Source organism: Arachis hypogaea, chromosome 11 (genome assembly GCF_003086295.3).
Source record: "Arachis hypogaea cultivar Tifrunner chromosome 11, arahy.Tifrunner.gnm2.J5K5, whole genome shotgun sequence".
NCBI lineage: Eukaryota > Viridiplantae > Streptophyta > Magnoliopsida > Fabales > Fabaceae > Arachis > Arachis hypogaea.
Window position 1 is genome coordinate 58,511,337 of NC_092046.1, and position 72,089 is coordinate 58,583,425.

The 72,089-nt window shown below is 37.3% G+C and overlaps 1 protein-coding gene, 1 long non-coding RNA gene and 2 other non-coding genes across 4 annotated transcripts; 1 reads left to right on the forward strand and 3 right to left on the reverse strand.

The window, feature by feature from the left end:
- Nucleotides 1-20,617: 20,617 nt before the first annotated feature.
- On the reverse strand, nucleotides 20,618-23,366 carry LOC112721579 (protein cornichon homolog 4). Its single transcript, XM_025772631.3, has 4 exons — nucleotides 22,940-23,366; nucleotides 22,125-22,306; nucleotides 20,953-21,075; nucleotides 20,618-20,870 (listed from the first exon to the last, which is right to left on the reverse strand). Exons 1-4 carry the CDS (start codon nucleotides 23,009-23,011, stop codon nucleotides 20,834-20,836), a joined length of 414 nt encoding a protein of 137 aa, XP_025628416.1. The 5' UTR covers nucleotides 23,012-23,366; the 3' UTR covers nucleotides 20,618-20,833.
- A 1,431-nt stretch (nucleotides 23,367-24,797) lies between these two features.
- Nucleotides 24,798-28,118, reverse strand: LOC112721580 (uncharacterized). Its single transcript, XR_003162454.3, has 3 exons — nucleotides 27,337-28,118; nucleotides 27,086-27,253; nucleotides 24,798-25,008 (listed from the first exon to the last, which is right to left on the reverse strand). It is a non-coding gene; the product is annotated as an uncharacterized lncRNA (long non-coding RNA).
- Nucleotides 28,119-42,744: 14,626 nt separating this feature from the next.
- Nucleotides 42,745-42,852, reverse strand: LOC112725553 (small nucleolar RNA R71). The gene has a single exon (XR_003164654.1). It is a non-coding gene; the product is annotated as a small nucleolar RNA R71 (small nucleolar RNA).
- Nucleotides 42,853-66,042: 23,190 nt separating this feature from the next.
- LOC112724414 (small nucleolar RNA R71) lies at nucleotides 66,043-66,146 on the forward strand. The gene has a single exon (XR_003163577.1). It is a non-coding gene; the product is annotated as a small nucleolar RNA R71 (small nucleolar RNA).
- The last annotated feature ends 5,943 nt before the right edge of the window (nucleotides 66,147-72,089 follow it).

Genomic DNA, 72,089 nt, shown 5'->3' on the forward strand with positions numbered 1-72,089 from the left:
CCTTTTTTGGGACGACTTGAACAGGGCTCACCCAGGGGCTATCAGAAATAGGATAAATAATCCTAGCCTCTAGTAACTTAGTGACCTCTTTCTGCACCACCTCCTTCATGGCTGAATTCAGCCGCCTCTGTGGTTGAACCACTGGCTTAGCATCATCCTCCAATAGGATCTTGTGCATTTATCTAGCTGGGCTAATGCCCTTAAGATCACTTATGGACCACCCAAGAGCTGTCTTGTGTGTCCTTAGCACCTGAATTAGTGCTTTCTCTTCCTGTGGCTTTAAAGCAGAGCTTATGATTACTGGAAAATTGTCATCTTCTCCCAAAAATCCATATTTCAGGGATGGTGGTAGTGGTTTAAGCTCGGGTTTAGGAGGCTTCTCCTCTTCCTAAGTAGTTTTCAGAGTTTCTTCTATTTTCTCTGGTTCCTACAGATCAAGCTGAACATCTTTAAAAATGTCTTCTAGCTCTGATTCGAGACTCTCAGTCATATTGACCTCTTCCACCAGGGAGTCAATAATATCAGCGCTCATGCAGTCCTTTGATGTGTCTAGATGCTGCATAGCTTTGACAGCATTCAACTTAAACTCATCCTCATTGACTCTCAGGGTTATCTCCCCTTTTTGGACGTCAATGAGGGTTCGTCCAGTTGCTAGGAAAGGTCTTCCTAGAATGAGATTTGCACTCTTGTGCTCCTCCATTTCCAGCACTACAAAGTCAGTGGAAAAGGCAAATGGCCCAACCTTGACAATCATATCCTCAATTACGCCTGATGGAATCTTAATGGAGTCATCAGCAAATTGGAGGCATATCCGGGTTAGTTTACCTTCATCAGTCAAACCAAGCTTTTTGATAGTGGATGTAGGTATTAGGTTGATACTTGCCCCAAGATCACATAGAGCTATCTTGGTACAAGAATCCTCTAATGTGCATGGTATCATAAAGCTTCCGGGATCTTTAAGCTTCTCTGGTAAGCTTTTCAGAATGATTGCACTGCATTCTTCAGTGAGGAAAACTTTTTCAGTTTCTCTCCAATCCTTCTTATGACTTGAGATCTCTTTCATGAACTTAGCATAAGAGGGTATTTGCTCAAGTGCCTCTGCAAACAGAATCTTTATTTCAAGAGTCCTGAGATAGTCTGCAAAACGGGCAAATTGTTTATCCTGTTCTACTTGGCGGAGTTTCTGAGGATAAGGCATCTTGGCTTTATATTCTTCAGCCTTAGTTGCTGTAGGTTTACTTCCTACAGAAGTGGTTGGAGAATCCTGCCTAAAGGGGTTGTTATCAGCACTTGTAGGTGTCTGATCCCCCATTGGTGTTTGAATGCCAAAATTGGGTGTAGTATGGGCGTTTAACGCCAGATTGCCACCCTTTTCTGGCATTTGGACGCCAGAATTGGCCATCCACTAGGCGTTTAACGCCAATTTCCACCCTTTTCTGGCGTTTGAATGCCAGAATCATTCCTCTCTGGGCTCTTACTGTCCTCATAGGAATATTAGGTAGTGGCTTGGTCATCCTCTGTCAGATGTTCCTTTCTTGGCTCTCTGCTGCCTTGAGTTGAGACATTCAATGTCTTCCCACTTCTTAAATGAACAGCTTGGCATTCTTCTGTTATCTGTTTAGATAACTGCTGTCTTGTCTGATTTAATTATTTTTCCATATTTTGGTTAGCATCTTTGGTTTCATGTAGCATCTCTTTAAATTCTGCTAACTGTTTTGTTATAGAAAATAGTTGCTGATTGAGTTCAACAATTTGTTCTGGAGGACTAAGTTCAGTAGATATTGCCTCAGCCTCTTCCTTTACTGAGGTCTCACTACTTGAGTACAGGTGCTGATTTCTGGCAACTGTATCAATGAGCTCTTGAGCCTCTTCAATTGTCTTTCTCATATGTATAGATCCACCAACTGAGTGGTCTAGAGACATCTGGGCCTTTTTCTGTAAGCCCATAGTAAAAGATGTCTAACTGCACCCATTCTGAAAATATTTCAGAGGGGCATTTCCTTAGCATCTCTCTGTACCTCTCCCAGGCATTATAAAGAGATTCATTATCCTCTTGTTTAAAGCCTTGGATGTCCAGCCTTAGCTGTGTCATCCTTTTTGGAAGGAAATATTAATTCATGAATTTGTCTGATAACTGTTTCCATGTTCTTATGCTTGCTGTGGGTTAGTTATTTAACCACCTCTTAGCTTGATCTTTTACAGCAAATAAAAATAGTAATAATCTGTAAACATCATAATCTACTTCCTTATCACGCACTGTGTCAGCAATTTGTAAGAACTGTGCTAGAAACTCAGTAAGTTCTTCCTATGGAAGACTGGAATACTGGCAGTTTTGCTGCACCATCATGATGAGATGAGGGTTTAGCTTAAAATTGCTGGCTCTAATGGGGGTATATAGATACTACTCCCATAGAAAGCAGTAGTAGGGTTAGCATATGACCCTAGAGTCCTTCTGGACTGTTCATTTCCACTTGAGTCCATAATAAACCTCTCTTGTTTCTGTATACACAGTTAACAAGGAAATGAAAAGATATGTATCTCTATGTCATGATATAGAGCACTAGTATGGGAAGAAAGATTATATTTTGAAAAATAAAAATAGAATAAAAGAAGAATTAAAATATTTTTGTTTTTATTTTATTTATTTAATGCTAATTTGAAATTAAAGAAATTAAAATAAAGTAAATGAAAAAAATGGTATAAGTTTCGAAAATTAAAAGAAAAGAAATAAAAGAAATTAGAAAACTAAATTAATTAATTAATTACAAAGATTTGAAAAAATGTGAGTGTGATTTCCGAAAATGAAGAGAGAGAAAGTGGTTAGGAAGTTTTGAAAAAGATATGTCTTAAAATTAAAGATATTTGTAAGAAAATAAATAAATAAAAGAAAAGATTTGAAAAAGATATGATTTTAAAATTTTAAAGGTTGAAACTTTCTTAACAAGAAAACACCAAACTTAAAATTTTTCAATCAAACTAATAAAATAGGACAAGTAATTCGAAAAATAAAAAAAAAAGAAAAATATTTTGAAAAATATTTTCGGAAAAAAAAAAGAAATTGAAAAAAAAGAATTTGTTTTTAAAAAAAAATTCAAAGGGATAAATTTTTTTAAAATTAAAATTTTAACTTGACTAACAAGAAACTACCAAATTTTAAAAATTTTGACTAAGTCAACCTAAGGAATTCGAAATTGATGAGTAAATAAAGGCAAAGATATATATGTTTTTTTTTTTAATTTAATGAGGAAAGAGAAAAATAATAAAAAGACACCAAACTTAGAATTTTTAGATCAAAACAAAAAAAAACAAACAAGAAAACTTTGAATGTCAAGATGAACACCAAGAACACTTTGAAGATTAAGATGAATACCAAGAACAAATTTTGAAAATTTTTAAGAAAATAAAAACACAAAGGACATTAAACTTAAAAATTTTTATACTCTAGACACTAATAATTCGAAAATGTATAAGATAAACAGCAACAGATACCAAACAAAAAAATTTAAAGATCAAATAAGAAAAACTATCAAGAACAATTTGAAGATCAATAAAGAACTAAGAACATGTAATTAAAAGAAATATGAATAAAAATAAAAACATGCGACTAACACCAAACTTAAAACATAAAACTAAACTCAAACAGAAGACTCAATTATAGTGACTCTAAACCAAAAAAAGATAAATTTTTCCTAATCTAAACAACAAGATGAACCGTCAGTTGTCCAAACTCGAACAATCCCCGGCAACGGCACCAAAAACTTGGTGCACGAAATTGCAATCACACCTTTGCAACTCCGCACAACTAACCAGCAAGTGCACTGGGTCGTCCAAGTAATACCTTACGTGAGTAAGGGTCGATCCCACGGAGATTGCCGGCTTGAAGCAAGCTATGGTTATCTTGTAAATCTTAGTCAGGAGATTAATGATAAAAATGATTTTGTTTATGAAAAGTAAATAACATGAAATAAATGGTACTTGTGATTCAGTAATGAGGAACAGGTTGAAGTTCTTGAGATGCTCTATCATCTGAATCTCTGCTTTCCTACTGTCTTCTTCTTCAAACACGCATGGCTTCCTTCAATGGCAAGCTGTATGTTGGTGGATCACCGTTGTCAATGGCTACCATCCATCCTCTCGGATGAAAAATACCAACCACGATTTCTGTACAGCTAATCTACTGTCAGATCTCTCGTCTCAGATGAAAAATACCAGGTACAGCTACCGCACGGCTAATCATCTGTCGGTTCTCACTTGTGTCGGAATAGGATCTCTCTATCCTTTTGCACACTGTCACTGTGCCCAACATTCGTGAGTTTAAAGCTCGTCACAGTCATCTCATTCTAAATCCTACTCAAAATACCACAGACAAGGTTTAGACTTTCCGGATCTCAGGAATGCTGCCAATTAGTTATAACCTCTACCACGAAGGTTCTAATCTCATAGACTCGGTCCGTGGATTAGAGACCCAAGAGATACGCACTCAAGCTGTCGCCCAATGACTACGTTGAGCTCAGGTAGAACGGGAGTGGTTGTCAGGCACGCGTTCATAAATTTGAGAATGATGATGAGTGTCACGGATCATCATATTCTCTATATTGAAGTACGACTGAGTACCTTAGAACAGAATCAAGCGTGATTGAATAAAAAATAATAGTAATTGCATTAATCCATTGAGACACAGCAAAGATCCTCACCCCCACCTATGGGGTTTAGAGACTCACGCCGTAGAAAATACAATATGAGATGTAAAATGTCATGAGTTGCAAAATGAATCTCTAAAAGTAGTTTTTATACTAAACTAGTAACTAGGTGTAGATAGTGCAGAATTCCACTTCCGGTGCCTACTTGGTGAGTGTTTGGGCTGAGATTTGAAGCTTTCACATGCATAGGCCATTCTTGGAGTTAAACACCAGCTTGAGTGCCAGTTTGGGCATTTAACTCCAGTTCTGGTACCAGTTCTGGCGTTTTACGCCAGAAAAGGGTCTCTACCTGGCATTTAACGCCAGTTTGGGCCATCAATTCTCGGGCAAAGTATGGACTATTATATATGGCTGGAAATCCCAAGATATCTACTTTCCAACGCAGATGAGAGCGCTCCAATTGGGCTTCTATAGCTCCAGAAAATCCATTTCGAGTGCAGGAGGGTCAGAATCCAATAGCATCTACAATCCTTTCTTAGCCTCTGAATCAAATTTTTGCTCAAGTCCCTCAATTTCAGTCAGAAAATACTTGAAATTACAGAAAAACACACAAACTCATAGTAAAGTCCATAAATGTGATTTTTGCATAAAAACTAATAAAAATATAATAAAAAGTAACTAAAACATACTAAAAACTACCTAAAAACAATGCCAAAAAGGGTATAAGTTATCTGCTCATCACAAAGCAAGGTTAACTTTCCCTCACTTCATATGTCACATATGAAATTCATCTGGAATTGTCATAGAAGGAGACATCTTCATTGATGAGGACAAGCCTATCACTTAGAAGAGGATGGAGCAAACAAGAGAGCATGCACATGAGCCTGTGCAACCGCCTCAGCATGAGATCCCTGGGATGCCTAAAAGGATGTATTTTCCTCCTCAAAGCTATTAGGATCAATGGCATACTTCTCTTGGAGAACTAAGCACTAACATAGAGCAATTAAGGGTGGAGCATCAAGAGCATTCCACCACCCTCAATGAAATTAGAGAAGATCAAAGAGCCATAAGGGAAGAAGAAAGAGTCATGAGGGAAGAACAATAGAGATAAGGGCGTGACATTGAGGAGATCAAGAACTATATTGGATCCTCAAGGAAGAGTACTAGCTGCCACCATTAAGGTGGATTCGTTCTCTTAATTCCCTTTTCTCATGTTTTTTTTTTTGTTTTGTTATGCTTTATTGTCCGTTCTCTTGTTCTTATTGTATGATCATTTTCATTTATGTCTTAAAGTTATAAAATATTCCATATATCTCTCACCTTACTTAAAAGAAAATTTTATTTGAAAAGAATTGAGGGATACATAAATTTCAAGTTTTATAATAAGAAAAGTCAATTATTTTGATGTGGTGGCATTGCTTTTGTTTTCTGAATGTATGAATGAACAGTGCATATTTGAAGTTGGAATTTATGAATGTTGGATCTTGAAAGAATGATGATGAAAGTGAAATATTATTGGTAATCTGAAAAATCCAAAAAATGATTCTTGAAGCAAGAAAAAGCAGCAAAAAGCAAAGGAAAAAGCATGTTGCAATAAAAAAAAGCAGAAAAAGCCAATAACCCTTTAAACCAAAATACAAGGGTAAAAGGATCTAAGGCTTTGACCATCAATGGTTAGGAGGGCCCAAAAGAAACAAAATCCTGGCCTAAGCGGCTCAACCAAGCTGTTCCTAACCATGTGCTTGTGGTGTGAAGGTGTCAAGTGAAAAGCTTGAGACTGAGCAGTTAAAGTCGTGATCCAAAGCAAAAAGAGTATGCTTAAGAACTCTGGACACCTCTATCTGGGGATTCTAGCAAAGCTGAATCACAATCCGAAAGGGTTCACCCAGTTAAAGTATCTGTGGCATTTATGTATCCGGTGGTAATACTGGAAAACAAAGTGCTTAGGACCACGGCCAAGACTCTAAAAAGCTGTGTTCAAGAATAAAAAAGAACTAAACTAGGAGAGTCAATAACATCATCTGGATTCTAAGTTCCTAAAGATGCCAACACTTCTGAGTTTCAATGGATAGTGAGATGCCAAAACTATTCAGAAGCAAAAAGCTACTAAGTCCCGCTCATCTAATTGAAACTGAGCTTCATTGAAAACTATGAGATTTAGTGTATCTTACTCTTCTTTTTATCCTACTTTGTTTTTAGTTGCTTGGGGACAAGTAACAGTTTAAGTTTGGTGTTGTCATGAGCGGATATTTTATACGCTTTTTGGCATTGCTTTCATATAGTTTTTAGTATGTTTTGTTTAAGTTTTATTATATTTTCATAGGGTTTAGTGCTAAATTCACATTTTTGGATTCTACTTTGATTTTGTGTATTTTTGTGCAATTTCAGGTATTTTTTTTTTTGCTGAAATTGAGGAGCTGGAGCAAAAGTCTGTTTTAGAGGCAGAGAAAGTGCTGCAGATGCTGTCTAGATCTGACCTCCTTGCACTCGACAGAGCTTTTCTGGAGGTACAGAAGTCCAAATGTAGTGTTCTCAACTGCTATGGAAAGCAAACATCTGGAGCTTTCTAGAAATATATATATATATAATAGTTTATACTTTGATTCAGAATAGAGGGCCCAAAACTGGCGTTCAACGCCAGCCATCTACTCCAGTCCAGGCGTCTAGCGCCCACCAAGGGGAGACCAGCGTCCAAACGCCCAAGAAGGATCCCCCAAGTAGGCGTTCAACGCCCAAGGAGCCTCCTAGAACGTGGATCTCATTAAACCTCAGCCCAAACACTCACCAAGTGGGCCCCGGAAGTGGATTTTAGCACTAAAAGACTGTTCTACCCTTCCTATGTAATCCTTAGTCATTAGTCTAGTATTTATTTGAGAACTTTTACATTATTCGGGACTTTACACCATATTTTTGTTTATCACATTGTATTTTTTATCAGTATGGGTTTCTAAACCTCTTAGGTTGAGGGGAGGAGCCCTGCTGAGTTTTATGGATCAATAAAAGTATTACTGTTTCTCTTCAATCCGTGTTTTATTCAATTCTAAGATGTATCTTCATTCTTCAACCTGATGAATGGGATGACCTGTGACAATCATTTTTTATCTTCAATCTTAGAACCACGTGCCTGACAACCATCCGTGTTCTACTTGGGTTTACAGTGCATCTTTCATCGGACAATGATGAACCACCATCTTGATTATACATCTCTTAGACGGCTAATCTATGACTTCGTTGGGGACTTCTCGAGACACCAGTTCAGCCGAGGTATGGGGAGATTAGGGTCTCTATGGTAGAGGCTAGAACCCAAAGGCACAACATTCTCTGATTCGGAAGATTCGACCTTGTCTGTGGTATTTTGAGTAGGATCATGAAGGAAAATGAACTGCAGGAGCTTCACCCTCATTCAAAATGGATCCACAATAACCCTGGGGTTCAGATCTGGAGGAGTGTTGGCGGCTGCTCAAATCAGCGTCAATCATATACAGCCTGCCATATAAGAAATCATTCACAATTGAAGAAGACAGTAAGACCAGAGTTAATCCAGAAGGATAAAGCATCTCCAAGCCTTAACCATCTTCTTATCATTGCAAACAGGTCAACCTAGTTTAGATCTCTTTATTTTCCTTTTATGCATTTAAACAAATCCAACAACTCTTCTATCCGCCTGACTAAGATCTACAATATAACCATAGCTTGCTTCAAACCACAATCCTCGTAGGATCGGCCCTGACTCGCTTAAGTATTACTTGGACAACCCAGTGCACTTGCTGGTTCAGTTGTACGAAGTGTGGGAATTCGTGCACCAGTCATACATGCATATACTGATCAATAGCTACATCCTCAGCTTCATTAGCCACAACCCCATCAGCCGCACTTTGACATATCTCATCTGAAATCACCAGAAAAGGAAATCCCTTGCTCCATACCAAGGATCCATCAATATCCTTGGCAAATCCATTAAATTTCTTCTGGTTGTCAATAAATGCATTAAGTTTTTCTAAAGGTATATCCCTATCCTTCTCAGTCAAATCCTCGGACAGCTCAAGATCTATATGGTCTGATTTCCTTTTCTTAAAAATAATCTTCTTCCAACGAGGCTGAGGTTAATTAACTTCTCCCCTCACACCCCTTTTATCAGGGTTAGATGATGAACCCTCCTCCGAATTCTTACTCTTAAACCGAGACCTTAAGCTTGCCACAGACACTCCAGGATATTTACCACCTACAAAATCAACAAACAAACGTCAATAAATCCAGACATACAGAACCTTTACTTACTTATTTCATAAAGTTCTTAGCCATATAATCCATCACAAATTGCCTATCATCTTCCCAAGGCAATAAATTAAATACAGATATCAAATATTTCCTATCAACAGCATCAACCAAATATTCAATTATACATTCATTTTTGGGAGAAATTTTCTCCAGACCTAAAATCTGCTGAGGCTTGAAACACCAGAACAAAGGAAATTTCTTGCCCAAATTTTCATCCAAATAAAAGGAGAAAATATCCTTGGTCGGCCTAACCTTTAAAAACATCTCCTTGAAATCTTTAAAGGACGAGTTATACAACTTAAATACCGAAAAGCCTAGAGTACTATTTAAATTCACCCAGCCTCCCTTCCACACCCCTTTTGCCTGAAACATAGAAAAAAAAAACTCCAAGGAAGGTTTAACATCCAAATACTCCATCAATATCTCAAAACAACACAAAACCCCTAACCATTTGGGTGAAGTTGCACCGGAGCACAGTTTAACTGCTTCAAAACGTCACACTCAAATCCCATGAACGGCAGCTTAACTCGATGTTCTTCCAACACATAGCTATGCATGTAGAAGAACTCGAAGTCATTTCTCCTATGGAACACCCTCTTGGCCCTGGAACATGACAAAAACTCAATACGCACCCCAGAACCTAACCTCACAATCTTACCCATATCTATCCGACTCACGCTCTCTTTATCAACAAAAAGTGAACCCAGTATCTTCACATCCTCACTAACACACTCATATGTACCATCTTCTATCAATTTCTGTACTTGCTTCCCCTTTTCTTTATCCATCGTGATCCCACACAAAAGCAACGAAGTAGAGAACAAAAAGAAAAAGAAGGAGAAGACAAACTACACAGATGAAAGGAACTTACCACTTTTAATCATGACATTTCGGAAGATTGAATGTAAAAATGATGCAAACTATTTAGATTCCAAAAGTAACTACATGCAAGTTAATGAAAACTATTTGAGTTCCATCTCAAAAATCATAGCCAATAAATCCAGTCCCACCAACGACCCAGATCACATTGATAAGAGGAAAGGTAAAACATAATTTTTAATAAGCATTAAATGTTTCTCTCTCTTTTATTTAATTGCTTTTACTTTTAATCATTTATAGTTTCTATTTCTCATTTTTAATAAAGCATGTTGAACTGGAGGCTTGATAAATCACTATTTTATGGTTTATCTTATGCTCAATTGAGTGGTTTATATCAATTCTTTGCACACTTATTCATACAAAATTCATGGTTTTACGTTTTCCTTCCTGATTTTGTGCTATGATTGAAAACATGTTTCCTAGACCTTTAAACTGTTAATTTTAATCCTCTCTTATTACCATTCGATACCTTGATATGTGCGTTAAGTGATTTCAGAGATTACAGGACAGGAATGACTCAGAGGATGGAAAGAAAGCATGCAAAAGTGGAAGGAATACAAGAAGTTGAAGAAATCGCTAAGCTGTCCAGCCTGACCTCTTCGCACTCAAATGGTCATAACTTGAGCTACAGAGGTCCAAATGATGCAGTTCCAGTTGCATTGGAAAGCTAACGTCCGGGGCTTCGATTTGATATATAATTTGTCATAGTGGCCGTACATCTAGGCGACGCGAACGCGTGCTCCACGCGGACGCGTCGCAGTGACGAAAATCAGCGTGGCAGATTTCGCCCCCGGCGATTTCTGGGCTATTTCTGGCCCAGTTTTCGGCCCAGAAAACACATATTAGAGGCTATAAAGTGGGAGAATCTATTCATTCATAAAACAAACTTTTCATTCACATAATTTTTAGGTTTTAGATATAGTTTTAGAGAGAGAGAGGTTCTCTCCTCTCTCTTAGGATTTAGGATTAGGATTTCTCTTATTTTAGGATTGCTTCTACAATCACAGGTTCAAAGTTCCTTTAATTTATTTTCTGCTTTTATTTATTTCAATGCTTTTACTTGTTAATGTTCCTAAATTGGCTTATGAACCTTTTCATGTTAAGATTTGAATATTTTATTTAATATTATTTGAGGTATTTCAGACTTCTGATTGCTTTCTTTAATTTATGTATCCAAATTATTTTCATTCAAGTAGATTTTCTTCCCTTTTGGCTTTGGTTGAGTAATTAGCAACACTTGAGTTATCAAACTCAGCTGTTGATTGAAATTGGAATTCTTTGCTGGTTAATTTGTACTCCAATAACTCTAGTCTTTCCATAGGAGTTGACTAGGACCTGAGGATCAAATTAATTTATCCACTTGACTTTCCTTTGTTTAGCAAGGGTTAATTAGAAATGGGAGCAGAATCCGATTCTCTTCACACTTGATAAGGATAACTAGGATAGGACGTCCAGTTCTTATACCTTGCCAAGAGATTTTACTATTATTAATTTATTTTTCCTGTCATTTAAATTACTTGTTCCTTATTTTAAAAAAACCCAAAAACATATCTTTTTACATAACCAATAATAAATCATACCTCCCTGCAATTCCTTGAGAAGACGACCCGAGGTTTGAATACTTCGGTAATTATCATTTTATTGGGTTTTGTTACTTGTGACAACCAAACTTTTGTAAGAAAGGAATTCTTGTCGGTCTAGAAGCTATACTTACAACGCGAATTTATTTGTAAAAATTCTAGATCGCACGAGAGTTTCGTTCTTCAAAATGGCGCCGTTGCCGAAAAATTACAAACGTGTGCCTTATTATTGGTTATTGTAAATATTTACTTTTAAATTGATTTTTTTTCGAAAAAAATTCAGATTTTTATTTTAAATTTTTTTTATCTTATCTTATCTTAGTTTTAAATTTTAAAATTCAAAATTTAAATTTAAAATTTTAAAAATCAAACATTTTCAAAATTTAAATCATTTTCAAATCTTTATCTTATATTGTTGACTTTTTCAAAATTCAAATTTCAAATTTTAAAATTTAATTTTCAAATTCAAAAAAAAGATTAAATTTCAAAACCTTTTAATTTAAAAACTTATCTTCTCTTACCTAACTTATCTTATCTTTTCTAATCTTAAAAATCAAATCTTTTTCAAACCTTTTCTCTTATTTTATTTTATTTTCCTTTGCTTGTTTAATTGTTTTTATTTTTAATTTTTATTAGCTACTATGAATTCTCACCCCTCTGGTTTCAAGTTTAGTTCCAATGTTGTTGTAAGGAATGGAAACTATAATGAAAATAGGCATCAAGGTTGGAAAAATCAAAGATGGGAGGAGCCACAAGGATTTAATCAACCCTCTTGGCAACAACCCCCTCCAATGCGCTATAACCAACAAGTCCCACCATATGCTTATGAACCACCTCCTCAACACAACTCTGGACCACCATACTCACAAGCACCTTACCACCAAACACCCCCATATGACCCTAATCCTTATCCACCACACCAACCACCATATGAACCACACCTGGAACCACCACCTTAATATTCACCATCTCCATATCCTTATCAAGAAGAACCACCTCCGTATTATGAGCCCTCTCTCCCAACAAATGAACCCTCCTATCCACCCCAACCTCCATTGGATAACAACACACTCATCTCTAACATCATTGGTCTCACCTCTACACTCCAAAATCTTATATCCCGCATAGACCAATCCTCTACCTCCAATATTCAACCCTCAAGTTTTAGTGCGCTTCTTTTTCAACCACATAATAATCTTTCTATCCCATCACTACCCTCCATGGAAGAGCACCCACATCCATCAATCCAAGAGCAAGATGATCCCAATTATGCTATTGATATGGAACAAGAAAGAAGGAATCATCTTCGCGAATCCATACTTCATAAGAAGCTAGAGGAGGCCCTACAGATGAAGGTAGTAGAAACCCTTGAAGTCGAAGGAGTGGTTGAAGAATTAGTAAAGGAAGACATCGAGGAGGAGTCTGATCTTGTCTTAGAGCAAGAGGAGGCCCAAAAGGTGAAGGTGGAAGAGACTCTTGCAGATGAAGGAATGGTTGAAAGGAGCTATCATGGAAAGGAAATCATCAAGGATGAGTACGATTTTATGCTAAAACAACTGGACAAAGCAGCAATTATTGAAGAAGAAGAAGAAGAAGAAGAAGAGGTTGAAGACTTGGGAGATACAGAACCTCCATGGGAAAGTCCAGTCATAGAACCTCCTTCCAAGACATTTGAATTTGATGCCAAAGAGGGTGTACAACCTCCAAGGCATATCATGGCTAAAGACTTTGAAAAGGTTGATCAAGAGATGGAAATTAAAGAAGAAGAAGCACAACCTCCCATGCCCTTGGTAAGTAATGAAGAAGAGATTGAATTGGAAGAAAGTTACCAAGAGGAAGAGGTTGAAATTGAAGAAGTTTGCAAAGAGGTGGAAGTTGTCAAAGAGCACAAGAGAGTGGAGCTTGAAATCACCTTTCCAAAGTTATTGGAGACCTCTCCGCCTAAGTCACCATCATCCTTTACAACATTCAAGTGGGTAAAATTCATATCCCTTAGCTTTCTCATCCCACTTGAATATGGTTTACTTGAGACAGATGGTCAACTTAGAGCTCTTTGTGGCTATAAGAGTAAGAGGGAGATGGTTAGTGGTAAGAATTATCATGCAAGGTTCAATATGGTTGCATGCTCCAAACTGAAGTATCATGGTTGGAAGAATACTAAATTGTATGGGTCTAAGAAGCTGTTTGGATGCCTCAGTGAGAATTCGGATTGCTTACCACCCGGTTAGAACAAAGATGGTCAACAAGAAGATGGGTGCAAAAGTAAGGTTTGGGACCCCGGAGGCCATTGGAATCACAAACATTGGTGGAGATTCCTGGATGAGTTCAAGCACAAGCCACCATAACAAAGGACTCCCCAAATGTCCAACTTAAGGACTTTAACTAAAAGTGCTAGGTGGGAGACAACCCACCATGGTATATTCTTTCCTTTTTGTTCTTAGTTTTATTTTATTTTAGTTTCACTCGTGTTCATTCATAATTTCTGCATAGTCATCTGCATTATACATTTGCATCTTCATATTGCATAAAAAAACACGCACGTGATGCGTCCGCGTCACAAGTGCGTTGGGAAGAAAACAAACTGAACAGAAAGTCACGCGAGAGCGTGGCTGGAGGCGTGCCTTAGGCACAAACGTGCCCACGCATCCACGTCACCCACGCGACCGCGTCGTTTGTGAAATAGCCTCCCCATGCGTTCGCGTCACCCACGCGAATGCGTGGCCCTGTAAAATCGACGTAAATAGGTGTATGGCAGCATGTTGCAATGGAGTTAGGCTGGACTGATGCTAGAAGCACCAACTACATCAGGCGACCGCGTGCTCCATGCGGTCGCGTCGTTTTCAAAACATCACCATTCACGCGATCGCGTCAACCACGCGATCGCGTCACCTTAAAAATTTGGCAAAAAGAGTTTGAAACAGAGAGTCGCGTGAACGCGCGGCTGCTCTCGCGCCATTCGCACAATTCAAGTCACGCGACCGCATGACCCACGCGTCCGCGTCGCATGCGACGCACAATTTATCTAGATCAGTGCCAAAATCTTATCTTTTCTTCCGCAATCCTAATTTTTCCTTCCCTCTTTCTTACTTACCTCCTCTTCCTTTCTTTCACTTCTCTTTCTTTTTCACCTTCATTCTATTTTACTTAATTTATTTCATACTTTCATTCATTGCATTTTAATTTTGTACATATTTTTACTTTCTTTTCTAAATTTATTACTTTTCTGTTGGTGTTGAATTTCCTTATTTAACTGTTACATCTTTTCTTGAATTATTTTGGTGCTTAGTGACTTGCTTTACACTGTTGGGTAATATTTTATACTGTCTTTCATTACCTACTCTTCCCCTTTGTCGCAAATTTTTTTTGCAACATTGATATGCCATTTGCTTCCATTGTTTTCTCAATTGCATGTTGTAGCTACCATGTAATTGTGATCCTCATTATTTAGCATTAACCCAGCCATGTTTTATTTGTTTTTTTTATCTTTCTTTCTGGGTTACTTTTCTTCTTTTCCTCTACTTTCAGGCTGGCCACCGAGAAAGGGAAAGGGAAAGCTTCTAAATGGGGAGACAAACAAGTCCATCAGCACAATCTTTAGAGAAAAGCATTAGTTGAAGCAACCCTTCCACTTGCACATCTTAGCATGCACCGAGGACGGTGCAATCTTTAAGTGTTGGGAGGTCGATACCGATCTCCATGTGTTAGTTATTTTCTTCTCAACACCAATGTCTTATTTTCTTTATTAGTTCATTGTTGCATCTGCATATTTGATTACATGTTTTCTTGATTTTATGCATTTAGTTACTACTTGGTTGAAGTAATATTTTCTTTTTCAATAAATTTTTATAGTATTTCACTAATTTAAATTAAAAACTTTTGTGTTAAATTTGTTTGAAGTTGTATTTAGAACATAGTTTAAAAAGCTAAGAACACACAACCTGTGAGATTTGAGCCTAATTACATGGTTACATTATTTAACCATAAATTTTTATTCTTGTGTGTTCACTTCTCTATGATTGTAACTTTGCTTTATTCTATTCTATATGTCCACTATTTAGTGTATTTACATGCTTGCATATGATTGAGGCCATTACTTGTTTTAGCTCACTTTTTCCAAATAAGCCTACCATTTTATGTCACCCTTGTTAGCCACTTTGAGCCTTTTAATCCCATTTATTCTATATTTTACCACATTACTAGCCTTAAGCGGAAAAACAATTAAATATCCCAATTGAATCTTTGGTTAGCTTAAGATAGAAATTGTGTATCAATTAAGTATGGGAAAATTGTGGGAACAAGGGTTAATAATGGAATGTGTTATGTTCTTACTCTAATAAAATATTAGGAATTTGGGTGCCTACTCATGTAAAACAGAAAAATTAAAAATCCATGTGCATTGATAAGTTATGTTTATTTTTCTATTTAAAAAAAATAAAAAAAGAAGAATAAAAAAATGAAAAAGAAAAAAGAAAAAATATATATATATATAAATGAATAAGGGGACAAAATTACCCCAATGTTAAGTTAATGAAAAATCAATGCATATGTGATAAAATTAAAGAAAAGTTGATACATGAGTATGTGATGAAAAAGTGGGAATTTTGGGTAGCTAGGCATGAATTAGAATTATATAGAGTATATGTATGTTAGGTGAAAGCTTAGGTTAATTAAAGATTCAATTTATAGCTCACTTAGCCATATATATACCCTCACCCTTACCTTAGCCCTATTACAACCTTGAAAAGACCTCATGATGTTTGCATTGGTACATTAAATACTTGTTGATTGGTTAGATGAAGAACAAAGTTTAGAAAGTATGATTAGAGAAGAGTAGAGTGAATTACCCTATACACTTGAGTGATTAGAGTGCATATAAACTACCAGTGAGGGTTTAATGCTTAATTCTATGTTCTCTGCTTTCATGAACTATCTTCTTACAAGTTTACTTGTCTTTTATTGTATGATTTGGATTAGTGGAATTTGATTTATATTTGTCTTGGAGAATTTATTTACTTTCAACTAAATAGGTAGAAACATCTTAGCATATAGTTGCATTCATACAGATAGGTTGCATTTCATACATTCCTCTTCACTCCTTTATAGCTTCTCTTGAGCTTAGAATGAGGACATGCTAATGTTTAAGTGTAGGGAGGTTGATAAACCACTATTTTATAGTTTATCTTATGCTCAATTGAGTGGTTTATATCAATTCTTTGCACACTTATCCATACAAAATGCATGGTTTTACATTCCCTTCCTGATTTTGTGCTATGATTGAAAACATGTTTCCTAGACCTTTAAATTGTTAACTTTAATCCTCTCTTATTACCATTCGATGTCTTGATATGTGCGTTAAGTGATTTCAGAGATTACAGGGCAGGAATGACTCAGGGGATGGAAAGGAAGCATGCAAAAGTGGAAGGAATACAAGAAGTTGAAGAAATTGCTAAGCTATCCAGCCTGACCTCTTTGCACTCAAACGATCATAACTTGAGCTACAGAGGTCCAAATGATGCGATTCCAGTTGTGTTGGAAATCTAATGTCCGGGGCTTCGATTTGATATATAATTTGCCATAGTGGCCGTACAGCTAGGCGACGCGAACGCGCGCTCCACGCGGACGCGTCGCAGTGACGAAAATCAGCGTGGCAGATTTCGCCCCCAGCAATTTCTGGGCTGTTTCTGGCCCAATTTTTGGCCCAGAAAACACAGATTAGAGGCTATAAAGTGGAATAATCCATTCATTCATAAAACACACTTTTCATTCACATAATTTTTAGGTTTTAGATGTAGTTTTAGAGAGAGAGAGGTTCTCCTCTCTCTTAGGATTTAGGATTAGGATTTCTCTTATTTTAGGATTGCTTCTACAATCACAGGTTCAAAGTTCCTTTAATTTATTTTATGATTTTATTTATTTCAATGCTTTTACTTGTTAATGTTCCTAAATTGGCTTATGAACGTTTTCATGTTAAGATTTGAATATTCTATTTAATATTATTTGAGGTATTTCAGACTTATGATTGCTTTCTTTAATTTATGTATCCAAATTATTTTCATTCAAGTAGATTTTCTTCCCTTTTGGCTTTGGTTGAGTAATTAGCAACACTTGAGTTATCAAACTCAGCTGTTGATTGAAATTGGAATTCTTTGCTGGTTAATTTGTACTCCAATAACTCTAGTCTTTCCATAGGAGTTGACTAGGACTTGAGGATCAAATTAATTTATCCACTTGACTTTCCTTTGTTTAGAAAGGGTTAATTAGAAGTGGGAGCATAATCCAATTCTCTTCACACCTGATAAGGATAACTAGGATAGGACGTCCAGTTCTTATACCTTGCCAAGAGATTTTACTATTATTAATTTATTTTTTCTGTTATTTAAATTACTTGTTCTTTATTTTAAAAAAACCCAAAAACATATCTTTTTACATAACCAATAATAAATCATACCTCCTTGCAATTCCTTGAGAAGACGTCCCGAGGTTTGAATACTTCGGTAATTATTATTTTTTTGGGTTTTTTTACTTGTGACAACCAAACTTTTGTAAGAAAGGAATTTTTGTCGGTCTAGAAGCTATACTTACAACGCGAATTTATTTGTGAAAATTCTAGATCGTGTGAGAGTTTTGTTCTTCAAGGCTCCATAACCATCACATTACCCAAGCTATAACTCATTAAAAGCCCAACCTGCTCTATTAAAACATCGTCAGGCCAAGCTTGGGGGCTATGATATAGCTGTTAGAACCTAATTTAAAAGGCATAAATCGGCTTTATATGTTATAGCTCGGCTCTGCACGTTATGACTTATTCAAACATCATAATTCGGATCCACACACCATAAGTAAGTATCATAATGATCTGATACGATATTGCTATCCTTTAATAAAAATGATTGCTAAAAACATAACTACTCTGCTTCACCTCACATATAAAAAAGGTAAGATGTTTTATCTTCGGCAGAACTAAGACGAACATACGCAATACTAACTTAAGCATCGGATTGCCTTTTGCAAGTACACTCCCCCTTTGTTCTCTCCACAACGAGATATACTCTTTGGACGGAAAGCTCGGACATTCAAGCCACCAGCTTGGAAATAAGGATAAAAGCTCGGAGCCGACTGTTATGAAGACGAGGTATATCCGGATAACTCACGCAAGGATAGTGTGCATTCATTGGTTACAGGAGAATTTAGAAGAGAATTGGTGAAGATTAAAGAAAAAAGAAGCCAGGAATCACTTTGAACAAGAAAGAGCAAAGATAGAGAAGCAAGCAGAAAGCTCTCTGAACTAAACAGAGAGCTCTTTGGATTGAAACCAAGTGTACCACGCCAACCAGTTATGCCCTCCCAGGGGCACTAGGTCTTTCAACGTACAACGTGTGAGCACTGGCGTACAACGCCAAAATAGAGGTCGTGTGTAAGCATCATTCATGCGTACGCACAAGTGGCGAAAAATGCTCAATCATGCATACACATGACCCCCAGTTCAACGTAGTATGTGAATACATCAATGTAGGACGTGAAAGCATCAACATAGGAAGTAGAGGTGCCATGCATACACATCTAGCATGCATACGCATAACAAGTGAATTATGAGGCATCTCATGCGTACGCATGATTGCACTTTCATGTAGTACCTGGGATTTTCCACATACAATGCATGGGACTAAATAGGGGCAAATTTTGAATGAATTCAAGGCCACGTTCAACGTGGGATATTTCATGTACGATGTGAATCATGCCAAAGAGCAATATGGGCCATCTCAAGACTTCATGTACAACCTGAATACCTCACGTACCATGTGAGTGAGGAATGGGTCACTTCCCAAGGGCTTAATGTATTCACCAAAGACCTCCAATTCTTCATCACTCAAGTGACTAATTCAAGACTCAACTCAAGCCCACTAATCACAATAATTAATTGAGCATTGCAAGGAGATAAGATTGAGAGCTTTGCTGGAGGAAAACATTAATTAGTTAGATTTTATTTTATTTTAAATTTGATAATGTTTTAGTTTGAATTTGAATCTTTAGGGTTTGTATTTAAGGGGAGAAGAGAGACGTTTTCAGACTTCTTCTCTTCTTCGGCACATTTACCTTCGATAATTCTAGGATTTCTCTAAAGAACATGAGCAACTAATTTTCCTTGGTTAAAGTTAGGAGCTCTGTTGATTCCATGACTTAATACACTAGCTTTTTCTACCTTTGATTTATGCATTGATATCTTTTCAAGAATAAATTTTTGTTTTTCATCCTAAAAGATTTGAATGTGTTGGGAAACAATTCTTCTCTGACTTGAATTCTTTTAACTTCTTGAAAAAGTTGATTAATTGAATTAAACTTGAAAACTAATTCTCACAAATTTTAAGTTTTGAAATTAGACTTGATAAGCGACATAAAATCAACTAAGGGAGATTCTTACGAATTGTGTGGCTTATGAATCAATGAACGTGCTTAATTCTTTTCTTAAATAATTGACTAAGGGATTAGCGATTAATTAGGTTAAAGAGAAATCGAATTGCCAAGGGATTGGGGTTTGATTATTGATGATTTGTCATGATTGTATCTTTACATAATCAAGGTGGAAAGTGAAAAGTATTAATCCAGAAGGTTCAACATCTCTAAAACCTTAACTCTTTTAATTATACTCTCTTCCAATACTCACTATTTGCTTTTGTTACTTTATTGTTTATGTTAAAACTTTTAAAAACTATAATTTTGATTGTCTAACTAGATTAAACAATTGATCATTCATTGCTTAATCTGTTAATCCTCGTGGGATCGACACTCACTCACCGTATGTTTATTAATTGGTACGATCCGATACACTTGCCGGTAGTATTGTGGTTGTAAAAACCGCAACAATATATATATATATATATAAATAATTGGAAAAGAAATGAAAGCCTCAGCAATCAGCATGACAAGAATCATCTTAAGTAACCCCAAAAGAAAAATCATAAAAGACTGTCTATTTCCATGCCATATTCCTATTCCAAGTTGAAGTGTTTGCTTCTTGTTAAGCACATAATTTAAAACCAAGAGTTTGCTTCTTGGAATGTATAGCTGAACACAGATTTCGCATTTACGCATATATCATTGTTCTGCTACAATGACAAGTAGAGAAGTTTGGTTAACGCTTTCCATGCTAATCAGACCTCTACACACAGCGGTGTTCCACTCCTCTGAGAATTTCTACACAAGGAATAAAATGCAGGGAACAAACAAAGGACAGAAGGTACATGCAATGAAACTGCCTCAAGTGAATTAATAATTTTAATATAAATCCCTAATATATTATTGTCCAACAATCAAATCGATTCCCCAACTCACTAAGGTACACGTTAATACACAATGATGTTCAATATCGGAAGTTCATGGCCGCTCTCAACCGCAAAAGTATGCAATTTAATGCACAGGAAACTTCCAGAAAGCACTCCGCAAAAACAAATGATTAAATTAGGCATTGTGATCATCCAATGATACATAGATCATCCTGCATAAAATGCACATGTAATATAAGAATGATAACATCTATTGCTGATGAAAAAACGATGCCTATATTGTAGTAGGCATACCAGAATATGGAAAGGAAGAGGAGCAAAACAAGATAGAAGAGCTTAATGAGTCGTTGCTTCTTTTCCCGAGGGAGCAAGTTGAATATCTCTGTAACATCAACCAAATGCTTTCCTTGATTGTACCTGAAATAAATGTACAAAATACATCAAATTAGTAGGATTCAAGTGAGAAAATTCAAGTCCATTATGAAATAATGTATGACGATAGCAAAAACACAAATATAACAAGTTCTCTCCTTTGATAGGCTAACTGCGGCGAATTCTGAGATCATCTACTGAACAAGCAGCATGTGCCTCAATACTTGAGTGTTGCTGGCCTGCTGCAGCAGCATTGATCAATTCTGCCACTAGTTACCAGTTTAGAGAACAAACATTCTTCCCCTCAAATAGATATGTTAAGAATTGTAGCCTACCTAGCAATAGTTCTAATATATAAATCAAAATGCTGTTTGTGTCTGTTAAATCAGCTTTTTATTTATGCACAACAAAAATATCACTCCTACTTTTGTGCTAGTCAGCAATAGAGATGCTAATGGTTGGGTAATTGAGTTTGGTTTGATGCAGAAACTGCACCTATTGAGGTTTGAAGCTGCACTAATCCACAACTATTAGAAACCAAACAGAGACATGGAAACTTATTAAAATGGCCAAACTTAATCATTGACCCTGGTATCAAACTGACCAAACTTAACAACAGATCCCAGATTGTTCAGTTCTTAGTTTTTACGAGACAAAAAAGTAAGTAAACATCATAAACTCATTAGTTATAAAGCTGAAATAAATGGGTTAGTTAGCTTGGCTTTCGTTCTCGTCAAAGAATACACTTAAATTGAAATGAAGAAGAATGAAGGACCAAAAAATCCAAATCCAAATTTCAAACACTCCTCCCTCACCACACTACTGTACATGGATAACCCCCAACAAAACCAAAAATGAAGTTACAGTCATCCTCGGCTTATCTCATGTCAGAAAAGAAGTTATTACTATTCTAGGCAGTCATACATATACACTGCAGAGGAATGAAAACATCATCCTTATTTCAATTTGCTGTCTATAATGTAGTAGTTCCAATTACGGGCTCCACAAAACATAATAGTCATACTTCAGTTATTGTAATCATTCCGAAACAAAAAACTTGCTCAATTCATGTTTAGAGTTGATGGAAAACTTACAATCTATAATTGTAGTAGAGGTAAGGAACACAAAATAGTGACATAACCCAATGCCCTGTTATAAGGTAGAAGCAGCATAGGACACCTTGTGTTATAAACTCAGGTAAAATCACTTTGTTTATTCGCGATGAGGAATCGTAAGGATTTATATAATCAAACTCTAGATCTGCCAAACACATTAACTGCATCGGATATAAAAGGGAAAAGAAATAAGTTAGCATACGTTAGATAGCAAAAAAAACAGAAGCTTGATAATAAGCAAACAGCTGCAAAGACAATTTGATGGCATTGCAAAGAACACTTAACTAGAACATGATAGACCAACATGAAGAACATACAATCATAAGAAACTCAGGTCCTCTCTACTAGATGTACCTAATTCAAAATTAGACTAAACAGCATACTCTACTTAACTACGATCATATTTTTCCAGTCTTAGAACTGAGTTTAATATACAAAAATTTCACATGCATTCTGGCCATTGAATCACATCTTCTGAGGAAAATTACACAAAAAGAGCCCCATCGTACCACAAATTTTCATTCTTCACTGTCTTCTGTTGCAGAGAAAAGTAAAAGTTTCACTTTTTAACCTATTTTAAAAGTAAATTTCTTCTCGTTCATCAACTTCAGAGAATTAATGAAACTTAACACGCAAAAGAAAGAACGAGTGAAGCCTTTTTTTTCTGCAACCGATACCTAAAATCTATTACCACAAATGAACAAACTAACCAGAGAAATTCTTTCCGTTGCAAATTAAGAACTCAAAAACAAAAATGCACATAAAAGAGGGGTTGTCGTTTGGGAAATTTTGACCTGGTAAATAACGATGACAAGCAAGGCAATAAGGATAAAGAAGGAGATGAGCCACGCAAACAGATCAGCCATATGCTATTTCTCCCTCTTCTCCTTCCTTTCTAACTTATAATTTCAGGGCTTTTCACTTCTCTCTCTTCCACGCAGTGGTGTGAGAGTGCGCACGATTGCGGGTGTGCAGAGCTCGTGCGCAGTGCGCACGGCTTGCTCGATTTGAATAACTGAATGTAAGTAGTGAAAGGCAGAGAGAGAAGCAGAAGGCAGAAACCTAGAACCAATGGAAGGCTTGGAGGATCGGTATTCACTATTCAGTTCCGCAAGTAATCGGGGGAGGAAGCTAAGAATCCTGTTCCAAGTTGAAGTTAACACACTCTCTAATAATCATTCTAGCAAGAGCTTGTTTGGGTGTATTATCTTTTTTTGAATTATCTTTTTTTAAAAAATTTTATGAGAAGATAAAAATAATTTTATGTTTAGATATTTTATAATTTTTTTATTTATTATATAAAAAATATTTTTTTAAATAAAAAAAATTTAAAAAAATATAAATTATAATTTTTTAAAAAAGATATTTTTTTTATTTTTTTAATATTTTTATTTTTACTATTAAAAATTTACTAAATATATTAAAAATAAAAAAAATTATCTATTTTTATTAAAAATTTTTTTTATCGAAATAATAACGTTTAAACAAACATTAAAAAAAAGAGTGGAATTAGCTAAATAAATATTAAAATTAGTATTAATTAAAATTATTAAATTTTTAATAAGTATCTTCAAAATTTAAGAAATATTTGTATTTTTATGGAAGCTTTTTAAATTATTAAGCTTACCAAATACGCATAACAAGTTTAATAACTCATGTTATGCTTCGGAGTTATTTTTTAATAAATATTACTATATATTTTAGAATAAAAAATTTGAGACTAATTAATTTATTGAGAAATAATAATATAAGAATTTAATTTTGATGCGCTGTTAGTATGAAATAATTTTACACGCGCATCTAATTGTATAACGTCACATCAATAAAAATAACTAACTTTAAAATTAATTTGGTCATCCAAAAAAATAGATGTAATTATATGATTGGATAAAATACCTTACACTGTCAATATATCAAAATTAAACTCATAATATAATCATAAAATACTTTTTGATATTAAACAATTCAAAAAATAATTACCAAAGTTGCAATATTGTTATACAAAAATAATTAAAATTTTTTATCATAATTTATAGTTATTAATTTTTTTTGATACACTAAACTTTTGTCAGTATTGTACTCTCACGCATAAATGAGATTTTTTTTAAATAAATAATTTAATTCTTTTCTTTATTGATATATGAAATTTGTAAAGTATTTACAATTTTGCATTACTTTACTTATCTCATTTATATGGTAAATGAGTTGAGTTTAAGTGTATCTTATTTATACTACATTTTGGGATAAATATATCATGTTTGCACACATGATACATAAGAGAGGATGAACCACATGTATCTTATATACATTGTTAACGAAATGTGTGAAAAATGTGTGAAAAACTATTTCGACTAGTTATATATTTATAAAAGGATCTGCAAGCATCAGTCGTCTCCACAAACATTTTACTTCTTCTCCGCTATTCTTTCAATAAATTTAGTAAAAATATCTAGTAGTAGTAAATATATTGTCGTAAGTCTATATAACACCCAAACTTTCAGCACGTCATGATCGTACCAAAGCAAGGCGTTACTTACCTGTTTTCCTTATTTACTATTTAATATTGAGCCTTTAGTTCAATTTCGCATTTCAATTTTTAGGAAAAAGCCGAAAATTTTTGTTTTTATTACTTAAAATCATATATCAAAGATCTCAAAAAAAATACTAGTCACATAATTATTAATAATAATAAATATCTTACAAAAGAATACAAAAGAAATTCAGTTACAACTCCTATCCCTCTGTATAAAATAAAATAAAATAAAAACAAGGACGAGGGAATTCTATAAAAGCAACTCAACACATAAACTTAAATAAAACTCCTAATCGCCCGCGGCTTCAAACTGAGTCTCCGAACCTGTCACTAAAAGGGTGGAAGATTTTGGGGTGAGAACAAACCACTAGTTCTCAGTAGGGAATATGAATGCTGCACTAAACAGAGTAAATACAAATAGCTAATTCATATCATAAAAACAATTTCACTTAAAATAGTTTTAAGTTCCTTCCTTTAATTCACGTTAATTAAACAAAATTCCAATCACATTAACAATTCCTTATCCATAAACATCATTCCTAATTACTTTATTAAGATCACAACACAAGTAAAATATCCATAAAGCACGTAAGCACATCACCAAAACAACAGCACAAACACAAATAAATAAAATAAAGCAAACACAATCAAATGTAAATGCGCAAACAAGATGATGCATGCCTGTTCCTAGCGCAGGCCATGAGCTCATGCGTCGGTTGTCTACCCGCAACCCGACGTTACTCAGAGTGAACCCCGAGTATGGTCCCTTTACTGTGTCAATTAGACACCTTGGCATCACGGTTACCCGTGTCAATTAGGCCTCATTATAATAACATTTCAATGTGTATCACAGTAAGGAACAGTGCTATCAATTAGGCGAACATTCCCGCATTAGCAATCTCAGGCTATCCATTAGGCGGGCACTTTCGCATTAGCAGTTCGGCACAAGGCCCATTCAATATAATTCTCAACTTTTATTTCATTCCTTGTTCCTCATTTTTCTTTCTTCACTTTATCTCTCAATATCATTGTCTTTAACTTTAACCTTTCTTAGGAGCAACTTACACATTTTTATTAAACTAAGTCCTTGAACTTTTATAGAAATTCGGACATAATCTCCTCTAAAATAGCACTAAAACCACCCTTACGGGTTCCCTCAGCTTTAACAACGTTCAAACTTTCCTTAACTATTTACCAGGTAAACATTCTTAATTAGTCATTATACTCTCTTTAATCCCTTTAGTTATTGTAAAATCACGGGTTTAGAAAATAAAACTTGGTTCTGGGGCATTCCGACTATAACTGAAAATTGTACAAATGTTTTAAAATTCTGCTATCATTGCAGAAAAACAGCAGTGAGCAGTAAATTTGTTAAATTCACTAAAAATCCAGTTCTCATCCATTGCCTTTCAAAATTTATGTACTTAGACAAAACTCTTTCAGCTTTCCAGAAAACAAAATTTCAGATTATTACCATGTCACATGAAAAAGTTATGAGCTTAGGAACACAGCCCTGTTTTCACAAACCAGTTCAGAGTTTCCAGCAAACAACTGATTTTCCAAGTGACTTATCTAAGTCTACAAAATAGATATGAACATGAAACTTGTACTCACTTAAAATAGACTGATAGATCTTTAAAATTCTTTTGGAACCAACTCAAAATTCTATTTAAATTAAAAGTTATAGCATCTGAAAGTTGGTACTGCAGAACCAGAAAACCAGAAAAATCTGCAGCAACCACTAAACTTCAAAAAATCATATCTTCCAAACCGCTTGGCCAAATTCTCTGAAATTTTTATGACATGTTCAAGACACACTAAAGTTTTACAGAAAAATAATATCATCTAAAAATTTGGTCTGGACTGCTCCCAGAAAATCATTCGTTTTACTGCCAATTATGCATATTTCTGCAGAAATTCTGCACAAAACATTTCCAACAACCTCACATACCAAATCCTATAAATCCTATATTCAAGCCTAGGATTCATCTAAAACCATAATTTTACCTTTCTTTTGACTAACTAAAGTTGCTAGCATAATCAACACAGCTCTAAGAGTTTATATTCATTAATTTACCCCTTGTTGCAAAGGCTCACTCATAACTCAAACTCACTTTTCTGCATCTTTATCATAACAAAAATTCACTATACACTTTTCAACAAACAAACACATGATAAACCATCAATCATAAGCAGTATACACAGCTGCAAGTAACATATCTTGTATAGACTATCCCTTACAACATTCAGCACGCACAATCATCAAATCAATCACCAACTACAGTTATAATTCAACTCAATTCCGTCAATTATTCACACAAAGCAACCATAAACCATTTGCAGTTACTCATTTAATTTTAGTAGCATTCATAAGTTAAAACCTTTACTTTTAAAACAAATCTCCTACCTTAGTTAGTCGAAACCCACAAAGTTAGGCGTGACTCCAACTTCGTTCTAACTCGCAGCAGTAGCAACAGCCTCAAACCGGATTAGCAACAGCAGTGGCATTAGCCTCACCAACAACTCTCCCCAATAGCAATATCATCGAACAATTTGCAGCGGCATTTACACAACCCTAATACATTAATATCTCAAGGTTCTCAACAACCATGAAAAAGAATGGTAACAGTGAGGGTTTTTGGAATGAGTGCAACTTACGGAATTCAAAAGAATAGTGGAATGAGGCGACCAAAACTTCGTCGGTGACTTCCGACGATCAGAGCAGAGACAAGGAGCTCTAACAGCCACATGCAACTTGATGAGGGTGACTGAACGGCCTTCCTTCAGCGGCAGTAGTACGGACGACTATAGCAGCAACGGGGAAGATGGCTTTCTCCTCCACCTTGGTTTGTGACTCCGGTGGTGGCGATGGCTAAGAGAACACCCACCACCACGCGTTCTTCTCGTCCTCTGGTTGCTCGCGATTCTCCTTCTCCCTAACCTAATCGATGACGCGGCTTTGGAGATGATGGTGGCAGTTTCCATGGCGACGGTTGATGCGAGCTCGACGGCAGCTGAACTAACGGCGGCGGCGGCAACGCATGGCAGTGACAAGGACGAACAGCGTGAAAGTCTCCGTTGATCTCTCTGTCTTCGCGATTTTACTTCTCTCCTTCTCTAGCTCTCCCGGCAGCGATGACAACCGGCGCAGGGAGCAGCACAGCCCGGCGATCCTCCTTCCTCTGTTCCGTCACACTCTCCCTCTGATCTCTGTTTTCCCCTCAAGCCCCCCCAGTTTCCATTCTTTCCCTTTCTGATTTCTTTCTTTCTTTTGTTGCGTGGGTGTGGGTGGGGATAAAAGGAAAAAGGGAATGGTGATGGTGAGTGAATAGCGGTAAGGAGTGGGTAACGTGGCTAATTGGGGGGTGAACGAGTGTGAAGGGAGGGGGTTACGTGTGTGTGGGTTGGGTAGAAGGGATTAGGGTTAGTAAAATTAGGGTTTGGAATTGGGAATTTAAGGTTTTCTATTTGAAATTGAGAATTTCGGATAATTTAGTAATTTCAATAAAATTGAAGGTAATAGAGTAATAATTTGAAATCAAATTTAATCAAATAATAATATCTATGAAAATACTATTTAATTATCAACTTATAATTTATTTTTCAAATAAAGACTCAAATTCAATAATTAGAGATAATTAAATTAATTTTATTTTAAAATTATAAAATAATGTTCAAAATCTAATTATTCAAATTAGCGCATATAAAATCCTCATTGTTTTTAAATCACTAAACCTTTAAATCAATAATAAGAAAGTACTTAATTAATACAAAAATTTCTGAAAATATGCTCTCAAATAAATAAAATAAATCATAAATAATTTATTATTAAATTTTCAAAATCTAGGGTCTTACAGTCTATATGCTAAATTGTCACATGAAAAATAGTGACAATGGAATTGTGTTTGAGTGTGATAGTCCTATTCTCTTGCGCATTTAGAGACTAAGTTCTTTGTTTGAGTTAAAGAGTCTAATATTGAAGAGTCTCGGAGCTAATGGGACAAATGAGATTGAAAGAGTTGGATATATGTTACAAATAATAGTCAACAAAATAAGTTACTAACAATACATTTCACCACCTAATGAAAACTAATCTGACAACTAACTTATTTTATGTTACTAAAATAACATCTATTCTAGTCATATATAACAATACTAAATTTATAAAAGTAACTTAACTATAACTATATGCTTATTTATTTAAAAGAAAAAAATAATAACACTAACTGGAAATCGATCGCTCCAGCGACATGTCATATCGTATTCAAGCAATTGATGTCGTCATCTTGTGCATCTGCGTGCGCTATAATGTCCAAATACCTCTAAAATATCAAGAAAATGTCCAAAAAGAAGAAAAGAAGAAGTGTAAAAGTGAATAAAAGTGACATTTTTCACACTATAAATATGACTTCCTTATAGAAGCGAGAATTAGAATTATTTTGTTTACACTGTAAACGAGATATGCTCAAGATTAATTCATTTACAATCTAAACGAGATATGTAAAACGATACAAATTAATAAATAAACTACAAATTACATATATCAATAAGTAAAGTAATTAAATAATTTATTTTAAAAAATCCAGCATAATATGTTCTTGTTAACTTAACAGTGTTTTTTTAATTATCATAATTATTCGATAATCATTAGAATTTATTGAATATCTAAGTATTTAAAAAAATATAATTTATGAATTATAACATATTTTTTTATAATTATAATATTTATTAATATTTTATTTTTAATAGATACTCAATAACTATAATAATTATAAAGTAATTAATAAGTTATTAAAATCCAAAAATAAGACCGTTAATTTTATAACAAATAAAATAAAAATTCACTTATAAAAATAATAAAATAAAATTTTATATAATTATTTAAATATGATCCAGTTTAACTAGTAATCTAACAATTGAATTATGAATAAGAATAAAAATAGGACGAGCTGAATTTAACTTTGAATTAGATGAGTTTACTTATGTTATAAATAGTTAATCCAAGTCTAGACCTGTTGTTTCTTGTCACAACATTTTCGCTTGAGACAATGTAACTGAAAGGCGACTGAGATATGAGAGGAATAATCGTCGTTTTTAAAAGAAACTGTGCTATAAGATTCAACGTTGCCACTAATTAATTTTTTCACCAGAATAAAATAACTGACTGGATATCAAAAAATGAGAAAAATCTATCATAGTAGAGTTTAAGATACCTTAATGAAAATTGTTGCACAAAAATATGTGATATTTTAGTCAAAATTATTGCACAAGCCATTATTATAGTCTTGGATTTGAAATAAAAGGAATAAGAAGGCATATTCCTTGTTCCAAAAAATTAAATAAAGAAGAACAAATAAGTAAACTAATATACAAGGAGACAAAATAATAATAAAATAAAATAAAATTAAAAAAATTAAATAATTGGAATAATAATAATAACAATCATACATTATTTAAGGTAGTATTTACACGCAACACACATCTCAAAATACTCATTCTTATTTTTCAGAGTATCTCTTCTCTTCTCTAATTAAGGTAAGCTTCTATTTTTTTTATATTTTATTATAAAAATTTTTTAAAAAAATTCAAAAAAAAATAATGAAAAAAATTTATACTAAAAACCTTTAGTTTCACTAGTTCTTTGAAATTTCTTTAATAAATCTCTAGAGATCTTTCTTTTTCTTTTTTTTCGATGTATTAAAATTTTAAAATATAATTTTTTTGAAATTTTTATTAACAATGAATAATGGTCTCTCTGAACTATTTTTTTTGTTGTAATATTTTCTCTTTTCTATTCTCTTCTTCCTCTCTTTGGATACTGATGCATTTTGATATTTATAAAGAAAATATAGCTCAATCAACTCAAATTAAAAATCTCTTAGCACACTACAAAATTTTTACTTATTTATGGAAGTTTTTTGGAGAAAATTTTTAGAAAACTCTATAAAATAATTTATTTATGGCAATTTATTAAACTCTTCTTGATAGAAACTCTCACTATTTACAGATGATTAAAACTCCCACCCCACAAATAAACCCAAACAAACAAAATAGTGAAACCCCCAAACCAAACCCTAAACAGAATTTCTCTATTTCAATGCAGGAGAAATGCCGCGATGCCGCACCTCCAACTCCTATTGCCACTGTCGACTCAATTGCATCTAAGCTTACATCCACAAGGCCAGGTCCCTCTCATTAGGGCGCATCAAATCCGCGCGGTGTCATTGCTGCTTCGTCTTTCGCGGCTGGTTCTGCCACTGGTTCTCACTACAAGAAAAATGCTGAGAATCGTCGGATTTACCGTTGAATTTAGTGTCGGATATTAGCGGCGGATTTTTCATCAGATTTACCGTCGGAATTGGCAATGAATTCGTCACCCTAAAATATTATCATCAGAGTTGATGTTCTGATGGTAACGTCGACGGTAAAAATTGGAGGGAAAAAAATTGGTGCACTAGCTACTGTCGGATTTACTAGTGAGTAAATCCAACGCTTAACCTTATTTTGTGAAACGCTGTATTTTGGTTACACGCACAATGTTACCATCGGATTTATTTGCTAGTAAATCCGATGATAATCGTGTCCTAAATTCGAACTGCGAACCTTCTTCCTCTTCATTTCGGAATTGGTTTCTCTCTCTACTCACTCACCTTCCTCTCTCTCTCTCTCTCTCTCTCTCTCTCTCTCTCTCTCTCTCTAACCTCTCACCCCTCAGTCTCTCTCTAGCCCCCTGCCACCACTACTGCCCTATCCTACTGCTGTTGGAAAGACTGCTGCCGCCGTTGTTCGAAACGCTCCCTTCTATGTTCTCTGTTATTGCCACTGCTGCCCTGCCGCCACAGAAAAGCCCGCCACCACCGCTGCTCAAACTGTCTATTTTTGTTCTAGGTTTTCTCTCTTCTCTCCTCAAATTAGTTTAATTAGATTGATTTATATTTTAGTTGATTTTAGATGGTTAGGGATTTTCAATGAATTAGTTTTCATTGATTTTAGGTAGATTAATTTCTATTGTAAATTATTTTTAGGTGGTTAGGTTAGGATAATTTAGTTAGATTGATAGGTTCTGATCTCTGCTCAATATGTTTGGAATTATTATCTAAGATTGTTGATCCTTGTTACTGGGATTATGTGAATCAGTCTGAATCATTAATTTGTATTTTACTGTTATTTTGGCTGAAGAATTGTTGCTGAATTTGTTTGAGCAATGCTTAACTGTTTTGATGATTCACTGGTTGCTGTTGTTTTGTCAGAAAATTACTATTTTAATTCTTATTTTGCTTATTCATATTGCTACTAGAACTGCCGGTTTATGCTGATTAATTACAGTGTTTTGTCGTACGCATTGATGTTTCATCATGTTATTTTGTGCTTTCTTGAGTTTGCATATGATAGTATTTTTTTATTGTTAGAATGCTTTAAAAGTTGGAATGTTTTGAAACATTGTTAACAAAGTTAGAATTCTTTGAGAGTTAGAATGCTATGGAAGTTAGAATACTTTAAAAAGAAAATAAGATAGAATAAAATTAGAATGGTTTAAAAGTTTAATTTAATTATTTTCAAACTTAAACACTATGTAATTTCCTTTTTTTATTTACTAAGCTAAACCACTTTTTGAATTATTTGTTATTTCTTGAGTTTTTTCTTATGTTATTATTTGTTCGTGTTTGTTATGTTATTAATATGTTATTAATATATTTGCTGCATAAACATGACGATAGGCAGTAGAGGTAGGTCAAGTGGGACACATGGTTGTGGTAGTGGGCGAGCTTCCACCGAATCCCCCAGGGCTGCCCAGTCATCGCCCTCTACCCCAGCTACCCCATCAACCACTGTGACGTCATAGGCGGGTCCATCAAACCAGCAATTTATTATGGTCCCAAACCCAAACTAGGTGCCTCCTTCTACTATGCCCGCTACAGATACAACAATGACGTCGACAGAGCCTGCGATGGGTGATACCTCCAATTCCCTCGAGCAGGATGCCCCTCCAACACCGCCCGTCATTTAGAGTGTCTATACATGCTAAATTAGGTTATTTAACTGATATATGTGGCATGAATGTCCATGAGCATACATTTGGGGCTTTGAAGCACTTGACTTGAGATATTGAGAGTGATCAACTTGATATCACTTATTTGGTGTGAACAGGAACCAGATGTTGACTCACAGACGCGGTCGCGAGCAAGGCAGAGGTAGATTAGGCAATGCAAATCCTGAACCAGCAGGGAATAACCCTGTGGACTTTATGGCTGCCCTGGAAAATATGACTGCGGCTATGCAGGCGACATCCGAGGCGTTGAAGAATCAGATGAATAACGGGAATAACGGGAACAATGGTGAAGAAGGGCCAATGACGCTTGCCTCTTTTCTGAAAGTGCACCCTCCAACCTTCAGGGGGACCACAAATCCTACTGAGGTGGATAACTGATTTCAAGCAATGGAGCGGGCTCTGCAGGCTTATCAGGTTCCCGAAGAACAGTGGGTTGAGTTCGAGACCTACCAGTTATAGGGTGAAGCCCAGTACTAGTGGTAGGAAACACAACGTATCCTGCAACCAGATGGTGCTGTGATACCTTGGGAGGTGTTCTGAATGGAGTTTTATAGAATGTATTTTTCCAGTTCAGTTAGGAACGCTAAGGAGCTTGAGTTGCTGTAGTTGAAATAGGGCCAAATGACTATTACAGAGTACACTAATAGGCTTGAAGAATTGTGCCAATTTTTGCGAATCTGTCAAGGTGCTCCAGAGGATTTTACTGAATGAAAGTGTATAAAGTATGAGGAAGAACTTTGGAGCGATATTCTGAGCTCCGTTGGGCCGATGGAGATTAGGGACTTTTTCAGCTTGTGAATAAGAGTAGGGTGACTGAAGAGTGTGTGAGGAAGGCAGCATTAAATAAGGGAAATCAGAGAATGCCTTTTCAGAGAACTCAAGGAAGGAATTTCGCACCAAGGGGTAGAACCTTTAAGCGGGGAGGCTTTGTTCTACAGCATAATCAAGGACATAACAACTTCAGAAGGCCAAATAACACTGGTAATCAAGGTAGAAGGTTCGAGAAGCAGCCACAGAATGAGCTAAGTTGTCAGAGGTGCGGAAATTATCATCCTAGAGTCCCTTGAAGATTAGGTTGGGAGTGTGTTACTTTTGTGGATGACCCGGACACCTGGCCTGGAATTGTCCAGAAAAGAAGAAGTATGAGATCGGTAGAGTACAAGAACCAGGGAGAGTGTTCACGACTTCTGCCGCAGGTGCCAAGGGATTCGAGACATTGAATAGAGGTAACTGTGAAGTTTCTGATAAAATTTTAAATGCTTTGTTTGATTCTGGAGCAACGCATTCATTTATAGCATTTGAAAAGACTAATGAGATAGGATTAAAGATGGTAGTGTTGGGTGATGACTTGAAAGTGCATAATGCTACTTCTGAAGCCATTGTGACTAGAATAGGTTGCCCACAAGTATCATTCCAAGTTAAACAGCGAGATTTTGTTCATGATTTGATTTGTCTGCCGATGATTGGTCTTGATCTCATCTTGGGATTGAATTGGTTATCTAAGAACCGCGTGCTGTTAATCTGTTCTGAAAGAATGTTGCACTTTAGTCAGAAGGATCAGAGGGGCCGGTTGTGGCAAAGGATTATTATTTGAACTCTATCGTTGTGAACTGTAGTGGGTGTGAATTGAGGGTGTTATACTGTTAGCTGCAAATGTGTCAGGTGAGGAACAAAGCTTAGAGCAAATTCCGGTTGTATGTGAATTTCCTGAAGTATTTCCGGACGACATTCTTGAATTTCCTCCTGCTCGAGAAATCGAGTTTGCAATTGAGTTGCTACCTGGATTTGGGCCAATCTCAGTTGCTCCATATTGAATGTCACCGTTGGAATTAACTAAACTCAAATATCAGCTAGAAGAACTAATGAGTAAAAGTTTTATCTGGTCGAGTGTTTCTCCGTGGAAATCGCCAGTGTTACTGGTAAAGAAAAAGGATGGGAGTATGCGTTTGTGTGTAGACTATCGGCAACTAAACAAAGTCACTGTGAAGAATAAATATTTATTACCGAGAATTGATGATCTAATGGACTAGTTACAGGGAGCTAGAGTATTTTTCAAGATTGACCTTAGGTCGGGCTATTATCAGATAAGGGTTAGAGATGAGGACATTCCGAAGACTGCTTTCAGAACGCAATACGGTCACTACGAATGCATGGTAATGTCTTTCGGGTTAACCAATGCTCCGATAGTGTTTATGGATTACATTCCGTCCATTCTTGAATAAATTCATTGTCATCTTCATTGATGGCATTCTCATTTACTCAAAAACTGAAGAAGAACATGTGGAGCACTTGCGAACTGTGTTACAGATCTTGAAGGAAAGGAAATTGTACACCAAGCTATCTAAATGCGAATTCTAGAAGAGTGAGGTGAAGTTTCTTGGACATGTGGTAAGTCAACAAGGAATTGTTGTGGATCCTGCTAAAGTAGAGGCGGTAATGGATTGGGGGCGACCAACTTTTGTGACAGAGATAGGAGTTTTCTTGGTTTAGTAGGTTATTATCGAAAGTTCATCAAAGGTTTCTCACAACTCGCTTTGCCTCTAACTAAGCTGACTAGGAAGGATGCACCATTTGTCTTGACCTTTAAATGCGAGGAAAGTTTCCAAGCATTGAAACAAAAGTTGACCACTACACCTGTATTGGGGTTTGATAAACCCTAATTTTGTGGTTTATCTTGTGTCGATTTTAGGAGATTTTATCATCTTTTCTCACATTTATTCAATGAAATAGCATGGTTTTGTGAATTTTTCCTAATTTGAGCTTAAGAGTAAAAACATACTTTTTAGGCCTTAAAATTGCTAATTTTAATTCACTTTAATTTCATTCGATGCCTTGATATGTTTGTTGAGTGATTTCAGGATTAAAAGCAAAGATTGGGTTGAAGGAATGAAGAAAAAGCATGCAAAAATGGAGAATTCATGAAGAAATGAGGATTTGCTGAACCGAAGGGCCAGATTCACCGTCGATCTAGGTTTTCACAAATTAGAATCTTATCGTTGAAGGTATAGCCTAGACCAATGATCAATCCACCACGTCAAATGTTTAATCTAAAGAAATGTCACAATTCAAAATCAATTCAATTCCGGGAGTTTCGATTCCCGAGTCGTCTCCCAAGGACACTTGAGACCAATGAGTGTGCAATCTTGGTTGTGAGGATCATGAGATTTTCAATAAAGGAATAAACATATAAAGCAATAAAAGAACATGCAAAATTGTAATAAATGAACTAATAAAGGAATTGATGAAGTAACTATGCAATATAGACAAGTAAAGTGTAAAAGGAACTAATGTAAATGTGTATGAAGAAATCGAAGCATAAAAAGTATCTTGGCTTGGAGTGAGCTAAGGGTCATTTCTTTGTTGGAACCACAACTATGCCAATTAGAATGGATCAATCTCATTTGATCAACTTTTACATCGGAAAGTAAGTTAAATGAGCATAAGTGTTCTTAACCCACAAATCCTAAATTGCTTGCTAATTAACCTAGCAACAACATAGCGTTAGTGGGAACAAGAACAATTAACAATCCAGAATTGACACTAAATGTTGGAACCCAATTGCTCACTTTTCCCAAGCCAAGAGATAGAAAACTAGCCCAAAATCATGCTTGACATGTTGTCAAACACTTGGTGGGCAAAGAGCTTAAACATGGGTAAAATGAGAAAAAGCTTGAAACCAAAAGCAACAAATGATCTCAATCAACAATAAAGACTCAAGAAAGCATGTAAACATCATCAAACATCAAATTTATCAACAAGAAATAGAAATTGCAAAGGAGAAGTGAAATTGAACTATAACTTGAATTATAAGAAAGTGTAAGAACAATGTAACTATAAAGAGCAATAGCAAGAGAATACTTACAATGAAAGCTAGCAAAATCCAAGATCAAAATGGAAAATGGCACTTGAATGTAAAACCCTAATATAAACCCTAATAGAGATGATGAAAAACTTAGAGAAAAACTAAACTAAAAGCTTCCTATTACTACTCCTAAACTATACTAATGATATGCTATCTTCTATTCTTCATTTCCTTTCCAATATGAGCTAAAAGACTTCAGAAATGGGCCTCCAAATCCTCTAAATCGCGAGTCACATGCCATTTTAATGAAGTCATGCGCGGACACCTGTGCGGACGCACAGATGCGTGTGTCTGCACACTTTGCGAAAATCCCTTCCTGTGCGTACATGGTGCGTGGCAGAAGTTAAACAATTTAGAGATTTCAATTAAGAGGACAGCGTTGCACGTATAGCTCTTAACCGGCTAAGATCTGCCTCACCAATTTAAAAAAGAGTTGTCACAAATTTTAGAAATAAAATACTAGGAGTATGAGTCCTAGGTCGTCTCCCAACGAGTTGCAGGAAAGAGTGCTATTTTATTAACTGGGGGTTTTTAGAAAATTTAAGTTTTGATAACGAGTAATTAAAATGATTAAAAATTAAAGCAATAAAAATAAACTAATAATAATTATTGATACTCTGAATAAAAGGCCTTGACTGGGGGAATAATTAGATGGAATTTCTATCCTTGTTGGGATCTTCTCAAGTGTAGTGTAAAAAGGGTGTTGTTCTCACTCGGTTATCCCTTACTAAATAAGGAAAAAGTATGGTGATTAAACTAACTCTTACCCTCAAGTCCTAGTCCTCTCCCTTGGGGAGGTCTAGTGCTAGTAGATATGGAATTAGCTAACAACGTCCAATTCAACCAAGCACTTGAGCATTCCAACTCAAGTATCTCCTCTTAATCAACCCCTATGTCAAGTAGAAATTCTACTCTATTGACATGAAATTAATAATCATAAAAATATGAGAAGACATAATTAAATAAAATAAAATAGAGAATTAAAATTAATTAGAATAAAAATAACTCTATATATTAATAAATTCAAAACGCAACATAATTATCTGAACAGAGTCAATGAGTAACTAATTAAAAATAAGGGAGTAAGGAAGCAAACTAAAGTAATGTCTTCAACGGAGGTAATGACTCTCAGCATCCAAAAATCCAAGCAAAAGCATAAACTATCAATGTAATGCAAATCTAAAAACTCAGATCTAAAACTGACGTAATCCTAATGTGATGAATCTGAATGAGTGTAGATGCGTGTTGAGTCTCAGCATGTTCCCTAGGTTTAGTCTGTGTTTTTGGGCCGAAAACTGGGTCAAAATGCGGCCCGAGATCGCCCCCAGCGTATTCTGTTATTTTTGCAGATTGCGCAGGTCACGCGTACGCGTCGTCCACGCGTTTGAGTCATTCAGCGATTTTCCTTGTCACGCGTTCGCGTAGTTCACGCGTTCGCGTCATTCGTGCAGACTCCAATCCACGCGTTTGCGTCAGGCACGCATTCGCGTTGTTGCGAATTCTCCATTTTGCGCGTTCACGTGGGCCATGCGCTCGCGTCATTGCTCGCTGGTCATCTCCTTAGTTTCTTGTGTTCCTTCCATTTTTGCAAGCCTCCTCTCCAATTTCCAAGTCATTCATGCCCTATGAAGCCTGAAACACTTAACACACGGATCACGGCATCGAATGGGATAAAGGAGAATTAAAATACATAATTAAAAGTCTCTAGGAAGCAAGTTTTCAACCATGGAGTGATTTTGGGACGGAATTGTAAATACATGCTAATCATATGAATAAGTGGGTAAAGATTTGATAAAACCACACAATTAAACACAATATAAATCATAAAATAATGGTTTATCAACCTCTCCACACTTAAACATTAGCATGTCCTCATGCTTAGTTGAAGGAGATAAAGTAAATGAGTAGGGAAATGTAAAACTCATGAAATGCATATATATATATATATATATATATATATATATATATATATATATATATATATATATATATATATATATATATATATAGAATGCAACTATATGATTGATGAGCGGATAATTTATACGCTTTTTGACATTGTTTTTAGTATGTTTTTAGTAGAATCTAGTTACTTTTAGGGATGTTTTTAATAGATTTTGTGTTAAATTCACATTTCTGGACTTTACTATGAGTTTGTGTGTTTTTCTGTGATTTCAGGTATTTTCTGGCTGAAATTGAAGGACTTGAGCAGAAATCAGATTCAGAGGTTGAAAAAGGACTGCTGATGCTGTTGGATTCTGACCTCCCTGCACTCAAAGTGGATTTTCTGGAGCTACAGAACTCGAAATGGCGCGCTTCCAATTGCGTTGGAAAGTAGACATCCAGGGCTTTCCAGCAATATATAATAGTCCATACTTTGCACAAGGATAGACGATGTAAACTGGCGTTCAACGCCAGCCTTCTGCCCAAATCTGGCGTCCAGCGCCAGAAAAGGATCCAAAACCAGAGTTGAACGCCCAAACTGGCACAGAAACTGGCGTTCAACTCCACAAATGGCCTCTGCACGTGTAACACTCAAGCCCAAGCCCAAGCACGCACCAAGTGGGCCCCGGAAGTGGATTTGTACATCAATTACTTACTCATGTAAACCCTAGTAGCTAGTTTATTATAAATAGGACCTTTTACTATTGTATTAGACATCTTTGGACGCCTGGTTCTTAGATCAGAGGGGCTGGCCATCTCGGCCATGCCTGGACCTTTCACTTATGTATTTTCATACGGTAGAGTTTCTACACTCCATAGATTAAGGTGTGGTGCTCTGCTGTTCCTCAAAGATTAATGCAAAGTACTTCTATTTTCTATTCAATTCTTCTTATTTCGCTTCTAAGATATCCATTCGAACCCAAGAACGTGATGAAGGTGATGATTATGTGTGACGCTCATCACCATCTCCCCTATGAACGCGTGCCTGACAAACACTTCCGTTCTACATGAATTAAGCTAGAATGAGTATCTCTTAGATTTCTTAACCGGAATCTTCGTGGCGTAAGCTAGAATGATGGCGGCATTCAAGAGAATCCGGAAGGTCTAAACCTTGTCTGTGGTATTCTGAGTAGGATTCAATGATTGAATGACTGTGACGAGCTTCAAACTCGCGATTGTTGGGCGTTAGTGACAGACGCAAAAGGAAGGTGAATCCTATTCCAGCATGATCGGGAACCGACAGATGAATAGCCGTGCCGTGACAGGGTGCGTGAGCATATTATTCACTGAGAGGAGGGGATGTAGCCACTGACAACGGTGATGCCCTTGCATAAAGCCAGCCATGGAAAGGAGTAAGACAGATTGGATGAAGATAGCAGGAAAGCAGAGGTTCAGAGGAACGAAAAGCATCTCCACTCGCTTATCTGAAATTCCTACCAATGATTTACATAAGCATCTCTATCCCTATTTTATTAATTAATATTCGAAAACCACATAACTGTTTTATATCTGCCTGACTGAGATTTACAAGGTGACCATAGCTTGCTTCATACCAACAATCTCCGTGGGATTCGACCCTTACTCACGTAAGGTATTACTTGGACGACCCAGTGCACTTGCTGGTTAGTTGTACGGAGTTGTGTCCACACATAGTAAAGAGCCATAATTTGGATTCAATACAATTATATATTGTTAATCTCACACAAGTACAAGGAACATGGAGATCACAATTTCGTGCACCAAGTTTTTGGCGCCGTTGCCGGGGATTGTTTGTGTATGGACAACTGACGGCTCATCTTGTTGCTCAGATTAGGTAATTTTCTTTTCGTTTTCTCTTCAAAAATTTTTCAAAAATATTTTCTAAAATTTTCTCATCTGTTTTCGAAAAAAAATAAAAAAAAAAAAAGAAAAAAAAATGTTTTCAAAAATAAATTATTCTATGGCTTCAGAATTTTTAAGAATGAATTCTAGTGTTTCATGAAGCATGTTAAAGCCTGGCTGGCTGTAAAGCCATGTCTCAATCCTTATACCCAAGAGAAGAGCTTCTTTATCTTTCTTAGCCAATTGGCTGTTGAATGTAAGGAATGTCAGGCGTGTCATGTCTGAGTTACATACTAAAGCTTGGCTGGCTATTAAGCCATGCCTGACCCTTTGATTGGAGCTTTAGAGCATAAGATTCCTGGAATTCATATTAAAAATTTTGAATCCTTATTTTTCTTTTTTTCTAAATAATTTTCGAAAAATATAAGTTAAAAATCCAAAAAAATCATAAAATCATAAAAATCAAAAATATTTCATGTTTCTTGTTTGAGTCTTGAGTCATGTTATAAGTTTGGTGTCAATTGCGTATGCATCTTGCATTTTTTTCGAAAATATCATGCATTCATGGTGTTCTTCATGATCTTCAAGTTGTTCTTGGTAAGTCTTCTTGTTTGATCTTGATGATTTTTTGTTTTGTGTCTTTTCATGTTTATCATGTGCATTCTTGAATTCTTAATGTCTAAGCATTAAAGAATTCTAAGTTTGGTGTCTTGCATGTTTTCTTTGCATAAAAAAAAAATTTTTCAAAAATATGTTCTTGATGTTCATCATGACATTCAAAGTGTTCTTGGTGTTCATCTTGACATTCATAGCATTCTTGCATGCATCACATGTTTTGATCTAAAAATTTCATGCATTGCATCTTTTTAGTGTTTTTGTCTTGCATCATAAAAATTCAAAAATCAAAAAAATATCTTTCCCTTTTTCTCTCATCAAATTCGAAAATTTGAGTTGACTTTTTCAAAAATTTTTAAAATCAAGTTGTTTCTTATGAGTCAAATCAAATTTTCAATTTGAAAATCTTATCTTTTTCAAAATCTTTTTCAAAAATCAAATCTCTTTCAAAATTATTAGTTATTTTCGAAAATTTCAAAAATATTTTTCAAAAATATTTTTCTTATTTTTATCACAAATTTTCGAAAATAACATAATCAATTAATGTTTTGATTCAAAAATTTGAAGTTTGTTACTTGCTTGTTAAGAAAGATTCAAACTTTAAGTTCTAGAACCATATCTTGTGATTTCTTATGAATCAAGTCATTAATTGTGATTTTAAAAATCAAATCTTTTTCAAAACTAATTTCAATCATATCTTTTTCAAAAAATATCTTCTTATCTTATCTTTTTCAAAAATATCTTTTCAAAATATCTTTCCTAACCTCCTAACTTCTTATCTTTTCAAAATTTGTTTCAACTAACTAACTAACTTTTTGTTTGTTTCTTATTTTTTTCAAAACCACCTAACTAACTCTCTCTCTCTAATTTTCGAAAATATCCCCTCTCTTTTTCAAAAATCTCTTTTTAATTAACTAATTATTTTTAATTTTTATTTTTGATTTCAAAAAATTTTCGAAAAAAAATTACTAACCTTTTTCAAAAACTATTTTCAAAAATCACTAACTCTTTTTCAAAAATTGTTTTCGAAAATTCACTTCCCCCTCTCATCCTATTTTATTTATTCATTCATATCCTAACATCTCATTTCACCTCCTTCCATCCTTACAGTTGTGTTTCTTCCTTTACATCACATTCTTTATCTCCACATCTTTTCTTCCACTCACACAGGGATCTTTATACTGTGGTATAAAGGATCTCCATTATTATTATTATTTTTCTGTGCCTTTTTCTTTGTCATATGAGCAGGAGCAAGGATAAGAACATTCTTGTGGAAGCAGATCCAGAACCTGAAAGGACTCTGAAGAGAAAATTAAGGGAAGCTAAAATACAACAATCCAGAGATAACCTTTCAGAAATTTTCGAACAGGAAAAGGAGATGGCAGCCGAAAATAATAATAATATAAGGAAGATGCTTGGTGACTTCACTGCACCTAATTCCAATTTACATGGAAGAAGCATCTCCATTCTTGCCATTGGAGCAAACAACTTTGAGCTGAAACCTCAATTAGTTTCTCTGATGCAGCAGAACTGCAAGTTTCATGGACTTCCATCTGAAGATCCTTTTCAGTTCTTGACTGAATTCTTGCAGATATGTGATACTGTTAAGACTAATGGAATAGATCCTGAAGTCTACAGGCTCATGCTTTTCCCTTTTGCTGTAAGAGACAGAGCTAGATTATGGTTGGATTCTCAACCCAAAGACAGCCTGAACTCTTGGGATAAGCTGGTCACGGCTTTCTTAGCCAAGTACTTTCCTCCTCAAAAGCTGAGCAAGCTTAGAGCTGATGTTCAAACCTTCAGACAGAAAGAAGGTGAATCTCTCTATGAAGCTTGGGAAAGATACAAACAGTTGACCAAAAAGTGTCCTTCTGACATGCTTTCAGAATGGACCATCCTGGATATATTCTATGATGGTTTATCTGAGCTATCAAAGATGTCACTGGACACTTCTGCAGGTGGATCCATTCACCTAAAGAAAACGCCTGCAGAAGCTCAAGAACTCATTGACATGGTTGCTAATAACCAGTTCATGTACACTTTCGAAAGGAATCCTGTGAGTAATGGGACGCCTATGAAAAAGGGAGTTCTTGAGGTTGATACTCTGAATGCCATATTGGCTCAGAATAAAATATTGACTCAGCAAGTCAATATGATTTCTCAGAGTCTGCTTGGAATGCAAGCTGTATCCAACAGTACTCAAGCAGCATCTTCTGAAGAAGAATCTTATGATCCTGAGAACCCTGCAATAGCAGAGGTAAATTACTTAGGTGAACCTTATGGAAACACCTATAACTCAACATGGAGAAATCATCCAAATTTCTCATGGAAGGATCAAAAGCCCCAACAAGGCTTTAATAATGGTGAAAGAAACAGGTTTAGCAATAGCAAACCTTTTCCATCATCAACTCAGCAACAGACAGAGAACTCTGAACAAAATGCTTCTAATTTAGCAAATCTAGTCTCTGATCTATCTAAGACCACTGTAAGTTTCATGAATGAGACAAGGTCTTCCATTAGAAATCTGGAAGCACAAGTGGGCCAGCTGAGTAAAAGGATCACTAAAATCCCTCCTAGTACTCTCCCAAGCAATACAGAAGAGAACCCAAAAGGAGAGTGCAAGGCCATTGACATAAGTGCCCTGGCCGAACCTGTGAGGAGAGGAGAGGACGTGAATCCCAAGAAGGAAGACCTCCTGGGACGTCCAGTGACCAATAAGGAGCTTCCCTCTGAGGAACCAAAGGACTCTGAGGCTCATCTAGAGACCATAGAGATCCCATTGAACCTCCTTATGCCCTTCATGAGCTCTGATGAGTATTCCTCTTCTGAAGAGAATGAGGATGTCACTGAAGAGCAAACTGCCAAGTTTCTTGGTGCAATCATGAAGCTGAATGCCAAATTATTTGGCATTGATGCTTGGGAAGTTGAACCTCCCTTGTTCATCAATGAACTAAGTGATCTGGATCAACTGATATTATCTCAGAAGAGACAGGATCCTGGAAAGTTCATAATACCCTGTACCATAGGCACCATGATCTTTAAGGCTCTGTGTGACCTTGGTTCAGGAATAAACCTCATGCCCCTCTCTGTAATAGAGAAACTGGGAATCTATGGGGTGCATGCTGCTAAAATCTCATTAGAGATGGCAGACAGCTCAAGAAGACAGGCTTATGGACAAGTAGAAGATGTATTAGTAAAGGTTGAGGGCCTTTACATACCTACTGATTTCATAGTCCTGGATACTAGAAAGGAAGAGGATGAATCCATCATCCTAGGAAGACCTTTCCTGGCCACAGCAAGAGCTGTGATTGATGTTGACAGAGGTGAAATAGTCCTTCAATGGAATGAGAACTCCCTTGTATTCAAAACTCAAGGATCTCCCTCTGCAACCATGGAGAGGAAGCAAGAAAAGCTTCTCTCCAAGCAGAGTCAACCAGAGCCCCCACAGCCAAACTCTAAGTTTGGTGTTGGGAGGCCACAACCAAGCTCTAAGTTTGGTGTTGAACTCCCATATCCAAACTCTAAGTTTGGTGTTGAAGAGTCTCAACAAAGCTCTGCACATCTGTGAGGCTCCATGAGAGCCCACTGTCAAGCTATTGACATTAAAGAAGCGCTTGTTGGGAGGCAACCCAATGTTTATCTAATTCTTATTTTTATTGTTTTTCATGTTTTCTTAGGTTCATGATCATGTGGAGTCACAAAATAAATATAAAAATTGAAAACGGAATCAAAAACAGCAGAAGAAAAATCACACCCTGGAGGAGCATCTGTCTGGCGTTCAAACACCAGAACTGAGCATAGTTCTGGCGCTGAACGCCCAGAATGGGAGCATCCTGGCGCTGAACGCCCAGAACAAGCTTGGTTCTGGCGTTCAACGCTAGAAATGGCAGCACAGGGGCGTTGAACGCCCAAAATGGGCACCAACCTGGCGCTGAACGCCCAGAGTTGTGTGCAAGGGCATTTTACATGCCTAAATTGGTGCAGGGATGTAATTGCCTTGACACCTCAGGATCTGTGGACCCCACAGGATCATCTCAGGATCTGTGGACCCCACAGGATCCCTACCTACCTCATCATCTCTCTTCCCATTCATGATCATCCCTTCTACTTTCCATTTACCACTCACATCCATACACCCACTACCTTCAAAATTCAACATCTCTCATCCCACCCAATCCCACCCATATGGCCGAATACACACTCCCATCTATCTCCTCCATATCTTCTTCTTATTCTTCTATTCTTTCTTCTTTTGCTCGAGGGCGAGCAACATTCTAAGTTTGGTGTGGTAAAAGCATAGCTTTTTTGTTTTTTTTTCCATAACCATTGATGGCACCTAAGGCCAGAGAAGCCTCTAGAAAGAGGAAAGGGAAGACAAAAGCTTCCATCAAGGGTCTATAGCTCAGTGGTAGAACATTTGACTGCAAATCAAGAGATCCCTGAGATACCTCAGGGGATACATTTTTTTTCCACACAATTATTGGAAGCAACTAAGGGTGGAACATCAAGAGCACTCCATCATCCTTCATGAAATCAGAGAAGATCTAAAAGCAATGAAGGAGGAGCAGCCAAGGCAAGGAAGAGACATAGAAGAGCTCAAGGACATCACTAAGGTGGACTCATTCCTTGTTCTTACTTTCTCTATTTTTCGTTTTCTATGTTATGTGCTTATCTATGTTTGTGTCTTCATTACATGATCATTAGTAGTTAGTAACTCTGTCTTAAAGTCATGAATGTCCTATGAATCCGTCACCTCTCTTAAAAAAAAAAAAACTGTTTTAATTCAAAAGAACAAGAAGTACATGAGTTTTGAATTTATCCTTGAACTTAGTTTAATTATATTGATGTGGTGACAATGCTTCTTGTTTTCTGAATGTATGCTTGAACAGTGCATATGTCTTTTGAAGTTGTTGTTTAAGAATGTTAAATATGTTGGCTCTTGAAAGAATGATGACTAGGAGACATGTTATTTGATAATCTGAAAAATCATAAAAATGATTCTTGAAGCAAGAAAAAGTAGCAAAAGAACAAAGCTTGCAGAAAAAAAAATAGGCGAAAAAAAAAAATTTAGAAAGAAAACGAAAAAGCAAGCAGAAAAAGCCAAAAGCTCTTAAAACCAAGAGGCAAGTGCAAAAAGCCAATAACCCTTAAAACCAAAAGGCAAGGGCAAATAAAAAGGATCCCAAGGCTTTGAGCATCAGTGGATAGGAGGGCCTAAAGGAATAAAATCCTGGTCTAAGCGGCTAAACCAAGCTGTCCCTAACCATGTGCTTGTGGCATGTAGGTGTCAAGTGAAAACTTGAGACTGAGCGGTTAAAGTCAAGGTCCAAAGCAAAAAAAGAGTGTGCTTAAGAACCCTGGACACCTCTAATTGGGGACTTTAGCAAAGCTGAGTCACAATCTGAAAAGGTTCACCCAATTATGTGTCTGTGGCATTTATGTATCCGGTGGTAATACTGGAAAACAAAGTGCTTAGGGCTACGGCCAAGACTCATAAAATAGCTGTGTTCAAGAATCATCATACTGAACTAGGAGAATCAATAACACTATCTGAACTCTGAGTTCCTATAGATGCCAATCATTCTGAACCTCAATGGATAAAGTGAGATGCCAAAACTATTCAAGAGGCAAAAAGCTATAAGTCCCGCTCATATGATTGAAGCTATGTTTCATTGATAGTTTAGAATTTATAGTATATTCTATTCTTTTTATCCTATTTTGATTTTCAGTTGCTTGGGGACAAGCAACAATTTAAGTTTGGTGTTGTGATGAGCGGATAATTTATACGCTTTTTGACATTGTTTTTAGTATGTTTTTAGTAGGATCTAGTTACTTTTAGGGATGTTTTTAATAGATTTTGTGTTAAATTCACATTTCTGGACTTTACTATGAGTTTGTGTGTTTTTCTGTGATTTCAGGTATTTTCTGGCTGAAATTGAAGGACTTGAGCAGAAATCAGATTCAGAGGTTGAAAAAGGACTGCTGATGCTGTTGGATTCTGACCTCCCTGCACTCAAAGTGGATTTTCTGGAGCTACAGAACTCGAAATGGCGCGCTTCCAATTGCGTTGGAAAGTAGACATCCAGGGCTTTCCAGCAATATATAATAGTCCATACTTTGCACAAGGATAGACGACGTAAACTGGCGTTCAACGCCAGCCTTCTGCCCAAATCTGGCGTCCAGCGCCAGAAAAGGATCCAAAACCAGAGTTGAACGCCCAAACTGGCACAGAAACTGGCGTTCAACTCCACAAATGGCCTCTGCACGTGTAACACTCAAGCCCAAGCCCAAGCACGCACCAAGTGGGCCCCGGAAGTGGATTTGTACATCAATTACTTACTCATGTAAACCCTAGTAGCTAGTTTATTATAAATAGGACCTTTTACTATTGTATTAGACATCTTTGGACGCCTGGTTCTTAGATCAGAGGGGCTGGCCATCTCGGCCATGCCTGGACCTTTCACTTATGTATTTTCATACGGTAGAGTTTCTACACTCCATAGATTAAGGTGTGGTGCTCTGCTGTTCCTCAAAGATTAATGCAAAGTACTTCTATTTTCTATTCAATTCTTCTTATTTCGCTTCTAAGATATCCATTCGAACCCAAGAACGTGATGGAGGTGATGATTATGTGTGACGCTCATCACCATCTCCCCTATGAACGCGTGCCTGACAAACACTTCCGTTCTACATGAATTAAGCTAGAATGAGTATCTCTTAGATTTCTTAACCGGAATCTTCGTGGCGTAAGCTAGAATGATGGCGGCATTCAAGAGAATCCGGAAGGTCTAAACCTTGTCTGTGGTATTCTGAGTAGGATTCAATGATTGAATGACTGTGACGAGCTTCAAACTTGCGATTGTTGGGCGTTAGTGACAGACGCAAAAGGAAGGTGAATCCTATTCCAGCATGATCGGGAACCGACAGATGAATAGCCGTGCCGTGACAGGGTGCGTGAGCATATTATTCACTGAGAGGAGGGGATGTAGCCACTGACAACGGTGATGCCCTTGCATAAAGCCAGCCATGGAAAGGAGTAAGACAGATTGGATGAAGATAGCAGGAAAGCAGAGGTTCAGAGGAACGAAAAGCATCTCCACTCGCTTATCTGAAATTCCTACCAATGATTTACATAAGCATCTCTATCCCTATTTTATTAATTAATATTCGAAAACCACATAACTGTTTTATATCTGCCTGACTGAGATTTACAAGGTGACCATAGCTTGCTTCATACCAACAATCTCCGTGGGATTCGACCCTTACTCACGTAAGGTATTACTTGGACGACCCAGTGCACTTGCTGGTTAGTTGTACGGAGTTGTGTCCACACATAGTAAAGAGCCATAATTTGGATTCAATACAATTATATATTGTTAATCTCACACAAGTACAAGGAACATGGAGATCACAATTTCGTGCACCAATGATCCTTGTCTACTTGGTTAAAAGTAAATAAACTCTTCAAGACACACATAAATCAAATTCCACTAATTTAATTTATATAGTAAAAACAGGTAACATTGTAGAAAGATAGCTCATGAAAGCAGGGAACATAGGATCAAGCATTGAAGCCTCACTGATGGTGTATGTGCACTTTAGTCTCTCAAGTGTATAGGGTAATCACTCTGCTCTTTCTAATCATGCTTTCTAAATTTTGTTCTTCACCTAATCAATCAATAATATTTAACATACCAATGCAAACATCATGAGGTCTTTTCAAGGTTGTAATGGGGCTAAGGTAAGGGTGAGGGTATATATATATATATATATATATATATATATATGGCTAAGTGAGCTTATAAATTGAATCTTTAATTAACCTAAGCTTTCACCTAACATTCATATACTCTATATAACTTTAGAATCATGTCTAGCTACCCATAGTTTTCACTTTTGCATTACATACTCATGCATCAACTTTGTTTTAATTTTTTTTATTACACATGCATTGATCTTTGAACTTAACTTAACTTAGAATCGGGGTAATTTTGTCCCCTTATTATTATTATTATATTTTTTTTTGAACATGAAAATAAATATAGCTTATCAATGCACATGGATTTTTTTAATTTTTATAGTTTCACATGAGTAGGTACCCAACCCATTATTTTACCATGACACATTCCCTTATTAACCCTTGTTCCCACAATCTTCCCATACTCAATTAACACACAATTTCTATCTTAAGCTAACCAAAGATTCAATTGGGATATTTAATTGTTTTTCCGCTTAAGGCTAGTGATGTGGTAAAATATAGAACAAATGGGATTAAAAGGCTCAAAGTGGCTGGCAAAGATAATTTAAAGGGTAGGCTTATTTGGGATAAGTGAGCTCAACAAATAATGGCCTCAATCATACGCATGCATATAACATATTAAACATTGGAAATATAGGATGAAACAAAATAAGATTACAATCATAGAGAAGTAAACACACAAGAATAAAATATTTATGGTTAAATAATGTAACCATGTAATTAAGCTCAAATCTCACAGGTTGTGTGTTCTTAGCTTTTTAAACTATGTTCCAAATACAACTTCAAACAAATTTAACACAAAAGTTTTGACTTAAATTAGTGAAATTTTTCAAAAAAAAAATAGGGTCTTAGAAGAGACTTATTATTTTCAATCAAGTAGAACATGCATGCAAATAACCTATTTCTATGCAATCTATCCTATTCTAAAAAAGAAAAATTAACTGAATATCCTATTTTACTGGTGTTTAAGGAAGAGAATTTACCTTCGGAAGTCAGGTACTGACCGACCTCCCCACACTTAAGGCTTTGCACCATCCTCGGTGCCATCTGTCAGGAACAAAGGAGGGCTGGTAGTAGCATCTCCACCATCGGGACCGTCATGGCTCCCTGTGCTGGTAAATGAAGTGGAGTCTGGGGTGTCTGGGTCTTTGTAGTTTCCCATAAGTAGCTCCTTGAGGTATGTAAATTGGCGCTTGTTACGACGCTCTCTTAACTTTGCTTTGTGTTCCTGCCGATCCAACCTTTCAAGTATCTGATGGAGCAGTTAGTTTGTTGTAGGTGCTTGTGGTGTTGAAGGAGGAATGTCTTCAGCCGGTTCTGTAGGCTGGCTTATAGTGGCTACTGGCGGTCTGATATATTTTCCATTAGGGACATACTGATCATCCCGTGGAAGTAGGGCTTTGGTGTCCCCAGCTCTGTAGGAGACTCCGGCTGCCGAGACGAGATCTGAAACCAAGGCGGGAAAAGGTAGGTTGCCCGCAATTTATACGTGTCCCATTGTATTCTGGATGTGTCTTGGTAAGTTTAGGTGCTAGTCTGTAAGGATACACCAGAGTAAAACAGCCATGTCTACAGTGAAGGAGGACTCGTGAGTGCTTAGAATGACATAATGGGACATGATCTGTGCCCATACTCGAGCCTCCAAGGTAAGTGCTGAAGCCGATATCCCTTTTGGTCAGGATCGATGGTATCCGTAGATCCATCTGCTGTCAGGTTATGCTATAACTCTGAAAACGGCGTCCCAGTCAAATTGGTATATCTGGCGCTTGAGTGAGGCTTCTTGGAATGCGTCCAATCCTTCTGGAGCAGGGGGAAGATCTAAAGCTTGTTGAATGGCCTCTTCAGTTATGGGGACTTGCTTCTGACGGACATAGACAGATTGCATGGTTGGCATGTGAAAGTTGGAGTAGAATTCTACTACCCATGAGAGATTAACCTGCCGTGGCTGTCTCCATAGGAATTCCCATTGTCTTTATTTGATTTGCGGCTCGACAAATTCAGCAATGCGGGTCGGGAGGATGAGAAGGTACTTATTGTTATAATTTCTTGCTGCCAGGATGGGGAACATCTGCTCACAGTAGCGGTTAGTGAACCCCACAGTGTCCTTTGCTAGGAAGGCTTTCTCTTTTTCATCGACCTTGATGATCCTCTTGATTCTTTTTGTTGAGGGCTTTACTGCTATTGAAGATGGCTCTGTCACTAATGCTCTTTTTGTTCCTCTCCTTTCTGGTGGTTTGGGAGTAGTTTTCTCCTTGCTTTTCTTGGTGGCAATCCTAAAAGAGGAAAGAGAAAGTAATATGTAAAGCGAAGGGTTCGAGCAAGGGAGCGAATATTATGAGTGGTAATCAATGCACGGTAAGGAAGGATGTCGTTAACACATGGTCTAGACTACATGTGAAAAGTTCATCAAAGGTAATATAGTAAGTGCATGTGATGGCAATTAAATGCAAGATGTTTATTGGCATGCCGGCAAAGGCATGAGTGGCATAAATCAAGCATTCAATGTCCAAGTTTGATTACCACATCATTCAAATTAACAATCTATTTGTATTGACAATTATATTTTAATCAATAAAATATAAAAGGGATTTTGTGAAAAACAGGCATTAAAGTAGTAGGATAACATAAAAGTAGTACATGATGCCATACGGGCTTTTTCACAAACACATAGCATGCATGGTAAATATATTTTTGAAATTATAAAATAGAACATGCAAGTAACCCTTTAAAAGGTAATATTAATTGTCAAACAAACCCATGATAATCCACAAGCAAAATATAGAAAATAAAGACCGAAACAAATTTCCAACACCAATTAAAAGGAATAAAAAGGAAGAAAGAAAAAGAAAAAGAAAATATAGATAAAGAAAGTGAAAAAAAAAAAGAAAAAGAAGAAGAAAACATAATAAAAATAAGAATAATAATGGAAAAGTATAGAGGGGAAGAAGAAAATAAATACCTTGATAATGGTGGCGAAAAGGAAGAAGTAGAAAGTGAGAAAGAAGTAAGAAGGAAGAAGGGGGAAGAAAGAAATAAGAAAGCATAAGAAAAATTAGGATTTGGGGAAGAAAAGATAAGATATTTTGGCTGATCTGGATATTCTGTGCGCCACACGTGACATGGACGCGTGAGTCACGCGGTCGCATGGTGTGTGATGTTTTTCAAGTGACGCGAACGCGTGGATCACGCGGTCGCGTGACTTGATTTGTGCGAATGGCGCGAGGGTAGTGACGCGTTCGCGGAACTCTTTGTCTCAAACTTATTTTGCCAAAATATTTGGGTGACGCAATCGCGTGGTTGACGCGATCGCGTGAATGGCCATTCTTTGAAAAATGATGCGGACGCGTGGGGCACGCAGTCCCGTGACAGGGCTGGTGCTTCTAGCATCACTCCAGCCCCACTCCATCATAACTTGCTGCCATACACCTCTTTTACGTCGATTTTTAAGGGCACGCGTTCGCGTGGGTGACACGGACGCGTGGGCATGTTTGTGCCTAAGGCACACCTCCAGCCACGCTTTCGCATGACTCTCTGTCCAATTCTCTTTTCTTCAAAACGCACTGGTGACACGGACGTGTCAGCGACGCTGCCGCGTCGCGTTTTTTGTTGTTGTTGTTGTTGTTTTTCTTTTTTTTTAACATATGCAGAATGCTCATGTAAACTATATGCAGCTATATGCAGGAATGATGAGAAGAGTCATTAACATCATAAAAATAAAGTAAAAATAAAACTAAGACTGAAACGGAACGATCATACCATGGTGGGTTGTCTCCCACCTAGCACTTTGCTTTTACGTCCTTAAGTTTGACGCTCGTTAGGCTCATTCTGCTTCTCTTGGTGGGTCTTCCAAGAGGAAAATTTCTAGTTCCTTTTGATTTTTCATCTTCTCACCATGATAAAGCTTTAGGTGATGTCCATTAACCTTTAGAAATTTGGAGCTACTAGGATGACGCAGGTGAAAAACTCCGTATGGCTCTACCTTTTCTACTCTGTATGGACCTTCCCATCTTGATCTCAGTTTACCCGGCATGAGCCTCAGTCTGGAGTTATATAGTAGAACTAACTCCCCTGGTCTGAATTCTCTCCTTTTAATGTGCTTGTCATGGAAAGCCTTCATTTTCTCCTTGTAACGCCTGGAGTTGTCATATGCTTCTAGGTGGAGGTTCTCTAGTTCTGCTAGTTGTAGCTTTCTTTCAGCACCAGCTTTTGTAAGATTCATGTTGCACTCTCTTACAGCCCATAAAGCCTTGTGTTCCACCTCCACGGGGAGGTGGCAAGCCTTTCCATATACCAAGCGGAAGGGGCTCATCCTAATGGGTGTCTTATACGCTATTCTATATGCCCAGAGTGCATCTTGTAGCTTGGCACTCCAGTCCTTCCTATGAGGTTTTACTATCTTCTCCAGAATACGTTTAATCTCTCTGTTAGAGACTTTTGCTTGCCCATTGGTCTGGAGATGATAAGCTGTTGCTACTTTGTGAATTATCCCATGCTTTTTCAGTAATTCTGTTAGTCTCCTATTACAAAAATGGGTGCCTTGATCGCTCACGATTGCTCGTGGTAATCCAAAGTGACAGATAATATGGTTTCTAACAAAGGAAACAACAGTGTTAGCATCATCAGTGCGGGTAGGAATTGCTTCCACCCATTTAGAAACATAATCTACGGCTAACAGTATATAAGAGTAACCGTTAGAATTTGGAAATAGACCCATGAAGTCAATGCTCCAAACGTCAAAAATTTCATAGAAAAGCATAATCTGTTGAGGCATCTCATCCCTCTTGGATATGTTACCAAACCTTTGGCATGTGGAACAAGATTTACAAAATTCAGCAGCATCTTTAAAAAGAGTAGGCCACCAGAATCCACAGTCTAGCTGTTCTTTGAGGGCCAAAATGTCCTCCACTCTTAGATGAGTGGCAGGCCTCTAAAATGGACTAGAATTTTGATTGAGGTACACACCGTCTAATTACCTGGTCAGCACCACACCTCCATAAACATAGATCATCCCATATATAATATTTGGACTCGCTTTTCAGCTTGTCTCTCTGGTGCTTAGTAAAATTTAGAGGAAAAGTGTGGCTAACTAGATAATTAGCTATAGGTGCATACCAAGAAACTACTTCAGATACTGCTTGTAAGCTATCAAATGAGAAATTATCATTTATAGGAGTGGAGTCATCCTTAATGTGCTCAAGACGACTCAAGTGGTCTGCCACTAAATTCTGGATACCACTCATATCCTTAATTTCTAAATCAAATTCTTGCAGCAGCAGTATCCAACGTATTAGCCTTGGTTTGGACTCCTTTTTAGCTAATAGATATTTTAGAGCGGCATGGTCTGAGTACACTACTACCTTAGTACCAAGTAAATAGGCTCGAAATTTATCTAGAGCAAAAACAATAGCAAGAAGCTCTTTTTCAGTAGTAGTGTAATTAGACTGAGCAGCATCTAAAGTCTTAGATGCATAAGCAATTACAAAAGGGTCCTTACCTTCGTGCTGAGCCAGTGCTACTCCTACTGCATGGTTGGAAGCATCACACATAATTTCAAATGGCTAGCTCCAGTCTGGTCCTTTCACAATTGGAGCTTGAGTCAGGACGGTCTTTAGCTTATCAAATGCCTGCATACAATCCTCACTGAACTCGAACTCAATTTCCTTCTGTAGCAATCTGGATAAAGGTAATGCTACCTTACTGAAGTCCTTAATGAATCTCCTGTAAAAACCTGCATGGCCAAGGAACGAACGGACTTCCCTCACGGAGGAGGGGTAAGGTAAACTAGAAATAACATCCACCTTTGCTGGATCTACAGATAGGTACAACATGTCCTAGTACAATTCCTTGTTTGACCATAAAGTGACATTTTTCAAAATTTAATACAAGGTTTGTACTAACACATCTGTCTAACACTTTAGATAAACTATCCAAGCAAAGGCTAAATGAATCACCATATATTCTGAAATCATCCATAAAAACCTCCATATAGTTCTCAATAAGGTCAGAGAAAAGACTCATCATACATCTTTGGAAAGTAGCTGGTGCATTGCATAAGCCAAAGGGCATTCTCTTATAACCATAAGTCCCAAAAGGACATGTAAAAATGGTATTTTCTTGATCATTAGGAGCTATATGAATTTGAAAGTAGCCTGTATAACCATCTAAAAAGTAGTAATGGGATTTAACTGACAGGCGATCAAGCATTTGATCAATGAATGGCAAGGGGTAATGATCCTTGCGAGTGGCTTGGTTGAGACGCTTATAGTCAATGCAAATGATGCCAGGGCATCTTGGCCAGTTTCACTGACCTTTTCTTTACTGTTTTTAGGATAGTTTCATACATTTCTTTAGGAAATAAGCTAGTTTTGGGTAAATATTCACTTATGCCTTGATTCAAGCATACATTGTGCATTTTACATAATTTCATGAGGATTTTGCATAAGTTTAGTGACAAATATTATGTTGCATTACTCATGACTTGGACTAGAGTTTTGATGCACTTTATTGCTTGATTTCAGGACCAAAAAGGAAGCAAGAAAATGGGAGGTAACTTGCAAGATTAATGAGAAAAGTAATTGCCAATAACATTCTCAAAAAGCCATCAATGCCCACGTTAGAGAGTCACGTTAACTAAGTTAACGTGAACTCTAACGTGGAGAAGAGAAGTTGAGCCAACGTTAGTGACACTTAACATTATCACTAACGTTGGCAATTACTCATAAGTGGCCACGTTAGAAGCCACGTTAACCTAGTTAACGTGGCCTCTAACGTTAAGGGGGGAAGAGAAGCCAACGTTAGTGACACTCAACATTGTCACTAACGTTGGCCTATGGTGCAAGGCACCACGTTAACTCCCACGTTAACTTGGTTAACGTGGGAACTAACGTAAAGGATGAAGAGTTGTCGACAACGTTAGTGACACTCAACATTGTCACTAACGTTGAAGCAACCATACAACCCCCAAGAGTCACGTTAACCTCCACGTTAACTTAGTTAACGTGGAAGCTAACGATGAGGGATGAAGGATGAGCCAACGTTAGTGACACTCAATATTGTCACTAACGTTGGGATGGCTAAAGATGGCTACGTTAGAGGCCACGTTAACCTAGTTAACGTGGACTCTAACGTGAGACCCAGGGGCACATTGGAACGTTAGTGACAATGTTGAGTGTCACTAACGTTCTCGAAGGTTGGCAAGGACCACGTTAGAAGCCACGTTAACCTAGTTAACGTGGGCTTTAACGTGAAACAAGAAGGGGCACACTGGAACGTTAGTGACAATGTTGAGTGTCACTAACGTTTTCGAAGGATTAACAAGGAAACGTTAAAAGCCACGTTAACCTAGTTAACGTGGGTTTTAACGTAAGGCAAGGGGGTGCATTGGAACGTTAGTGACAATGTTAAGTGTCACTAACGTTCTCGAACTTATATTCTCACTAAATATTAACACCCCTAACGTCCTGAGCTGAAGTCCCTGCCCACTTAGCACTTTCTCTTTGTAAGTAAAGCCAAGCCCAAATGAAGAAAAGAACTGCTTCAAACTCAAGATCCAAAGGCCCAAGACTTGAAGAGTAAACTAGAAGCTGAGAAGAGTAGTATATATAGGAGTAGCTTTGAATTGTAAAGAAGTTCTAGAGGCTGGGAAAAAGGAGAACTACTCTCTGTATTTTATTTTCTTTGCAATTTCTAGTTTTATGATGTATTCTCCATCTTTGTTTTCATTTTCAAGAGCTATGAACAACTAAACCCCTTTCATTGGGTTAGGGAGCTCTGTTGTAATTTGATGGATCAATACTAATTTTCATTATTCTTCTTCTATCTTTCCTCTTGATTTTACTTGAAAGCTTTCGATCTTCATCCCATTGAGTAGTTATCTTGGAAGAAAAGCTATTCAAACTTGGATCTCTTTTGAACCTTGAAAGAGGAATGAATAGATCAAGCTAGAAATGCTTTCTCATGCTGGACCAAATTGGGTTTGGATGGGCATGTGACTATAACCCTCTCAATACTTGGTTTGGGAAATGCATGTGGTATAATCAATGACCATACTTCATCTCTTCTCATGAGCAATTGACCAAGGAATTGGCTATTGATCAAGATTTGAGAGATTGAATTGCAAGAAATTATAATTCAATCACTTAAGATTGCCAAGGAGATCAATGAGTGCATTGATTGAGGAAGAGATGAAAATGAACTTGATCCGGAGAATTGCAACATCTCCTAAGCCCAATGAAATCCCCATCTCTGATCTTACCCATTCTCTTTAATTTCTGTCATTTACTTTTATGAGCAAATCCCCCATTCCCATTTACAATTCTGCAATTTATTTCCAGTCATTTACTTCCAGTCCTTTAATTATAGCATTTACTTTTCTGTTATTTACATTCCCGCCATTTTAATTTCTGCAACTCTCAACCCAAAATCTGGATTCGCTCAACTAGAACATTCTTCTAATTAAAGTTTCTTGATCAATCAATCCCTGTGGGATTCGATCTCACTCTATTGTGAGTTTTTACTTGACGATAACTTCGGTACACTTGCCGAAGGGAGATTTGTTGTGAGACAAGTTTTTCGTGCATCAAGTTTATGGCGCCATTGCCGGGGATTGATTGTGCATCAACAATGATTAGATTGGAAGATCACTAGATTGAGCATTTTATTTTGTGAATTTCATTTTTTGTTTGAGTGATTTACTTTTTGTTTTAGTTAAACTTCTTCCATTCTCCCTCTACCCGTTTATTTTTCTTTGTTATTTTCAATTCTGTTTGCTAACCCACTAACTGTTTGATATATTACATCACCCACAACTAACAATAACTCTGACACAAATACTTTCTGCACCTATTTTCTTTGCTTGTACTTGTTGGTTGTATGACAGGGAGAAGAAGCAGGGCTTCAACTTCCTTTGATTCTGAACCTGAGAGAACCTTCCTTAGACTAAGGAGGGAGGCAAAAGAAAAACATGTAGTTGGTGCTGAAGAAGAGGAGGAACACTTTGAGGAATACTTTGAACCTAACATGGAAGAAAACATGGAAAATCATCATGAAGAAGAGACTCACAACCAAGGCAGAGGAGGTGGAGCAAATCATGCTGGGGAGGTGATGCGCATAAACTTGTTATGCTACGATTTAGGAAATTGCACGATCGGCAAAATTCCTTCCGGCAAGTGCACCGGTTATCGTCAAGTAAAAACTCACAATAGAGTGAGGTCGAATCCCACAAGGATTGGTTGAGTGAGCAATTCGGATTAGAAATATGTTCTAGTTGAGCGGAATCAAGATTTAGATGAGAATTGCGGAATGTAAAATTGGCGGGAAACGTAAATGACAAGAAATTTAAATGGCGGAATCTTAAATTGCATGAATTAAAGAGCAGAAGCTAAATTGCTGAAATTAAAAGGGAATGGGGGTGATTGCATGAATTGAGTTGCAGAATGTAAAGAGAAAGTGGTAGATCAGAAATGGGGAATTCATTGGGTTATAGGAGATATTGAGATCTCCGAATCAAAACATGTTTATCTCTTCCTCAACCAATGCGTTCATTGAATTTTGCTTGGCAATCTTATATGATTGGATCCCAATCCCTTGGCTCACCAATTCTCTCTAAAAACAAACAAATTCCCAATCCCTTGGTTTAAATGTTCATAAGAAGAGATGATGCTCGATCACTGATTATACCACACAGTTTCATGAACCACAATTTGGTAGGATTACATGTCACAATATCCATCCAAACCCCAATCCAATTCACTGTGAGAAAGCTTCTCTAGCATGAATCCTCCATTCCTTTCCCAAGGTTCCGAAGGATTCCAATTATGGGTAGTTTCTTTCCCAAGACAACTACCCAATGGAATTAGATCGAGAAGCTTTCTAACAAAATTCAAGAGAAAAGATTGAAGAAGAAGATAAACTATTGTTGATTCATTGAATCACAATAGAGCTCCCTAACCCAATGAAAGGGGGTTTAGTGAGTCATAGCTCTGAATTCAATTACAAAGATATGAAAACTAGCCAAATGGAAAGGTAAAAGTCCTTCCTAACTTGAATTCTATCCTATTTATACACTTTCTATATTGAGCTTCTGTTGTGTTTCTTGGGCTTTGAGGCCTCTCCCTGCTTCCCTTTTGTTTTGGGTTTATGATCCATAATCTTGATGAGGCTGCTGATCCAAATTCTGTAACATTCATTGAGCCAACTTAGTGATAATCAAATAGTAATACATGACTCAACAATTTGAAATTTCAGACTCATCAATCCTTCAGGCCCAATCCCATAAACCATGATATTCAATTGGGTTTCATACCAGAGTAAGTTTAAGTTAATGTTTGTGCTCAAAGACTAACTTAAACCGCAATATTTTTGGCCCAGAAACCTTTTCCAAGAGTGGCGTTTAAGTTGCAGTTTAAGCTTAAACTGCAGCTTAAATGCCAAACACTTCCAGTGAAGCCTTTTGTAGAAGCACGTTTAAGCTTCAGTTTAAGGTTAAACTGAAGCTTAAACGTGGAAATTGAAGAAGGCAGCCCTGGAGAGTCATGTAGTCGAACACGTTTAAGCTTCAGTTTAAGGTTAAACTGAAGCTTAAACGTGGAGATAGGAAGGGCAGCCCTGGAGGTCGAACACGTTTAAGCTCCAGTTTAAGGTTAAACTGGAGCTTAAACGTGGAAGAGGAGAAAGCCATCCTGGAGGTCGAACACGTTTAAGCTCCAGTTTAAGGTTAAACTGGAGCTTAAACGTGGAAGAGGAGGAAGGTAGCCCTGGAGGTGTCGAACACGTTTAAGCTCCAGTTTAAGGTTAAACTGGAGCTTAAACGTGGAAATGGAGAGAGCAACCCTGGAGGAGAAAACTTGGTCGAACACGTTTAAGCTCCAGTTTGAGGTCAAACTGGAGCTTAAACGTGGAAATGGCTCCCTGGTGCTTTTCCCATTTCTGGCGTTTAACCTCCAGTTTAAGGTTAAACTGGAGGTTAAACGTGGAACTCCTTCCTGAGTGGCATTCTCATTCTGGCGTTTAACCTCCAGTTTAAGGTTAAACTGGAGGTTAAACGTGGAAATGCTTCTTTGGTGAGACTTTCATTCTGGCGTTTAACCTCCAGTTTAAGGTTAAACTGGAGGTTAAACTTCAATTCCAGCATTTCTTAGCCTTCATGATTCTGGTGTTTAAGCTCCAGTTTAGGCTTAAACTGGAACTTAAACTCCACATGTGATATTCAAGCTTCCTTTATTGATTTTGTTGCTTCCTTGCTTAGCCTCTTCTTCCCTGAAATCATCCAAACAATTGCATCAAAGTCTTGCAAAATTTCATGAGAATTCTTCCATTCATAGCATTCAAGTAATATAACTAAAACTCATAGAATTTGCATCAAAATCATACTGTTTGGATGGTTCATTGCTTTGTTATTCATTTAACCATTCTTGGTTACTTAAAGCTCAAGAAAATGCATAAAACTACTAAAACTAACAGAAAAATGCTAGTGAAACTAGCCTAAGATGCCTTGGCATCACAACACCAAACTTAATACTTGCTTGTCCCTAAGCAAGTCCTGAGTTATTTGAGAAGAAAGTATGAAACAGAAAGCAATTACATTGGCTATATTAGCAAGCATTTGAAGTTCATCAGAAGGGTTTTATGCAGAAAGTTGCAGCATCACTTTTTCATTCTTATCAGGTAAGATTATCACTTTTTCATTGCATCCATCAAACACTGCTATGGCCTCTTGTTATTCTTATGTCTTTGGCACTTTTCTCTTCTTTGTTTTTCTTTTCTTTTTCTTAGAGCTCCTTTGCTCCTTGTTTGCTTGGTGTCATGTGTTGTGCAAGCCTTTGGCATTTTCTTTTTTTTTTTTCTTATCAGTGCACTACACATATCCACTCCAGGCATTTTAGTTCACATTTCTTCTTGAGACATTGGTGCCCAGCACCTCTTTGTGTGACTAAATGTTTTGTATTTAGGTTGCTCTTGATAATGGACTTTTGGTTGATAATCCCGGGTTAGTTAACCCAAGTTACCAAGTGTTGAAACACTCCTCAGAACCTATTCATCCAAGCATATCCTTAATACATAAACACCACAGGCATTTGTCTCGGAAGTTCAAACCATTGGTGCCTAGCTTATTTTCTCAATTTTTTTGCTTTTTGGTTGCCTTTTTCAGTGGCTTTTTCTTCTTCTTTTTCTTTCTTTTTCATGGCCAAAGACATTTATTCATCAAGATCCATAGACAGTTTTCAATTTCTACAAAAATTGATAATTCTACACTCTATCTCCAGTGATCTGACTAAACAATCAAGCATGCATACCACCACTTAATTCTACTTGATTTGTCACTAATTGAGCCAAGTTACTTTTGTTCAAACTTTTCTTTTATTTTAGGAAACAGAACAAGCATGGCAAGCATTTGTTTAAGAAGGTGAAGTTATATCCAAACATCTAGGCATTCACTTTATTCAAAGCAATAAACAGACAAACATACTAGAAAAAAAAAAAAAACTCCACATAAAACTTAAATGACTTATGATGAAAGAAAGCTCATAAAGACAATTCACCAATTATCATTTGATTATTAAGGAACGAGACCACTTCTTATTTATTGCTTGGTTCTTCTTAATTCTTGGGATCCTGCTTCTTCTTGCTTCCTGCCTCTTTTTGACCACTTGTGCTTCCTTTGTCTTTTCTTATGAGCTTTTTCCAGAATCCAGCCTTTTTCATCGTTTCTTCCACTCCTTTTTCAAGGATCATTGCCTTGTTTATTTCTCCTTCTTTCCTCCCTTTGAAATACTCATCAAAAGCTGGGAATGCTGGGTCCATCTTGTGTAGATGTTCCCCTATGTAGTTAAGCTTGATTTGCGAACTGATGTTGTAATCAGCTTGGACTGAGTATCTTGCATTCTGTAAAGTGGTGGCTTCCTTGATTGCCACGACATTGGCATCTTGGTGTTGGCATATGTGGCTGAAGGATTCCTGTAAGTGTAAATTCTGTTCCCTTTGCAGATCTAAGAATCTTGATTCAAAGTTCCTTTGCATATCCATCATTTTTAGGTGAAAGTCCTCTTGTCTCTCCTGAGACCTCATGTATTGTTGAGACATTCCTTCCATGATTTCCTGCATTCTGCTCATATCCATGGGGTCTCTGGGAATTCGTTGTCTTCTTTCTGGAATTGCTTGCTCTTCTTGCTCTTCTTCTCTGTCTTCTCCTTCTTGTCCTTCTTGTTCTGCTTCTTGCTCGGCTTCCGCTTGTTGCCCTTCTTCATTTCTTCTTCTTGTATGTCTTGGAGGAGTTGGGCCAAGAGTCATTCTGTACGCAGTTATGGCCAATCCAGGATATAGCCAATTAGGTCTTTCATCCTCAAGTGGTACTTGGGCATCGATGCATAGTCTAATGATGGTGCTAGGGAAGTGGAGCCAGGATTCAGGGTCACTTTTCTCACTAAACTCTTGTATCTGTTCAGCAATGAGTTTATGAACTTTGATCTCCCCTCCCACCATAATGCAATGTAGCAAGATGGCTCTTTTAGGGACTATTTCTGAAGAGTTTGCAGTGGGTAGGATGGATCTCCTAACTATTGCATACCACCCTTTAGCTTCAGGTGTTAGGTCTCCCCTTCTCAAGACTCTTGGAGCTCCTCTTGTTTTTCTCACCCATTCAGCTCTGATGGCACAAAGATCTTCAGCAATAGTCGTGTAGTCAGGTTCTCCTATCATCCTTTCCTCATAACTTGCTTGGCTGAAATGTATGTTTTTCAGGCCAAGAGTTTTCATGATTGCCTTGGGGCTGAAGTCAACTTCCACCCCTCTCACATAGCTTTTGTATGTGGGTTTCTTGGTTGAGTCTTCCCTCACTGCATTTGCATAGAACTCCTTCACCAAGTTGATGTTGATTTTAGTGATTGGCTTAGTCAGGAGCTCCCACTTCCTCTTTTTGATCTTCTCCCAAACACCTGGGAACTCATCCTTTTCAAGGTCAAAGGGAACTTCAGCTAGTACCCTTTTAGGTCTCATCCATTCGGCTTGAATCTCATGGAAAACTGATTTGTATCTCCTTGCATCGAATTCCCTGTTCTCCTCCATTGGTTGCTTGTCTTTTCTTCTTTTGTGGCTAGATGAAGCTGCCATTGGTTCTTTAGTTTTGGGGTAAGTGACAAGCTAAAGTTGACAAGGTGAAGCAAGAAGTGTTGTTGGAAGTGTGGGGAGGTTGTTTTCGGCAAGAGATAGTTTATGCTATGATGAAGGAAATGTGCATGAAGGAGATTTGGTGGTGTTGAACTCGTTCCCCAAGTGGTTCTTTATAATACCGTAAGTGAAAAATGGACGGCTAGGGTGGCTTGTGAAGGGTGGCTTGATGGTAAATATATGAATTAGGGAGAAGGACGAATTGCTTTTCATTTTCTTGGAAGTATTCTGGGTGCATTAGGTTGTACATGTAGCAATCTTTTCTTGCAGAACTTCCTTTTCCCATGTGTTAGCTTCAAAGACTTGTGAACTTTCTTTTTGACCAAGCACCGTACCTCCCTTTGTCTTTTTCCTCCATTTTTGTCTTTTCTTTTGTACCTGCACAAGCAAACAAGTGTGCTATCATTTTTCGGTCCATGTGAATGATGAATAGTACTTGCACATGTAAATCAATGATTAACTTCATGAGCTTAAAGCCGTGACTTGTGTATGTATGCACACTTATTACTGGACACCAAACTTAGTGTTTGGTAAAGTCTCCTGATGACATGAAATCCATATTGGTTGTCCTTAATGAATGTGCATAATTCTAATAAATCATAGTCACTTTGGCTCTTTGATTCTAAACAAATTTACTATCCTAAGTAATTGAAACCAAAGTATTAAAACATGCGAATGGTCTACTTGTCATGAATTTCGAAATCCAGAGGAACTTCTTGCTTTTCATGAACCGTGTTCAAAGAGGAACACCAAACTTAATGTTTGGTTGTGCACTTTGCATAAAAAAATTGAATGCATTTTGAATAAAATTTGGGTGCCTTCAGGCACACCAAACTTAGAGACAAATTGTATTTTACATGCAATGTTTAGTGCACTCTTTCAGCAGTCGTCCTGAGGATTCAAGTTCATGCATAAGAAACCATGCTTTATTAGATGCAAAACAAAACAATAAAGAGTAAGGATATTAAAAACATGGGTTGCCTCCCATGAAGCGCTTCTTTAACGTCACTAGCTTGACGGTTGTCCCTTGTTAGGGTGGATTGTAGTGCTTGACGTCTTCTCCTCTCACTATGCAAACGTCCCCACTTGATTCCTTCATGACCTCTAAATGTTCCATTAGAAAGAACTTTCCTGATTGTGAACACTTGAGGGAGCTGGGAAGGAATGGTTTTGAAGCCAGGTGGAATTGGCAGATAATGACTTGATATCACTTTATCTCCCGGAGAAAAACCTTCAGTGGGAATTTTCTTGTTTCTCCACCCTCTTGGTAATTTCCCTATCATTCTTCCCTTTCTCTTGAGGATTTCTTCATTGACCCTTATGCTAGGAAGATCCTTCTGATCTGTTTCCATTGATTCTTGTGGCTTTAACTCTTGCAACTTCTGTTTGCCTTCCAAGGACTGTTTTAGAGTTTCAGCTGCTGGATTACTTCCCTCCAAACACAGATGGCTACTATCATCCTTAGGCTTTTCAGGTTCTGGTTCAGGCTCAGATGCAGGTTTGAAAACTTTGAAAATGAGCTGTTCATCATGTATTCTCAGAATTAGCTCTCCTTGTTCTACATCTATGAGCGCTCTAGTAGTGGCTAGAAATGGTCTTCCCAGAATGATAGGGTGTAGGTAGCTTTCCTCCATGTCCAAAATGACAAAGTCTGTGGGGAAGTAATAATCTCCCACTTTCACCAGCACATTCTCAACCACCCCTTCAGCTTGCTTCTGAGTTTTGTCAGCCAGTTGTATGATTACATCAGTGGATCTCACCTCATTCAGTTGTAGCCTCCTCATAAGAGTTAGAGGCATCACATTTATGCTAGCTCCTAGATCACAGAATCCTCTGTCAATTTTTGTTTCTCCTATGATGCAAGGAATATGAAAACTTCCTGGGTCTGTTTTCTTAGAGACTGTGTCCTTCTTGATGAGGGCACTGCATTCTTTGTTCATTGTTACCGTTTGTCCTCCCTTCAAAAATCTTTTCTTGCTCAACAATTCCTTTAAATACTTGATGTGTGTAGGCATTTGATGGAGAATCTCAAGAAAGGGAATATTGATATGGAGAGACTTAAATGTCTCTAAAAACCTTGAATAGGTTTTCCCTTTTTCACCTCCTCCTATCCTCTGAGGAAATGGTGCTTTTGGTTGGTATGTTTCCATCGTGCCTTTTTGCAGTTCCTTGGCTTGCTCAGTTTCACCTTCCTGCTTAACTTCTTCCACACCTTCCTTCAAGATTTCTGGCTCCTACTCTGAGGGCCTGATTCCTTCTTCTTCTGAAACTTCCTTCAATATGGTGATGGCCTTGCATTCTTCCCATCTCACTCTCTTTTGTTCCCCTTTAGGATTCTTTTCTGTGTCACTAGGGAACACTGCAGTTGATTTGGGGGCCTGTTGAGATAGCTCTCCTACTTGAGACTCCATCCTCTTGAGTTTTTCACCATGGTTTCTTAAGGTAGCTCTCACATCATCCCTGAAGCTTTTCAATTCGGTTATGTCTTGACTCATGGTTGCCATCATTCCTTCTATCCGGTTTAATTGATCTTGAAATTGTTGGTTCGGATTAAGTTGGGTAGGTTGATTATTTTGGCCATGATATGATGGTTGGGAGTAAGTGTTTTGTGTGGCTTGGTATGATCTTTGGTTGGAATTTCGGTATGTGGAATTGTTATGTTGGTTGTGGTTGTAAGGTTTGTGGTTTTGTGGTTGGGTTTGTTGGTTCCCCCACCCAAAGTTTGGGTGGTTTTTCCATCCTGGGTTGTAAGTGTTGGAATGTGGATCATATGATTGCCTTTGTTGGTTTCCCACATAGTTGGCCTCTTCCCAATCACCTCCTTCAATGCTTACTTCCTCTTGATCTTGTGTGTGTATTGCAGCCACTTGCTTTGTTTCTAATTGCCTGGTAAGCTCTGCTAGTTGCTTGGCAAACACCTTGTTTTGGGCTAAAATTGTATCAACATGGTTCAGCTCCATGACTCCCTTAGTGTTGTGTCTCTCTGAAGCATAGTAGTACTCATTCTCAGCCACTGTCTCAATCACTTCAATGGCTTCTTCCACAGTCTTTTTCCTGTTCAATGAACCTCCTGATGAATGGTCTACAGCCTTCCTTGATTCATAAGAAAGTCCATCATAGAAAATATGCAATTGCACCCAGTCATGGAACATGTCTGGTGGGCATTTCCTTGTCAAATCCTTGAACCTCTCCCATGCCTCGTAGAGAGTTTCACCATCTTGTTGTCTAAAAGTCTGAACCTCAGATCGAAGCCTATTGACCTTTTGTGGGGGGTAGAAACGTGCCAGAAACTTGCTTTCTACCTCATCCCATGTTGTTAGGCTCCCCCTTGGGAATGATTCCAGCCACTTAGCTGCCTTGTCCCTAAGTGAAAATGGGAACAAAAGCAGTTTATAGGCATCTTCCTGGACTCCATTGGACTTCACAGTGTCGCAAATTCTCAGAAATTTTGTGAGATGTTGATTTGGATCTTCATTAGCACTCCCACCAAATGAACAATGATTCTCCACAAGTGATATTAGCTGTGGTTTGAGCTCAAAATTGTTGGCCTGAATGGGTGGTTTCTGAATGCTGCTACCACAATTCCCAGAGGTTGGGTTTATGTATGAACTAAGAACCCTCCTCTCGGGAATAGCATTGTTTCCATCAGCTCTCTCATGGTTGTGAACTTCTCTCTCCATGTTGAGGTCTAGAGCTTCCTCAAAATTGTCCTCAGATTCTCCTTCAGATTCTTCTTCTCCCAGTACTCTCTTCCCTCTTGCTTCCCTTCTAAGTCTATGAAGGGTCCTCTCTGGTTCGGTATATGGAGGAGTTGATGTCTCTCCTCTCCTACCTGTCATACAAGAACACAGCACAGGCAACAAACAAGTGAAATACTCTTGGTTAATGGAAGAGTATGGTTAGAGCAATTGAGGAATTAATTCAAACAGTTAGTGAGTCAGTGAGTTAGTTGCTTGAATTTAAAGGCATAAAGAAAGAAAGCATGTAACAGAGTGCAGAAATTAACATTCAACAAGTAACTTGTACTGAATTAATCAAAACAAAAAAAAAATGCTCAATCTAGTTAACTTCCAATTTGAGAATTGTCAATCGAAAACCAATCCCCGGCAACGGCGCCATAAACTTGATGCGCATAAACTTGTTATGCTACGATTTAGGAAATTGCACGATCGGCAAAATTCCTTCCGACAAGTGCACCGGTTATCGTCAAGTAAAAACTCACAATAGAGTGAGGTCGAATCCCACAAAGATTGGTTGAGTGAGCAATTCGGATTAGAAATATGTTCTAGTTGAGCGGAATCAAGATTTATATGAGAATTGCGGAATGTAAAATTGGCGGGAAACGTAAATGACAAGAAATTTAAATGGCGGAATCTTAAATTGCATGAATTAAAGAGCAGAAGCTAAATTGCTGAAATTAAAAGGGAATGGGGGTGATTGCATGAATTGAGTTGCAGAATGTAAAGAGAAAGTGGTAGATCAGAAATGGGGAATTCATTGGGTTATAGGAGATATTGAGATCTCCGAATCAAAACATGTTTATCTCTTCCTCAACCAATGCGTTCATTGAATTTTGCTTGGCAATCTTATATGATTGGATCCCAATCCCTTGGCTCACCAATTCTCTCTAAAAACAAACAAATTCCCAATCCCTTGGTTTAAATGTTCATAAGAAGAGATGATGCTCGATCACTGATTATACCACACAGTTTCATGAACCACAATTTGGTAGGATTACATGTCACAATATCCATCCAAACCCCAATGCAATTCACTGTGAGAAAGCTTCTCTAGCATGAATCCTCCATTCCTTTCCCAAGGTTCCGAAGGATTCCAATTATGGGTAGTTTCTTTCCCAAGACAACTACCCAATGGAATTAGATCGAGAAGCTTTCTAACAAAATTCAAGAGAAAAGATTTAAGAAGAAGATAAACTATTATTGATTCATTGAATCACAATAGAGCTCCCTAACCCAATGAAAGGGGGTTTAGTGAGTCATAGCTCTGAATTCAATTACAAAGATATGAAAACTAGCCAAATGGAAAGGTAAAAGTCCTTCCTAACTTGAATTCTATCCTATTTATACACTTTCTATATTGAGCTTCTGTTGTGTTTCTTGGGCTTTGAGGCCTCTCCCTGCTTCCCTTTTGTTTTGGGTTTATGATCCATAATCTTGATGAGGCTGCTGATCCAAATTCTGTAACATTCATTGAGCCAACTTAGTGATAATCAAATAGTAATACATGACTCAACAATTTGAAATTTCAGACTCATCAATCCTTCAGGCCCAATCCCATAAACCATGATATTCAATTGGGTTTCATACCAGAGTAAGTTTAAGTTAATGTTTGTGCTCAAAGACTAACTTAAACCGCAATATTTTTGGCCCAGAAACCTTTTCCAAGAGTGGCGTTTAAGTTGCAGTTTAAGCTTAAACTGCAGCTTAAACGCCAGACACTTCCAGTGAAGCCTTTTGTAGAAGCACGTTTAAGCTTCAGTTTAAGGTTAAACTGAAGCTTAAACGTGGAAATTGAAGAAGGCAGCCCTGGAGAGTCATGTAGTCGAACACGTTTAAGCTTCAGTTTAAGGTTAAACTGAAGCTTAAACGTGGAGATAGGAAGGGCAGCCCTGGAGGTCGAACACGTTTAAGCTCCAGTTTAAGGTTAAACTGGAGCTTAAACGTGGAAGAGGAGAAAGCCATCCTGGAGGTCGAACACGTTTAAGCTCCAGTTTAAGGTTAAACTGGAGCTTAAACGTGGAAGAGGAGGAAGGTAGCCCTGGAGGTGTCGAACACGTTTAAGCTCCAGTTTAAGGTTAAACTGGAGCTTAAACGTGGAAATGGAGAGAGCAACCCTGGAGGAGAAAACTTGGTCGAACACGTTTAAGCTCCAGTTTGAGGTCAAACTGGAGCTTAAACGTGGAAATGGCTCCCTGGTGCTTTTCCCATTTCTTGCGTTTAACCTCCAGTTTAAGGTTAAACTGGAGGTTAAACGTGGAACTCCTTCCTGAGTGGCATTCTCATTCTGGCGTTTAACCTCCAGTTTAAGGTTAAACTGGAGGTTAAACGTGGAAATGCTTCTTTGGTGAGACTTTCATTCTGGCGTTTAACCTCCAGTTTAAGGTTAAACTGGAGGTTAAACTTCAATTCCAGCATTTCTTAGCCTTCATGATTCTGGCGTTTAAGCTCCAGTTTAGGCTTAAACTGGAACTTAAACTCCACATGTGATATTCAAGCTTCCTTTATTGATTTTGTTGCTTCCTTGCTTAGCCTCTTCTTCCCTGAAATCATCCAAACAATTGCATCAAAGTCTTGCAAAATTTCATGAGAATTCTTCCATTCATAGCATTCAAGTAATATAACTAAAACTCATGGAATTTGCATCAAAATCATACTGTTTGGATGGTTCATTGCTTTGTTATTCATTTAACCATTCTTGATTACTTAAAGCTCAAGAAAATGCATAAAACTACTAAAACTAACAGAAAAATGCTAGTGAACACAAGAGGAGTGATGGAGCTAAACAATGTAGATGCTCTGTTGGCCCAAAACAAGCTCATTACCCAGTAGCTGGCTGACCTCACCAAGAAGATGGAGAGGAACCAAGTAGCAGCAATCTCCACTTCATCAACAACACAAGAAGGAGTGCATGAAGAAGCAGAGGGTAGTCAGGAGCAAGCCAACTACATTGGGAATTCACCAAGGAAAAACTATGATCCATACTCAAAAACTTACAACCCTGGATGGAGAAACCACCCAAACTTTGGGTGGGGAAGTGAGCAAGATCAAAACCAAGACCAGAGACGTTACAACTCCAACAACAATGCAGCTCACCAGCAATTCACCCAGAGGACATCTCAACACCCCCACAACAACACTTCTCCACATACTTATCAAAACCAAAACAACACGTCTACCCCGAATCACTCATTAATTGATGACAAGTTCTCTAAGATTGAAGCCTTACTTGAAGGAATATGCCAAGAGATTCAAGAAAATAAGGTGTTCAAAGAGGAGGTGCGAGCCAATATTAAGAACCAGGGAGAGACCATCAGGAAGCTGGAATTCCAGGTGGGATATTTAGCTGAGAAGATTCCCAAACCTATTGATAGCTTCCCAAGTGACATGGAGAAAAACCCCAAGGGAGAAGCAAAGAAAGTAAGATGGGAAGATTGCAAAATGGTCACTACAAGTGATCAAGAGATTGAAGACAAGCAAAGCAAAGTGTGCAAACAACCTGAAGACAACTCAACAAAGGAGGAGGATAGAGATCACAAAGAACCAGAAATCTCACAACAAGAGCTGCTGAAGTTCTATGCACCATTCCCTCAACTGCTCAATGGTGCTGTGGGAAAAAGAATATACTCAAGGTTCCTAGACTTGTTTGCATCTCTGCATGTGAACATACCATTCATCAAGGCAATTCAACAAATGCCTGCATTCATCAAGTATATGAAGGAACTTCTTCCTAGGAAAAGCTCACTCAAGGGAGGGCAGACTATAGTGATGAACAAGGAATGTAGTGCCCTTATTCAACCTGAGTTGCCCATAAAAAGAAGAGACCCAGGAAGTTTTCATATACCTTGTGCCATAGGTGAAAACATGTTCGACAGAGCACTATGTGATTTAGGGGCCAGCATCAACTTACTGCCCTTATCCCTGGTGAAGAGGCTGCAGATCAATGAGATAATGCCCACAGATGTCATTATCAGACTGGCTGACAAAACTCAAAAGCAAGCAATAGGAGTGGTGGAAAATGTGTTGCTAAAGGTTGGGAAGTACTTTCTCCCAACAGACTTTGTCATTCTGGACATGGAAGAGAGTCACACTCATCCAATCATATTGGGAAGACCATTCCTAGCTACGGCCAGAGCACTTATTGATGTAGAGAAAGGGGAGCTAATATTGAAAATCCATGATGAACGACACAGCTTCAATGTTTTCAAACTCTCGCAAGAAACAGATCAAGAGGACAAGGAACTAAGCACAAATGATACTGAGACACTGAAGGAGGAAACAAGCACTGAAGCACAGCCAGTTCATTCTGAGATCCCCTTAACTGACAAACAAGGAAAACAGCAATTGCCACAGCTCAAGGAAAAGTTGGAGGAACCTAAACCTCTAGAGGCAGGTGAAGACAGCACCACAGCTCCTTTAGAAAAAGAGGTCACCAAGGGAAAGGCAACCTCAAACGAAACAAAGAAGAAGGTACCAAGAGGGTGGAAGAACAAGAAGATCCCTACAGAAGACTTCTCTCCAGGGGATAGAGTTGTCTCAGCCTACTTCCCAGATATTCCCCCTAATCTCCCTACTGTGCCATCTCAATTACCCAAGGTCTTCACTATCAACAGAGTTCTTTCCCTAGAACATGTGGAGATTATTGATCCAACCAATGGATATAAATCCACAGCAAGAGGGGAGGACTTTAAGCACTACCAACCACCATGATGAAGGAAAAACGTCAAGCTAGTGACGCTAAAGAAGCGCTTCATGGGAGGCAACCCATGTTTTATATGCTTTCAGATGATAATGAATAAGTCAATCTTTATGAGCTTCAATCCAAACTTAACAAACAATTGGTGAAAATCTTCTTATGCAGAATATAGTGAGGAACAAGTTTGGTGTTCAAAGCAAACCAAGTTGCATGCTAGTCTTGGGAGCTTTGAACACAAAACTTTCATCACAGTGATCCAAACTAAGTTTGGTGTCACCTCATGGTGCCACCAAAATGCATATAAGGACCCACCAATAGTTAGTTAGTTAGTTGGAATTCATAAACAAACAATCAAATCCTTTCTTTCATTTTTATTCTAGCCGTAGATTTTTTTTTATGATATTAATTTCCTTATTTCAAATCTTTATAGGAAGGAAAAAGGAGCATTAAAAGGGATAGATTGGACAACCAAACAAAGAAGGTTCGGACACAACAAAAGAGGGAATACATTGGAAAATGTTGCCATGCAACATTGAAAAAAATAGGACTCCTAGAAGACTGAGCAATCCCCATCATAAAGTGATGATCCTTGTCTTCTAGCCATGCATAACCCCAACCGTCCATCAAGTGACTATTTCATCAATCTACACCCTCCATTCCTTCACAACTTCTCTATATAAACAACCCTTGTCCGTATTACCCTTCATTGTCATCACACACCCTTCACCACTCTTCCTTTCTGTACAAGACACCCTCTATCAATC

Excerpts from the sequence above, each read along its gene's own strand:
- LOC112721579 (XM_025772631.3), bottom strand. The coding sequence starts at position 23,011 with ATGGCTGATCTGTTTGCGTGGCTCATCTCCTTCTTTATCCTTATTGCC. Across the intron at positions 22,307-22,939 it reads TTGTCATCGTTATTTACCAG|TTAATGTGTTTGGCAGATCT; the intron begins GTCAAAATTTCC and ends TATCCGATGCAG. Across the intron at positions 20,871-20,952 it reads CTCTTCCTTTCCATATTCTG|GATGATCTATGTATCATTGG; the intron begins GTATGCCTACTA and ends CATTTTATGCAG.